Source organism: Silurus aristotelis (assembly GCF_946808225.1).
Source record: "Silurus aristotelis genome assembly, chromosome: 18".
Lineage (NCBI taxonomy): Eukaryota > Metazoa > Chordata > Actinopteri > Siluriformes > Siluridae > Silurus > Silurus aristotelis.
Window position 1 is genome coordinate 2,175,529 of NC_139591.1, and position 72,089 is coordinate 2,247,617.

Below are 72,089 nucleotides of genomic sequence, written 5' to 3' on the forward strand. Positions count from 1 at the left end.
TAAGCAAACATTTCATAGTGGCATTTTCATATATATTGAGTTTTTCATCTACACACTTCATATACACTTTAGAGCATTTTCCCAAAAAGATGCCATTATATAAGCCCTCTTTTCATTCTAACAGGAAAGTTCAGCTATATTGCCAATACCATAGAAGCCCATGGTGTGAAAAATCTTTCTCTGTTTTCTTAAAAATGCATGATATTGTATTGCATGCTTAATCCTCCCCAAAGAACCATTAACTACATATGAAGGGAAAAAAAGAGCATGACAGGTTTTAGAGATGGCTTGTTCTGGGATAAGGCAAGAGGAGAAAATAACAATCTTGTAGCTTTATCATAGTGTTTAGAGAGAAATCTGTCAGGGAGCTAAAACTAGCAAAGCAAAATCATTATTTTTGAACCGGGTATTTGCTGTTTATCTGAAGAGCTTCATAGATACTGAGCTCCATGCTTATTATAGGCAAAGGTTGCTCTGACAAACTAAGTTTTGTGCAATTGTTCCCCAGGTTTATGGACAACACATCGTTTGATGGGCTAAGTGGCTACATTCATGTTCAGGATGGATCCATTATCTCAGAAAGCCATCACTTTATTTGGAATCTGCAGCATGACCCATTAGGGAACCCTGCATGGACGCGACTCGGCAGCTGGAAGCAGGGTAAAGTGGTTCTAGACTATGGTGTTTGGCCTAGCAAGAAACATTCCCACCCAGAAGGCGATAGGAGGCGTTCATCCAGGTTGCACCTGCGGGTCGTGACTCTGGTTGAGCACCCGTTTGTATTTACACGAGAGGTGGATGACGATGGTCAGTGCCCGGCAGGGCAGCTGTGCCTCGACCCGCTCACCAACGACACAGCGCTTCTTGATGCCCTGTTCCATGACCTGCAGTTGAGGAACAGCACAGTGCCCACTGAGCTCAAGAAGTGCTGCTATGGATATTGCATAGACCTGCTGGAGAAGCTGGCTGAGGATGTGGGTTTTGACTTCGACCTCTATATAGTAGGAGATGGGAAGTATGGTGCCTACAAGAACGGCCGCTGGACAGGCCTGGTGGGTGACCTGCTGAGTGGTGCAGCGCAGCTGGCTGTCACTTCTTTTAGCATCAACTCAGCACGCAGTCAGGTTATAGACTTTACCAGCCCCTTCTTCTCTACCAGCCTGGGCATCCTGGTGAGGACCAGAGACACGGCAGCACCCATCGGCGCCTTCATGTGGCCCTTACACTGGAGTATGTGGCTGGGAATTTTTGCATCTCTTCATGTTACTGCTGTATTTCTTACCCTGTATGAGTGGAAGAGTCCATTTGGGATGACGCCTAAAGGCAGAAACAGGGACCGTGTCTTCTCCTTCTCTTCAGCACTCAATGTTTGCTATGCCATCTTGTTTGGCAGGACAGCTGCCATCAAGCCACCCAAGTGCTGGACAGGCCGCTTTTTAATGAACCTCTGGGCCATATTCTGTCTCTTCTGCCTCTCCACCTACACGGCCAATCTGGCTGCGGTGATGGTCGGGGAAAAGACATACGAGCAGCTTTCAGGTATCCATGACCCCAAGGTAAGACCATCCTAATATTATTATCCCAGAATGTTCTAAAAATGGATCAGGAATAGCCCCAATTTCTTCCTAATGTACGGTCCTGAGTGCCATTGCTACTACTAATGGAAATTATCCTCTCCTTTAAGCTCCATCATCCATCGCAAGGTTTTCGATTTGGGACTGTACGAGAAAGCAGTGCTGAGGATTACGTAAAAAAAAGCTTCCCGGAGATGCACGAATACATGAGGCGATATAATGTTCCTACAACCCCTGAAGGAATAGACCACCTTAAGTAAGTCATTAGCATTACAGAACAGGATACTAACTAGAAAATCAATACCTGAATCTAGAGTTGTCCTGTACTGGGTAACAGTGGTGGATGAAGTACACAAACTATGTAGTTGAGTTAAAGTAGAGATTCACTGGTAGAATATTACTCCAGTAAACGTAAGTGAAAGTACAAAAGTAGTTGCCTTTAAATTTACTAAAGTATCTAAAGTACTATTTTTTATTACGGCAATAATGTTCCTTTTATCATTTATGTCACAAGACTCTTTGCTTAATCAACTCAGATTCTAATGTGACTCTCAGCACACTGATCTATTAATAGAATGATATTAATCAAACACTGATTGATTTCCATTCAGAGCCCAAAACCTTCTTTTCTACTACTTCAAAAATACTTAAAAATAAGTTCACGTGTATTGTGATGAGTTCGAGTCTGGAGTTTCTTTATCATTTGTTACTCTCTAAATGTTCTGCTTGCTGTTGAACTGATGCTGAACTGTATGTTGGTGATCAGTAGATACACCAAGCGGTAAACAAAACAAGTTTAAAACGGAGCGAGCGCTCGACCCTGCTTTGTGTTTGACCAGTTACGTTTTTATCCTCATAAATAAAAAGGAAGGCTGATTTTGCAAAATGTAGTAAAAAGTTCGATATTTGACTTTGAAAAGTAGTAAAGTTAAAGTAAAAGACTCCCCAAATAGAAATACTTCAGTAAAGTACAGATATGTAAAAGGGCTACATAAGTACATTTAGCAATTACATTTACTTCCTTACTGTCCCCCACTGCTGGGTACTTCTATACTTCTAATAAAATAATGTAACTGTGGAGCTTATTGGTAAAAGACAGGGTAAGAGTGTTTCAGGACTGTGGAGTTCAGCCTACCAAGGCACTCAGATAAACACTATCATAAACACAGGAATGTGCAGACTAGCATCTAGCAATCATAAGCAAATTCATTTCCTGACTGATTGTGTTCTTAGACCTGTGCGCTTTTGATCTCTCAGATCCTCTTTAAGGCTGACCTCGATTCAAAAGTTCCCAAAAATCTGCTAGTGTGGATTCTGAAAATCCTTCAAACAGCCCCAGATATAATGGGCTTTAGGAGTTTTGTCAACAAAATCAAATAAAATGTTGTGCATGCCATTTTTCTTTAAGTCAAGTTGCTGTTTCCGAGATAGCATGCTGTTAGAATAGACGGCTGCTAGAAAGTAAGTTTGTCACATAACTGCCTACTATTACTTTCTGGATTTTAATATATGATAGATAATTTTTTCCATTGGGCAAATTATAATCAATGCCATTACAGTGCATTTGGTAAGGTCTAAATGCTTTTGTTTTAAATTATGAACTGTTTTTGGGGAAAAGTGACCATTTGTAATCAGCCTGGGATTTTAATTTATTTTTAAATATATATTTATTTCTTTTCAGAGATGATCCTCAGAAACTTGATGCTTTTATTATGGATAAAGCCCTCTTAGACTATGAAGTGTCCATTGATGCTGATTGTAAAACTCTTACAGTGGGGAAACCATTTGCAATTGAAGGCAAGTTCATCTCTGATTCTTTCTTCATCTAAATGATGTATTGAGGCTTTCTGTACAGGGAAATGTCAAGAGGGGGGAAAAACACAGGCACCCCCAAGGATCTGGCAATACAGGGTTGAAATTTTATATTCAGCATTCTAGACATAATGTGGATTTTTTTATCATCTTATTATTTTGAAATGTTTGTAGAATAACAATTTTAGTCAGTTTCAGCCTGCAAAAATATATCACTGACATATATTTATAGTTTGCATAGATCAAGCCTGTAAAAAGTACAACCCCAATTCCAAAAAAAGGTGACACTGTGTAATAAATGTAATAAAAACAATGCAATGATTTGCAAATCTCATAAACACATATTTTATTCACAATAAAACATATAAAAAAATATAAAATGTTTAAACTGGGTGAAAAGTACCGTTTTGAGGAAAAATAATATGTTGTTTTAAAATATAATGGCTGAAACAAGTCTCACAGAATTGGACAGGCAGAGTTTCAACAATCTGTGAAAGACCATGTCTACAAATTGTGGAACATTTTCGTGATAATGTATCAAATTGAAAAACATTTGAATATCTCATCATTTACAGTACATAATATCATCAAAAGTTTCAAACAATCTGGACAAGGCTGAAAATCAATATTGGACATCGTGACCATTTAAAACGGTCATGATTTTGTCACTGCAATCGTTTCAAGAGCTCGGAAACAAATCCAGAAATAATTGTCAGTAAACACAGTCAGCCACAAATGCAGGTTAAATCTCGATCATGCTAAGAAGTAGGCATGTGCGAATATGAAACAAAAAACACAACAAAGGACATCCAGAACTGTTGAGCCGTTAGATTAATGTATCACCCACATATGGGACAACATTCCTGTCCCAAAACGTCAGCAACTGGTCTCCTCAGTTCACAGATGTATATGTGATCCTACACAGCAGTAAACATGTCTCAACTTTTTTAAAAACATGTTGCAGCCTTTAAATTCGAAATGAATTTCTGAAATTTGAAATTCTATTTTTTTAATTCGAATGAATTTGAATTTAAAGTAATTTTAAAATGGATTTTAAATTCAACATTTCTGTTCCTTAAATTGGTACAGAATCTCAATTTAATCATTTGATATCATTTTTGTTTTTATTGTGAATAGCATATGGATTTATGGGATTTGAAAATCATTACCGTCTGTTTTTATTTAAATTTCACATAGCATTCTAACTTTTTTTGGGAAATGAGGTTGTAGTTCATTTTGGCTAATAAAACACAAAATTGAATAGTAATTTATTTAAAAAGAATTAAATAAACCGCATTCTGTTTTGGCTTGTTGCTGAATGGTGCTATAAGTGCATGAGATGGACTTTTCCTGACCACCACACGTGTTGTTAAGTTAGAACTTCTACATACTGTAGCTGCATTTGTATTTTTTCGTATATTCCTTCAATAACCGGTGCAAATAATTGAATTTGCAGGCTATGGCATTGGTCTCAAACAGAACTCACCTCTGACTTCAAATATCTCAGAGCTGGTTAGCCAGTACAAGTCTGATGGATTTATGGACATGCTGCATGATAAGTGGTACAAAGTGGTGCCCTGTGGAAAGCGAAGTTTTGCTGTGACAGAGGTAATGAAATATACATGATCTAACAAATCCCAGTAGCCATAATGGTCTCGAGTCATACGGTGCTGCATTTTTTTGGATTATTAATAGTCTTTTGGAGTGAATCTAATCTTTACTTTGTTGTGATATCCAGACTTTACAGATGGGGATTAAACATTTCTCAGGGTTATTCGTAATGCTGTGCGTAGGAGTCGCTTTGTCTCTCCTCACCACAATTGCTGAGCACGTTGTCCATCGCTGGGTGATACCCAAGATGCAAAACAAGCCACAGTACTGGCTTCACACAAGTCAAGTGAGTCTATTAGTTTGTCTTTCAGACCGATGACCTCAAGTATAATCTCATTTTATTGCAGCAATGTATTTCGATCATTAATGAAAACCCGAATCGGTTAGAGGTAATTATATTAGCATTCTCACAGCTGCTCTCTGTGTTGTCTTTAATAACACTTAATACAATTCCTCTGTCAGAGGCTGCATCGAGCACTTAACCCGACCTTCAACGAAGACAAATTATCAACTGTTGCAAAACCGGAAAAAAGGTAAAGAACCATTACTGCACAGCACGTACAGAAACAATTACACAAGCCTACGAACTAATAATGAAGCCAACAGTGTAATAAGAGTTCAATAGAAACATCAGTGGCTCCAAACTTTCCCTATAATTGTGTCATATTGCGAGTGGTCATGTGACATGTTCTCATTTAACACTGTTATGTATTGACTTTTTAAAAGCATCGAGAACCGACCTGTTCTTCTGAATTCTTCTGGAGTAAAAAAGATGTGTAACAATGTTACAAATGCAACAGAAATATTCTGATAAATATGCGTAAAAACATATTAAATTAATTACTTTACTACTTCTGAGTGGGTGGCATCTTCCTCGAAAGTTTACTTAGGAACTCAAAACATTGCCAGGAAAAGAATTCAGTTTCAGATCCAATTGTCTTTGGAAAAAAAAAAGGTAGAACATTTTCACATTTAGATGACGCATGCAATCTTTTTTTTCTAAAATGACTATCAGGGATGTGCACCTCTGTAACTGAGGCTGATGTGATTCGCAACTTAATACATAGCTAATAATACAATACATTGAAGATACATATGAAGTAGCTACCGAGGCGATGCGATTCCCCCCAATTATGATGCAGTAGCGATCCGATTTCTTAAGAAAAACTATTAAATAAAACCAGATGTTCTTTTCCTGTTGTGTCTGCAGGAAGTTACAGCTCTACCTCTGCCATGTTAATCTGTATTCTATGTGACTCTCAGGACACGCCTCGGCCTCCGTAGTGTTGCGATACGTCATATTCACGTAGCAGCAGCGGTGCTGAGAGAACGCGCCAGAGATACAGTTTAGCGAGGAGAAATCGATCTACATAGAAAATATTGGTCACAAATTATTGGTCACTTTCCAAATAATAAAAGTATAGCGCATCTACTAATAATTCTATATAAATAAATAATATTTTACCAATGCAAATATGTAAAAAAAAAAAAATAATTATGCATTGCGATATAAATGATGCACACTTGATGATCTGATGCACACTTTTTGTAATCAATGAACCTTTATGCCGATGCACCAGTGTTATAATACCTCATAAATGTAACACTTGAATTATGTTGTGTTTTGATCAAATTCATACTTTTACCTTTTTGCTTTTCGAGGTGCAACATTGGGAACAACCAGCAAAATCTCTGGAACGTCTGTGAAAACTCGGTCTGCACTAGTCACTCCAATCAAGAAGAGCAGCAAAACAACCTGGAGTGTTTGCAGTGTAAAGAGCTCCCTTCACATTCTCCTCCTCCACCTTCTTCTTCTCCTGCTCATCCTCCTCCTCCCGTTCCTACTGCTCCTCCTCAGCTGAAGAGACAGCTTCCTCTGCAGTCGAATGGCAAAACAGACTCGCTGGGCCTTGCACACAGCCCCATAGTGCAGGAGCTGACTGACCTGGAGACCCACATTCAGATCATCAAGCAGCAGCTGCAGCTGGCCATGAAGAAGAAAAGGGAGCTGGAACAGTACCAGAGAACCAACATGGCTCCAGAGTCTTAGAGTAACATCTGGAGCCATTTTTTCGAGACATCTGTGACTGTGCGAAGTTAACGGATTGTTTTGCTTCCTAAGTCGAAGCTCTTCATGTTCTTTGGCACATGGTTTTAAAAGAGTATAATATATTTTCTCTTTGTTATTTTTTCTCTTTTTGATTGTTCTTCTCTGGACCAGTTGGTGAGCAGTGAGAAATTTGGATACAAACCCTCGCGCTTTCTTTAACGGGAACGCTCTCTTTCTGTGTGTGTGTGTGTGTTCGGTGTGTGTGTGTTCGGTGTGTGTGTGTGTGTGTGTGTGTGTGTGTGTGTGTGTGTGTGTGTGTGTGTGTGTGTGTGTGACTGCAATGGGTAGCGAATTGGGAACAGCACTCTGCAGGGGCCAAAGTGCTCTGTGCATCAGAGCGTTAGATGTTTATTTGAAGGTGCCAGATTATGGTGTATGATAGCTCCCCCTGCATATCACTATAAAGCACTAAACCGTTTTCTATAAGGAAGCATGAACGCTGTCTCAGCTCTTGAACTGCAAAAGGATTCTGAACCTCTTTAATTAAAATATGCTTTGAAATACATGTCGATCTCAGAGGCTCAATCCCATCATTCATCTGCACCACATTTGGTTTGCCTGAGTCTATTTGGTCTTTAGAGGACATTCTGTCTGCAGGGTTTTTTTTTACCAAATTGAAACGTGAAAAAAAATTTATTTCAGTATTTAGAATTTCATATGCAGAAGTGAGTATATGCAACAACAGGATGCACTGTTGATGGAACTAAAGTGCAGAATTAAAATTGGCTCCAGTATGCTCCAGAGATACCTGCCACACTCGACAGCAGAGAAAGATTGGTCTTCCATGATGGGTTGCATTTTCACTGTCCCCACTTGGACAGTACCATGTGTGCTTGAGTTCTGCATTCTCCATATAGTTTTTCTCAGGATTCTCATGTTTTCACCAGTATCTCCAAAACCTGCTGGTAGGTGGATTGGCTATGCTACTGTAGATCACCCCACACACCACACTTTCACCTCTGCTTTCAAGGTGCAACAATTGAAACAACCAATAAAATCTCTGGAACGTCTGTGAGAACTTGGTCTACACGGGTCTGTCCAACCTAGAGGAGCAGAGAAACCAACCTGGAGTGTTTACAGTGTAAAGAGCTCCTTCTCCCTAACAACAGTAATCTTATAAATATTGCTTGTCCTTGTAGCAAACATGAAATGTTTCAAACCTGTCTAGCATTTTCACTATTGATCTTCTGAACAGGTATGTGATGGAGAACCAAGGAAACAGTGTTGTTTAAAAAACGAAGTAGATAGCATTAATGCCTAGCATCTTCAGGGTTCCCACGTGTACTGTGTGTGCATGATTTCTACATTCTCCATGTAGGTTTTCTCAGGATTCTCAGGTTTCATCACAGATTTGATTGGATATGCTGAAAATGATTCAGTGGCCAAAAGTTTAGTGCAGCAATAAATACACCCACCTTTCCGAACCACACATAACACCCAAACTGCTGTCATTACATTACATTCCAAGATCTCGACCCAGGTCCAGAAAAACCCACAGTTCGTCCTGTACATTATAATGTGTTCCTGCTCATCCACGTGTACATTTAGTCAGGAAGGGATAGTAATTAGCTGATTAGATGAAATTAGTTGTTTTTGATGCATGACAAGGTTTAGGATCTAGGATCACGCTTGGGAGCCTGTGCATTAGGTAATAACGTGTGATCCAACACAAATGGGTTATATTAATGGAATTAAACACAGCATGCGAAATCACAGCTCTTGATGCAGAAATTGGCTTTTGCGTCAAATAATGGGAAACTTGGAACAACACAGGAAGTTGTGTGTTATTAGTTAATTTGTATTGCTTTTGTAAGTCAAATTTCAAAGCAAGTAAAGAAAAGGGGCAGGAATTAATGGTGTTAATTAGTATCCTATTCAGAATACAATCCAAATGTTGTTGTAAAGGGCCTGTTGCAATGCATTTAGAGCACTCGAAAAGTACATACTGTAGTATGGAGTGTAGTAGTGCAGTATAAAGTGTAGTACTGTAGAATGAAGTGTAGTACTGTAGTATAAAGTTTAGTAGTGTAGAATGAAGTGTAGTACTGTAGTATGGAGTGTAGTACTGTAGTATGAAGTGTAGTATGGAGTGTAGTACTGTAGTATGAAGTGTAGTACTGTAGAATGAAGTGTAGTACTGTAGTATGAAGTGTAGTACTGTAGAATGAAGTGTAGTATGAAGTGTAGTACTGTAGTATGAAGTGTAGTATGAAGTGTAGTACTGTAGAATGAAGTGTAGTACTGTAGTATAAAGTGTAGTAGTGTAGAATGAAGTGTAGTACTGAAGTATGAAGTGTAGTATGGAGTGTAGTACTGTAGTATGAAGTGTAGTACTGTAGAATGAAGTGTAGTACTGTAGTATGAAGTGTAGTATGAAGTGTAGTACTGTAGAATGAAGTGTAGTACTGTAGTATGAAGTGTAGTATGGAGTGTAGTACTGTAGAATGAAGTGTAGTACTGTAGTATAAAGTGTAGTAGTGTAGAATGAAGTGTAGTACTGTAGTATGAAGTGTAGTATGGAGTGTAGTACTGTAGTATGAAGTGTAGTACTGTAGAATGAAGTGTAGTACTGTAGTATGAAGTGTAGTATGGAGTGTAGTACTGTAGAATGAAGTGTAGTACTGTAGTATAAAGTGTAGTAGTGTAGAATGAAGTGTAGTACTGTAGTATGAAGTGTAGTATGGAGTGTAGTACTGTAGTATGAAGTGTAGTACTGTAGAATGAAGTGTAGTACTGTAGTATGAAGTGTAGTATGGAGTGTAGTACTGTAGTATGAAGTGTAGTACTGTAGAATGAAGTGTAGTACTGCAGTATGAAGTGTAGTATGGAGTGTAGTACTGTAGTATAAAGTGTAGTAGTGTAGAATGAAGTGTATTACTGTAGTATGAAGTGTAGTACTGTAGAATGAAGTGTAGTACAGTACTGTAGTATGAAGTGTAGTATGGAGTGTAGTACTGTAGTATGAAGTGTAGTACTGTAGTATAAAGTGTAGTAGTGTAGAATGAAGTGTAGTACTGTAGTATGAAGTGTAGTATGGAGTGTAGTACTGTAGTATGGAGTGTAGTACTGTATTATGGAGTGTAGTAGTGCAGTATAAAGTGTAGTATGGAGTGTAGTAGTGTAGTATAAAGTGTAGTAGTGTAGTATGGAGTGTAGTAGTGTAGTATAAAGTGTAGTATAAAGTGTAGTAGTGCAGTATAAAGTGTAGTACTGTATTATGTAGTGCAGTATAAAGTGTAGTATTGTAGTATGAAGTATAGTACTGTAGTATGAAGTATAGTACTGTAGTATGGAGTGTAGTACTGTAGTATGGAGTGTAGTACTGTAGTATGAAGTGTAGTACTGTAGTATGGAGGGAAGTAGTAGAAGAACATTTATTTGGCTTTCACTCCCTACTTCTAAAATGTATACAGAGTCGTCCATTGGTGTAATTTAAGTGTCGGAAAATGCTGCTATTTACTCTTGTACAGCTAGCAGTTAGCAATTAGCCACCCAGCAGTAGCAGGCGTTTTTAAAAGCAAACCAAAAACGAGTTAATAGGCACCCTTGCAAACCAGCCCTATGTGTGGTGAGGCAACAACTGCTAGCTTGTTTACACAACTGATGATTAGCCCACACTGATTACAGGCATCAATACGTAACAAGTTACATTCTTGAGGCAACCGTTTGATGATACCACTGAATTTGCATCATTAATTGATAAATGACGGTGATGTAGAGGAGCATTTTATGTAGATGTGTCACAGCTCGATCACCTTGCTAGCCTGTTTACACACGAGATTAAAACAATCATGAATGGATTTCTGCGAGTAAAAATGCTGCCTGTGAAATGTCCATCTGTAGACTTTCTCATCACTTCTTTCGAAAGGAAATGTTTTCATCTCAGCAAAGTTGATGAAGTTGAAGTGTCAAGAGCCATCAGATCCATTTCTAAACTTGAGACGTTTCTGGCCCTATAATATACTATATCGGCAAAAGTATTGGGACACCTAACCTTTCCAGCCATATGTGTTTCTTTCCCAAACAAAGTTTAGAGGCATGCAATTGCATAGAAGGACTTTGGATGCTGTAGCATGACATTTTCTCGTCATGACCTAGGAGATCCAAACCTGTGCACAAAGGCACCTTCATGTAGATACAGTATGCTTTCCATGAGTTGGAGTGGAGGTTCTCCTTTTATAGAGTGCTGACCTCAACCCTATTGGAATGAATGTGAACACTGACTGTACCCCAAACCTTCTCACCTCTCCTACCTCAGTACTTGATTTTACTAACACCCTTGTGGAATAAGCAGAAACCTCCTTAAAATCTTGTGGAACATCTTCCCAGAAGAGTGGAGCTTATTATAATGGCAAATGGGATCTACGTGATGTCCAAAAATGAAGCACATACTCTATCCATACTGTACTGTTACGGTCAGGTGTCCACAAACTTTTTGCCCATATAGTATATTAATACAATGATATCGGCTGTAACTACAGTATATACTGTGTTGGTGAAAAATCAACCGGTCCCAGCTTCCAACTACAAACTATTTATTTGACAGACGAATCAAAAAAATATATTCGGCATTTCGAAAGAATCCATAAAAAAAAAAACAACGCACGAGAATGAAACATGTTCGTCAAATGTCTGCGTACTTCCATGCAGTGCTAAAGACATTTTCAATATGTTATTGGAAAAAAATTTATCTTTATATTACATAAAAAATGAAATAAAAAAAAAAAAGAATACCAAAAAACATTCCTGGAGAAATAGCAAGCAATGTTGATCAAAAATGCTTTATACAGATAAAAAATAATACCAAAAATATGATCTTTGTCAAAAAAAATTGACAGGGGGAAGGGAATAAACAGGAATTAAAGAATCCTTTGTACAAATACCACATAACACAGATAGCTGAGTAACATCATATATAGACTTAATTTTGTTGTGATGTAGAACATGACGAGGAAGTCGTAACTCCTTATGTGGAATCGGAAAGAACAGAAGGATAAGCTACAGCACTGTGTTTTACAAAATGTACAAAACACTTGCCTCTAACTTGGTCCAACATAATACTATTTTCTTTGTGTTCCTTCTTTTTGTTCCTTTTTTTAAATTTATTTTTTACAGTATGCCACATACAAAAACATCTTGTGCCTAGAAGTGTTGAGGTGAAGTGAAGGTGACTCTGTGCCGGCCCCTTAGTCAAGTCACTTCAGTCATGGACGCTGAATGGTTCTGAAAGTACACACACACACACACACACACACACACACACACACACACACACACACACACACACATAATTTAGATTGATGCATTATTTAATGCATTATATATGTAGGATTATTCGGTGTAGAACATTTCGGTCAATTTCTCTCTTAGATGCTCCCTCGGTCTCTGATAACGCATCAATCAGAATAAACCACAATATGCAGAAAGAAGCGAAAACAAAATCGTGGCTTCTGGGAACTCATTTCTTCTTGAATCAGCCTTTTCATCCATCTAGCTTGTCCTGATAAGAGACACTGACAGCATGCTGAAGGTCTCCCACAGTTCCTACACGTAAACATCCAAATCCATTTCACCGCGCATTTCCGTTAAACGAGCGATCCCAAACTGCGCTGCGACGATGAGCTCGTGTACTTCAAAAGTGCAAAGAAATTCTCCCATTTGTTTTTGCTTACTATCAGTACAGACGTCTGCTTGGATTTCGGATACTGTAGGTGGTGTCCCCGTTCATTCACACCAGAAAGATCATATTTCTGGTTGTAGATCCTAAAAAATGGTCAGTTGTACTGTAGTTCAGCAGTTTAGCAGATACACACTGGGGAAAGCTGTAATTTTACAGTGATATCTTGAGATTTGAACCCCAGCGTGCAGGATTCTGATTGGTCAGAAGGTCCTGACTGATTTTTTATAAGGTTTATATTAAAGTTCTGATTGGATGAATCTACTTATAATGTGTGTTATTGTAATACTGATACTTTTACAATAGACATGTTTGGAGTTAAGGTTAATTTCATCACAAAAATCCTTCAGAATCCAAATGATTGCTTAAGTAAAAACCCAAGTGAAACTCAAGGATCTCGAAAAAAAGAACTGCTGCGTGACTGTATACGGCAATATATCATCCGACTCAGACAGAGATTAATCGCTGTGCTGTCAGGAACCAGTGCTGACCCCTAACACATCCTAAAAATAAGAAGCTAAACAAGATTATAACAAATTGTTAGTGTTGTGATGCAGGTCGAACACACCTACGTGGAATAAGGTACATATTCAATAATTCAGAGCCGAATATCGATTTCGTTTCACTCTGCTGTGGATTTACAGACGGATCTCGTAAAAACCCGGAGAATTTGTTGCACATGAATCCTTCATAATGTCACATATGAAAAGTAACCGCGTAACGAGCGTGTCCTGTGTCCTGCACGCGTCTGTGCTTCACGAGCCACCATTCCAAGCCATCCGGAGTCGCTTTCATGATGAATGTGTAGGAATCGAAACGAGAAGACGAATGTTTATACTGTAGCGAAGATCGATCACATCTATTTGTATGACGATGGAGTGGAAAAGCTCTACCTGTGCACTGAGGGTCTCTAGTGGGCTCTCCACACGGGGGAACGTCATGAGCGGGAGGCCGCGGTACTCCTCCGTCTTCCTTTTGGTCGGGGTCGAGTGAGCGCCTTTAAAGTTATTCACCACACACAGTCCCTGCAAAGAGAAACGGTGATCAAGATTTATTAATCCATTATGCATTTTTTATATACAGTATACAGACAAAAGTATTGGGACACCTGATTTTCCAGCTGTATGGTCTTCTTTCCCAAACTGTTTGAGACACACAAACCTGTTCCAGCATGATGAAACACCAGTGCACAAAGCCAGATCCATGAAGATCTGCTTTACATGGGTTGGAGTGGAAGATCTCCGGCTATAGAGCTCTGACCTCAACCCTACTGAACACCTTTGGGATGAATGTGAATGCTGCACCCCAGGACTCCTCACCTTCTCACCTACATCAGTACCTGACATTACTAACACCCTTGTAGCTAAACCTCCACAAAATCTAGTGGAACATCTTCCCAGAAGAGTGAAGCTCATTCTAACAGCAAATAGGGACTACATGTGGAATGGGGATGTCCAAAAAGAAGCATGTACACTACCAATCTTATGCTCAGGTGTCCACAAACTTGTATTGTATTGTATTTACGTATAATTTTCCAATTACAATCTTTTTATTTGACAGATGAGTCCGATAAGAATGAGGCATGCAGCCAAAAGTCTGTGCGTACATTTTTAAACTGTCACACACTCAGATATATATTGAGAATAGCGCCATCTGCAGGCATGAATTAAGGATCAGACTTACCAAAAACAGAGCAATGGAGGCTCCCAGGATGAATCCAGCTACGACATCCGAGCAGTGATTTCGATACTCCGACACCCGCTTCAGCCCTGTAAGGAACGCAGCACACAGCGTCCCCAGACACAACACCGGCTTTGCCAGACGACTGCTCTTTGTCCTGATGGTGCTTGTGATGTACATCTGAAACACACGTTCACATATTCACAAGCTCACACACGTTTACATTTATGGCATGATCCAGAGCAACTTACATTTATTTCATTTATACAACATTGGGGGTTTAGGGCTTTGCTCAAGGGCCTGTTAGTGGTGGTGGGATTTGAACTCACAACCTTTCAACCTTACTAAAGCACTAATCTACCACTTCCCTGATGCATACAGACCATGGAGAATTCTCTATTCTCTCTGCTACTGTAAAAAACATTCATTTGACATTTTTCGTGCATTTTAGCCGTTATGGCAGTTAAGGGTCTTGCTCAGAGAAGTGCATCTTGGTGTGGGTGGGATTTGAACTTACGATCTTCAGATCCAAAATCCAATGCCTTAACCACTAAGATTTTTCAACGAATCAGATTTGAATTCAGTAGCATTGTGTGAATTGTAACAACTATGAGGTTTGAGTCCCATGATAAAAGAAGCAGAGACGAGAGACACTTACAGTGACGTAGACCGCCGAGTAGACGCTGAGCGAGGCGTCTTTAGATGGAAAGGATCTCCTGGCTTGCTCCACCACCACCCGGTTCCCTGTGCAGATGTTGCCATTGGAGATGAACTGGTGGTTGAGGCGGCACTCAGTGCCTGTGTAATTTGGCTGGCAGACAGTCAGGAAGTACGGTGCCAGGCTTCCTGTCACCACTTGCCCAGCGTTCACAAAGATGTCGGTCGCAAACAGGCCGAACGCAAACACACCTGCGGTAGGGGGGAAATGCCAGCAACGTTCATTTAGTCTCGCTGCTCTCAATCAGGATTCGAGTTACACGGCCAAAACAGATTAGAGTTTCTTGGAAGCAAACATGGAGAGGGTTTTTTTTTTTGTCCCCCTTTTTTATTATCATTAGATGCTGGTGTTGGGAAATGTATACTGTACAAGAACCCAATATTTTTGGATTGATTTGGATCATTTAGAGCAGCGGTCCACAACCTTTTTTACGCCAAGGACTGGTTTAATGTCGGACAATATTTTCACGGACCGGCCTTTAAGGTGTGGCGGATAAATACAACAAAATAAAAAGATACGACCATAAAAACTGGTATCTTCTAAATATGATAATAAACATAAATCCACTGTGTTGTTTTTTGTTCATTTTGATCGCTTGGGGGTTTGAATTTAGCAGTAATGTATTATGTGTTAGCCGCCGGAGCCCCTTTACGAAGGTAATGGACGGAGGAAAGACATGTGACTGAGGCATCATGACATGCATCAAGAGTGAATCATAGACAAATGTGGTGGAGAGAATCCGGTCATTTTCCAAAATAAAACTGTTAAAAATCTCTCTGTGTGGCCCGGTACCAATTGACCCACGGAGCGGTGCCGGTCCACGGCCCAGAGGGTTGGAAACCACTGATTTAGATGACAAATAAAATTTCCTCACAGCATCAAAAGATGTTTCTACCCTTTTTTTTTTCTGTCGTCTGCAAAAACATGATGCGATTATCTATCTGCTTGGATCTATGAAAGACGCGATACAGACGCTGGAGCTTCTCGCTGGCTGCCAATGAGCTTGAAGATAGACGGCTAATGACTGTGACCTCCAGAGAAAGAGACCAACAAGCGAAGAGAGGGAGGGGCGGGTGGAACGAAACGCTCAAGAAGTCCTCGTGTCTTCGCACAGCGAGCGAGCGAAAATGAATTGAATACAATGGTCCACATCATTGCAATACCAGGCCTCATTGGGCATCATTATCAGAGTCTCTTCTGAATTATGCATCAGGGTCAAGCAATGCTGCAGGACTACGCTCTCTCAGACAGACACGAGACGGAGGGTTTTTTGAAGAGTTGAAGCCACATCAAAAAACGAGCCCTCAGTGTTCCTCAAGATGGAAAAAAAAAACCTGGAATTTTTTACAGATTATACTGAAGGTCAGTATGTTTTTAATAGTAATGATATTTTAGGAATCGGTTGTTCGCTTTTACGTCACCCGTCCTGTAAACCCTGTCAGAAGAACGTAGGATCACAGAGCAGAGGAATGTCAAAGGTCAAGCCTTTCTGTCTTCTTTTTGTAGTATGTAATGAAATAAAAAAATGGAGCTCATCAAACTCAAGAGACTCAAGAGACTCACCGATAAACCTGATGATCCTGCGAATGAGTGGATTCAGGTAGCAACATTCTCCAGTAACAATCATCTTCTCCTGGGCAATGAGAGCCTCTCTTGTGGACTTCATCATGTACATGGAGATTTCACCAATGAAGATCTGCACACAAATGAGAACAACAACCACCGAGAATTAAATATGCATTTGCGGAATATTGAAGCAGCTTTTCGTTATCATCTCTATGCATCATTTCAAATGCCGAAAATGTGAACATGTTTACGAATGCATTTGTTTATGTGGGGAAAAAAGGTAGTATAGAAATAAGGTTTTAAAAATGATCAATCAGACATGTGCTTTTTTTTTTTTTTTAACTATGAAAAATAAACTAGAATCCTGTGTCATTCGTCTTTTCATGGTTTTGAATACTTTTCTAAAATAATATGGGTTTCACTGCACATGGATACGCCAAAAGCCAGAAAGAGTACAATACTGCTGCGAGGTCTCAGGTCGTGTAATCTGCTGCAACAACAAGAACAACAAAACTAACAACAGCTGCAACAACAAAAACACCACCTTCAACAGCTGCAACAAAAAAAAACAAGACTAACAACAGCTCAGCAACAAGAACAACAAGACTGACAACAGCTGCAACAATAAGAACACCACCTACAACAGCTGCACTAACAAGAACACCACCTACATGAAAAACAATGCCAGCAACACCACCATCAACAAAAACCAGCATCATCTGCTACTACATTTACACCACCTACAACATCTGCAACAAGAACAAGACCAGCAACTACTGCAACATCAAGAACACCACCTACAACAGCTGCACCAACAGGAACACCACCTACAACAAAAACAATACCAGCAACACCACCAGCAACAAAAAGAACAGCAACAAGAACAGCAGCAACAACAAAAACAACACCAGCACAAACACCACCAACAGAAACAACACCACCACCTGCAGCAACAGGTTTCGACTGAAAAGGCTCAAAGGTGAAATTTGGACAGAAATGTTTCTCTGATTCGAATAAATTTTCACTGCACACAATAAAACCATGCACTTGATATAAACACAATAAACACATTTAACTCAATAATACAAATAGATCTTTAAAATGTGGGGGTAAAAATCCATCTTTTCAGTATCGATGTTTGAAGACTTTGTCATTTCTGTGGATTCCACCAACCAACCAAATATCCCATCTGACTGTATTCTCTTCATCAGAACATCTCACCAATATGTGAAGCCACTGTCTGGCACTTTCCAGAAGTTTCTCTGGGAGATTGTGCAGCTATCAGGAAGAAGGTCACCACCTGTGTACATAAACGCCAAGAGGAACAGAACAGCAAAATAGTTCAAGCGAGTGGAGAAATCACCTGCAGGCCAGTTTGGATTTGAAGCATGTTTTATTCCGGAGGGCAGCACATGATGCTCCTAATGCAAACTCATTTCATCAGCTCAGACTTATACAATAAAACGCCTCAGATGATGGGAATTTTAAACAGGATTGTGTATTGTGTTTCAAAATGGTGTTTTTTTATGTTAAAAAGATGATCATGAACATAAAATGATCATGGTGATCATGGATAAGATGCAGGGTTTATTTATATAAGGAATAAAACACAAGGGGGAAAAAATGATGTGCCAATGATAAAATAATGGCATCATACTTTCTTTTTTATCTTCGTATCATTACATTTCATTTTGTAACAGTGCTTATAATTATCACCTTATAGAAAGCTTCACTAAATCATGCTGACCTTGTGAATAAGTCGTTACAGTTGAAAGTTTACACCGAACAGCGGGAGCTGCAGTTACAAAAAAAATAAAAAAAATGGACACCTGACCAATTAAATTACAGAATTCAGTAGAATTGTGAAGCGTTGGAAATTGAAAATCAACCCATTGGCTTGAATATTGTGATTCTATTCACCACAAGGTTTCGTTCAGTGACTCAACAACACAATAACAGAATGAGTGATTTTACAAATCGAATAAACCCTTATTTTATTCACAATAGAAGATAGAAAACAAATGTTCAAATGTTCCATTTGAAAGAAAATCTGAGGTAATTTTGAAGATCGGTGGCCGTAACACGTCTCAAAAAGGTTTGGGGTTTCTCAGGTTGGTCCCACTCCTCTTTAGTCCGGAAGACATCCATGGTTTCCATAAAGAATTTCAAATTTTAATTCTTCTGACTACTGAAGCGTTTTCCACTTTTCCACTTTGGCAGATCCGGATCATGCTCACGTGTGGCTTATTCTTTTCATTACAGAGATTTACCCTGCGTTTGCGAACGGCAAACCGTGTTCACAGTGATATCTAGAGGTGTTTCTGAGCCCATGCAGCGATTTCATTACGGAATCATGACTGTTTTAATTACAGGCATCCAATATTGATTATTGGCCTTAAATAGCTGATGAGATATTTAAAGTATTTGAAATCTGATTTTGGGGAAAATTTCTCGGAAATCGTTCAATTTATAGATGCAGTTTGTGAACCTCTGCCCATCTTCTAACTTCTGAGAGACTCTGCCTTTCTGAGATTCTCTTTAAACACCCAGTCATGTTAGTGACCTGTGAGGAGGCCAATCAGCCTAATTATTTTCAAAATATTCCTCCAGCTCCAACATTTACTTTCCAGCCTTTTATTCCAGTCCCAATGATTTGGAGTACATCATCCCTATGTGATATGTTTTCTATGTTGTATTGTGAATAAAATACAGGTTTATACCCACATCACTGCATTCTGATCTTATTTACAGTTTACATTTTCCCAACTTTTATGAAATTTGGTGTTCAGATATTGAACATCTGAACCGTCCAGTATCAGTTCATCTTAAACTGGATCCTTCAATACGTACTGAACCGTATGTTCATACAGAATCATTTCCACTCTCTTCAGGCTGAGAACGTGAAGTCTTCACTAAAAGCCATGTTCTTTCAATAGCTACAGCCAATGACATGCTCCTTCACAGCTGCCAAATCAGTAACGTGTTTTACATGGTCAGGATTCAACTGAACAAAAAATATGGGTCAGTATTTGGAAGGCAACGAGAAACATTCGCTCTCTTAAGACTTGATCACAAACATTCGCTCACCAATAAAACATGGGTCAAGTATAGGGAAAAATCCTATACATTTATTTTTCTCAGACACTGGCAACAGCATGGAGAAGAACAATCGTAATTTTACTTTTACTTAAGTATGTTTTTGTTTGGTGTTGCACTTAACTACAATTGAAATCATATCCCTTATGGAGGAAAGAAATATAAATCAAAATATTGCAAGGAGATAAAAAAAAAAACGCACCCCAGAAACTACTGCATTGATCGATCTCACAAGAAAGAAAGATGGACAGACGGGACAGACGCCGGTGATGCAGAATCGAAAGTCATTCAATGCGGGAGTCTGAATTCTGACTGATTTATGATGATTATAATATAATTTTTTCAACTCAACTTTTTTAATTGCACTTTAATTTGTAACGGTGTTCCTTCAATTAAAAAATACTAGTTTAAGATTAGAATCTACTAGATCACTAGAATCTACTGCCCCCTGCTGTTAAAAAAAGTAACTGCAAATTTTACTTTGAGTAAACTTTAATAATAAATATATAGTAAAAAAAATATTACTTTACTTGTACTTTAAGTACAATTTTATCGAAGTAACTACTTTTACTTGAGTAGAATATTTGATTACTCCTTCCACCTCTTAAAACCATATATAGAAATATAATAAATATAAGAAAATGTAGGTGTCCCAAAACTTTTGTCCATACGGTGTATATGTGTGTATGATCAAAAAACTGTGGAAAATGTACTTGTCATTTCATTGGGTCGTTTTTTTTTTTTTCACCTATACTGATCACTTAGCGCCCTCTTGTGATGAAATCCTGTAGTGCATATGTGAAACCTTTTCAGAAATCCTTTCCCTTCCATGTCTCGACTTCACATTTGCTTTAACACATCAAATTAAAAAATGTATATATAATCCAAATATTTTACTTACAACGGTGGTGGGAGCTGCTGCAACCACACAGTAAAGGATGAGCGGAGGGATAAAACTGTTCTCCTCGACGCCAGGGTAAGGCTTCATGAGCTCGGCGTCATTGCAGAAGAAGCCCTGGATGTGGATGCCAAATAAATCGGTGCACTCAAAGTAGTAGGCCAGCAGCACTGTTCCTGCCATGATGACCAGCTGGAGAGAAAAAACACAGCACAAGACACGTCCGTTACTTTCATATCATACATCTGTATTTCATTCAGACACATCTGCAATCCTTTTTCGTTTGCATTCTTCTTCCCTTCCTCTTTTTCCGCTCTTGAAACATTACGTAAAAAAAGCTTTATCTGCAGGATGCTGAAGGAGTTCTAAAATGTATAAAAAGCACATAAAGAATAAAGTCTGGGTTTTAAAATGCAAAGAACAACCGAGCAAATAAGAGCAAAACCTCCTGTCCCTCCAGTCTGAACGCCCGATTCTGACTGGAACAACAAACAATTTAAAAAATAGAACGAAATGAAAAATGTAAAAAAGGGAACTTTCCTCTTCATCTTTATACCACAGGAGATATAAATGCAACCACTTACGAGGGAAGTTCTCAGGTTGCCCGATAGAGGAAAATCTGCTGCAGTATTCTGTTCACTGTCTGTTTCTCAACAGACAAGTAGTACATCATCACCGGCAGCTGAGCGCCGCATCACCAGCAGCAGTCTGGGCATAAATCAAGAAGCTCTGTTCGCTGCCTGACTCCATTTGTTCATCTGTCCACTGCTTCAGCAACTTTTTCTTTCGGTAGAATACGAACAAGTACCTTATCATCACCTGTGTTTATATAATCACCGGCTCAGAAATCCCTGAGTGTGCTCTAATGCTACATGTCTGAAGATCTGAATGATCTTAAACAACCCTGGTTGAAAAACAAGCGCTAAAACACAGACACCAGGTCATTAATTTTTTTTCCTACAGTACCTCACATTTACCTAAAATAGACTTTGAACAATAAGGAAGCTCTTGGGGGAAATTTTTTTTTTTTTATTTCAGACATTTGACCCTGATGCCATCAACCTGATTCACCCTGTTTTGATCAATTCAGACTGCCGGTCCATCTAAGTGGTGCTGGACCACGACCAGGAGATGGTAAAGGACCTCATCCTTAAACAATAGACTATTCTCTGTTTTGAGGTCACTGAAGAGTTTCCGCTCCCTAAAGACCAACACAAAGAGAACGAGGAGGAGTTTCCTCCCTCAGGACCATTCGGGGCTGAAACCAGAACGTCTTCATCTGCCTACATTACTGTTAATATACCTGTATTATCCCTTATATATAAATATTTATTAAATATTAGCAATTCTAAAGCAAAACTACCTCAGTCTAAAGCTGTACAGCACTGTAAGTATCTGTAATTGTGCCTGTCAAAAGTATTGGGACAGCTGATTTTTCAGGTGCTTCTTCTGTTACCAAAAGTTAAAGGTATGCAATAGTATATAAAATGTGTCCTTTACTTCAACTAGGAGACCCAAACCTGTTCTTGAGGTATTGCACTAACGAGGAACCAAGACAACGTTCCTGAAGTATGGAAAACCGTCTATTGGCATAGGGATGAAAAAACAGAGCGTCATAGATTTATGGCCTAATAACAGTCCAAGCCAAGATCATACAACGTGACTAAAATGAGTCTCAGATCTCCTTAAAACGTCTAGACCAATCAGATTTATAGCTACCACAAAACCATTTCCCTGAATTAACATTACACTGTATGTTTTTGGATATAATCCTGATACTCACACTACAGGAAATGCAGCTGTCAAGGCATCTGAATGTCTGAAAGAAATTGCCTTTAACTGTCAGGGTTGTACAGGACGTGTCAGATTTCACCCAATATTTCCAACATGCTGAATCCCGGCAGCAGAAAACTGAAACGCGTGTTTAGCGTTTGCATCATCGTCAACGTGTCTGCCGGAGCACGTCTGATGAAATCGTGTAGGTGAGGGCCGTGACATGATCTCACCACCTTGTCGACGATACACACTGGTGGACAAGGAGGAAGATAATGTGCTGCGTGGAGCGTTTTGCTCTACTTCAATCTTGCACTAAAACATTCCAGCTGTTTCGGTGGGGCTTCGAATGTTACGGCTGATCGGTGTATAATAATCTCATGATTGTGACGGGTCTGGTCATAACCTACACACTGTGCTCGAGTGTTAGGAGCCCATTCCTTCTCTAATTACTCACGACACAGCAAATCAGATTTCAATCCAACCAACCTGGAGACACATTTGAAGTGTGTGAGTGTAGATGGAGGTGTGAATGCATATCGGATGCCAGATGTGAGCAAAGTCATAAACTCTTACAAACGATGTTTTTATAATGATGTTTTAGCTACAATGCTGGGAAATTCGCCAATTAGATGGGTAATGGGTAATGTTATTTAATACACTGTATTTCCAAAAGTATTGGGACACCTGCCCTTTCCTGCAATATGTGGTTCTTTTCCAAACTGTTCCCACAAAACTGAAGGATCAGATCTCTACTTTAACTCAACTACTTCATCCATCACTGCTCATATTAAACACAAATTGCTTAACAATACACTGTATTTATAAATTACCCTAAAAAATATGTTAGTAATTATTGTTTATTGCAGCTTCAGCGATTCACAGGAGAGCTTTCTCATGACCGTGGTGCACATGGAGATACGACCAGCAGATGGTGTGGAATGAAAACAGGGATGGTGTGTTTTATACAGGCAGCTTTATGGTGGAGAATTATATGCATCCAGAGCCTCACTTGCTAACGCAATTTAGTGTGTGTGTGTGTGTGTGTGTGTGTGTGTGTGTGTGTGTGTGTGTGTGTGTGTGTGTGTGTGTGTGTGTGTGTGTGTGTGTGTGTGTGTGTGTGTGTGTGTGTGTGTGTGTGTGCCTGCAAGAGAGGTAGTAAAAAAGAGAAAGACGGAGCAGTATATTTTCTTCCAGCAGGGGTCAGTAGTTGCCCAAAGACAGAAATGTAACAGTAGAAAAAGAAATAAATGCTAAGAGCACAAAAGGTTGAGTTAACACATGGCATGACTATGAAAGTTTATATCCACAAAACTGTACAGGGAAAAATATCCAGCCATGGATATTCCCGGTTAAAACCTAGTTCAGAATTAACTGCAATGTCATCACTAATAATGACACACAGATGCACAACCAATCCATCATTGCAACAATTAATCATTTCCTCCGTTTCTCTGTCTGTGTTTGGCGTACACACCGGTGAGCACATGTCTTTAACGATGTCTGGAGGGTGAGGACCACAGCTCAGGGCTATGTGGGGCTGGGTGCAGGTTCAGAGATAAATAATTTCATGAACTTCTTCAGCTACAGGATCTCCTCTGTTGGATCGGACCACTGTTCCTTCATTTGAGCACTTTTGATAGATTCTGACCACTGCAGACCAGGAACATCCCACAAGAGCTGCAGTTTTGGAGACGCTCTGACCCAGACGTCTAGACGTCACAGTTTGTCAAACTCGTTTAAATCCTTACACTCATTGTTCCTGCTTCTAACATCAACTTTGAGGACAAAATGTTCACTTGCTGCCTAATAAATAAATCCACCCACTAACAGGTGCCATGATGAAGAGATCAGTGTTATCCACCGCTTATAATGTCATAATCTTATGTCTGATTGGTGTAAAGTATTGTTAAGCTGATCTAGTTATAAGCTGTGTAGACAGTGATGACAGGCACTGCTCATTTCCTCTTTTATTCAATCACTTCACACGTCTGTCTGTTTCCAGCTACAATTTGGATCTAATCTAGGAGAACTTTTTCACATACTGTTTTAGTTCAACATCACAAAATTAATGCTCAAAATCAGGCTTCAGGGTTTCCAAGTACCAAAAGTGTTCACAACATCACTGGAATATTCAGACTCCATGGCCAGGTATCCCAAAGAGCTCAACTGAGCTGTGTGGGTGAAGGTGACATCAAATTTCTGAAGAGGCAGGAGCATGACTTCTTGTTCACCTTCTTGTTTTTACGCTGCCCTGTGACGTAAAATGAGTAAAGCCGCTCTTTGAAATGATGCAGAATTTGGCTTTTACGTGTCACAAAAGAAAGCTTTAAGGATGAGGATGGATTTGGACCGTCACCAATATCACAGTATGCTACAATGGCTCAGGACCACAGTTTGCATAAACAGTCCTGCATTTAAAAGCTTACTAAGGAACAGTACAATACAACAATGATGGAACTGTAAGGAATGGATATTCGGTGATGAGGATGGGTTCCCATTTGAGTCTGGTTCCTCTCAAGGTTTCTTTCTCATGCCTTCTCAGGGTGCTTTTCCTCACGACAGTCGCCACTTGATCACTCGTTAGGAATAAACTTACAGTTATAAGGAACAAGTCTATAGGCACTAAACTTATACAACTTTATAACCTCTTTATCTCTGTGAAGCTGCTTTGAGGCAATGTCCAACGTTAAAAGAAAGAATTCAATTAAATCGAATCAAATAAAATTCGAATCGAATCAAATTGAACTGAAGCACATCTTGTGCCTTCTCCTTCCCTGGTTGGTATGGCAGCAAAAAACTGGTTAGTGGTGTGAATCGAATAAAGCTACATTAAAGAAAAAAAGGTCTTAAAGACGTTGTAAAAATGTTTTCGGAGGACTACGTTCTACCTAGAATAGTGTTCATTTATTCACCTTCAGTAACTGCTGCAGTGCGTGAGGCAGGAGCACAAACTGGACAGGGCATTCCCATGGGGCATCATGTACATACACACACACACACACACACACACACACACACACACACACACACACAGAGCACCTAGTGGGCACTCGGCACACAAAGCTTGTCTACTAGCCAGGAATAGGAAGAAACCTGAAAACACTGAGAAAGCTCCCATATGCACAGGAAGAACCTGCAAATCTCTCCACATACGACAATAAACAAGATCAGGACCGAATTGATATTAAACTCGAAATGTGAATTTATTCCTTGTGGATTACAGGGTTTAGGCATAATCTCTTTCTCTCTGTGTTCATGTTATTTAAATCCCCTGTTTGGGTTAAATAACAAACGGTGCACACGCTGACACGGGCTTATTGTCTTAAACTTGACATTGAGGATTGCAAAAGAAGCTGTGAATTATTTTACAGCAGCCTACAAGGTTCCAACAAAATCACCGAGATTCAATATAAAATACATCCTGTGTAACAACAGGCACAGATGTCAGTCCGAGACCTCGGAGTATCGTGAAAGACGGTCATTTGGGAACACTGAAGAGGACGTCTACACACTCCGCCATCAATCACCTGATGCTGCAGTTATTTAACTATAGTAAGTAGGTGTGTGTGTGTGTGTGTGTGTGTGTGTGTGTGTGTGTGTGTGTGTGTGTGTGTGTGTGTGTGTGTGTGTGTGTGTGTGTAAAATGACATAATGCACACAAAGCAACCAGCGGATAAACAATTAAAATACCATCGTATATTAGAGGTCGACCGATAGTGGATATTCCCGATTCGGATTCCGGAGTTGAATCGTATTTGCCGATACACGATTGATCAGCTGTTCAAACTTTTAAAATGGATACTGGACAAATAAAAAAACCCACAACACTCCATGTAAAACTGTATTGAATTTTATTACAAAAATAAACATTTTAGACAACATAACAGAATCATGTAAATGTGCTAATTGTAATAAATATTAATATATTAAAGATGTGAATAAATACTGAGGAAAAAACATGCATTCTAACTGAAACAAATATTAAATTCGAATAAATAAAAAGTTACACCCAAAATGTATAAAAAAAGACACTTTGAATAAACAGCACATGGCCGCTCTCATACTGTATAATGACAGTGGACTTTCTCAGCCGCTCCAGCCACAGAAGCAACCCGGAAAAACTATCGCCATGGGTTTTTGCAGATAGCCGATTGTTCTAGAAATCGTCTATCAGTGCCGATTAATCAGCAAAACCGATGAATCAATCGAGCTCTACAGTATACTACTAAATATACAGGAGTTTCTTTGGAAAACTCCACATACAAGACTAATAGACTCGTCCACACCAAAGTCACCAAAACAATGTTATTAATCCAGTCCAGCACAGTGAAGAGTGTCCAGAGCTCTACATTGAAGACAGAAAACAACCACTACATAGGAGGTTGTACCAACACAGAAGAAACAACACATCAAGACCAGAATCAGCTGTGTACCTGCATCTGAAGGACCATTTTATGGATGAAAAAGGTGCACATATTGGACAGAGAAGACAGATGGTTTGAGAAAAGAGTGAAGGAGGCCATCTACATCCAGGGGGAGATCTGTTTACTATCCTTTTATCCATCCTGAGAAGATCTAGACCTATACACACATTGACCAGAAAAGCCAAGTAATACAAATTTGTGGAATCCTGCCAACTTTCTTAAGACTGATGATGAGTAGTAAAATGTTTCGATCCAATCAGATAGAAGTCATTTTGAATCAACTTCTAGAGAACTGTACCTGGATGACCTGAGAATCTTCACTGACACACTGAATAAACCACCTTTATACATTAGTTAATGCCATAACGGACATCATTTGGCATACGTCCTCATCCAAAGCGACTCGCAATTATCTAAATTTTACAGATGAGGTTAAGAAAACCAGCATTGGCAGCTTGGTGGTAGTGCTGAGAACTGAACCCATGATCTTCTGATCGAAAGTCCAACATCTTATCCAATGAGCTACCACTTCCCTACAGGCTTCAGACACTATAGGATGAAGTGAAATGGTTTTCCACTGAAACTGTAGTACAGGTAAAGTGAACCCTTGTTCTCTATACAATGCTGCATTAAAAAGGAACTACTGGTTTTGTCCAAATAAGGTATTATACAGTCATAATGACAATGCTGTAAAGAAAAATTTAAAAATAAAGAACTTTTAATAATTGTTTTAACATGAATGAATAAACCTGTGACAGATTAAACTTTCCATGATTTAGCCAATTTAGCTGATATCATTTATTTTGCCAACATGTGAAATGCAAATCCTGTCCTGTGTGGTCTTTCTGTAGTTATTTTATTAGATTTTTCTTAGGTTTATTGATCTAAAATGTCTGTCAATTTTTTTTTTTTTGTGTGTGTCTTTGTGTGATGTTCTATAAATCGTGGCTTTAAAATGTTAAAAGGTATCATGGGATAAATGGAAGTTTAGCTGTGCCAAAATTCAACTCATGACCTTCCGTCCAGAAGTCCAACATCTCAATCACTGAGCTACCACTGGTCACAAAGAAGCCTTGAAACCCCAAACACGGATCCTCAAGAGGAAATTGCAAGAGCAAGCACTGAAATCAGCTCCCAATTTTTCCAATATATCTAGCTATCTCATGTACTACGGTTCCGTTCCTGCAAGCCGTCTGAAACAGGCAATAACAGATGGCTCAGGTAGGCTGGTGACAGAGGCTGTAAATGCTGCCTAGAACAGTCAGCAATTTGCTGCATTTTTCTTTTTTACATTTATTTATAGAAATGGCTGTTTAGTCAGTGCTCTTTTACAGGCCAGGGCTGAAAAAGCCAGAGATGGTGGGTAGAAGTGTCATCATCCTCAGGTGCAAAAAAAATCTAATAAATCCCTTGCTTACACACATATCAGCAGGGATCTGAGGAATCTGAGGAAAAACACTCCAGGACTTGATCAGCAGTCACAATGTCATCTTTAAGCTCCAGGATTGAACTCTGTCGATCGTCACTAATCCACTGAGCTGCTAGTACTTGTTAAAGAAATAAATAACATGCAATTAACAGTTTTCTGAGGATGGCGCATACACTGCTGAGCTCCTCTCAGTTTTAGGCCCTTCGACCGAATTAGAAAGAGAAGCGCACGGAAATGGACATCTTCCAATTCCAGCTGAGTGGATCAGCTCAGGAGGGGAATGGAGTGAACATATGGTACCATATTGCTCAGGCTTCAGTGAGGAGGTCACTTCATGGCAGGGAGGATTCAGAAGCATACAAATTTAAATATCATCCAATTTTAGTTGGTAAGCAATGTACCAACCTAAACTGCATTGCAGTGTTAAGTACATCTTTGTTTTCTTAATGACCTTCTTTGGGCCATGAATGTGCCAGTATAGAAGAACCGAAGAAACTTTCTTCAGTTTTTCATGACCAGCCGGGAAATGTAGCTCCAGACATGTGTTTCAGACCAGAGCGATATACATTAATAAATCTTCACAGAATAAAATTAACATATAGAGATCACACATATAGACCAGGATACCATATATATATATATATAGATATATATAGACAGGGTCGTGGGCGGCCGAGGCTCATTGATGAACGTGTGGAGCGAAGGCTGGTCCATGTGGTTCCGATCCAACAGACGAGCTCCTGTGGCTCAAACTGCTGAAGAAGATCATGCTATAACTATAACCATATCACCTATGAAGGACATACATTTGTCCAGTCAACAACACACTGCATGAAATCATGCAGAAACGCTTAAAGAGATGCAGTTACTCTTCACATCAATCATCAAAATTTGACTCAGGAATGATATCCATCCGCCTTTCTATCTGTGTGAGGAGAAAACATGAGCCCAGTATCTCTATCATGGCATGGGTATTGATGTCAGATGGGTTGGACAAAATAAAATTGCAGCCTGTTCTGCAGAAGGACATGCCTGGTTGTTCATGAGCACGGGAAAATGTCTGAGCTTACAATAATAATAAAAAATAAGCAGCTCTCTACAACTCTCTACAACTGTGTTGAGCAAAGAAAAACGCATCGTAAAAGCCACACACTCAAACACACACACACACACACACACACACATACAGTGACTCAACCAGAAAATAACGATCAGAACAAAAACAAGACCATTAATTTTCAGCTAGAGGAGGCGACTTCCAGACGTGAAATGTGATAAAACAACTAGGCGTGGACGTGATCCAGCAACATGGCAAAGATGAGAGAAGTTAAACTGCCACTTGCTAGAAACACAAATAGGTATGAAGACAGAAAAGCCAATTTCCGTGTTTCATTTCCTGATTTGCTGAATGTGAGCTGAGCCATCCAGTGCTTCAAGCAGGATCACCTTCACTTCAGAAACAACTGCATAATACAGACAATTTCCAAAGATTAAATTGATGTATGTGTGATGTAGCAAGAAAACTGCTTTGGATGCAATCCATGTCAGCAAATGAACAGAAATCCAATCACAGAAACCATCAAAACATCTCCTTGTATGTATCCAGTGCTGTGTTTTGGTCAGTTCAAACTACTCAGGCCATTCTCCTCAGACCTCCTCGTTTAGCAAGGCTAATAAAAAGATAAGTTATACCACCACCAGGACTAGAGGTGGACCCATTCGGTTTTGCCTATTAATCGGCACCGATAGTTGATTGCTGGAACTTTCAACTATCGGAAAAATCCATACGTGATACATTTTTCCAGGTTGCGTCCGTTGCTGGGACGGCTTAGAAGGTACGCTGTGGTTACGAGAGCGGCCTCTAGAGGCGAATCACTGACACCATGTGCTGTTTCAGTCAAGCTTTTATTGCCATTTCAACCATATATAACTGACGTAGTACACAGTGAAATGAGACAATGTTCCTCCAAAACACTGTTGCTACATAAAACAACATAGAGCTACATCACTCAGTGTAGAGCTACATAACAGAACACAGAGCTACATCACTCAGTGTAGAGCTACATAACAGAACACAGAGCTACATCACTCAGTGTAGAGCTACATAATACAACATAGAGCTACATCACACAATGTAGAGCTACAAAACAGAACACAGAGCTACAACACTCAGTGCAGAGCTACATAACAGAACACAGAGCCACATCACCCAGTGAAGAGCTACATAACAGAACACAGAGCTACATCACACAATGTAGAGCTACAAAACAGAACACAGAGCTACATCACTCAGTGTAGAGCTACATAAAACAACATAGAGCTACATCACACAATGTAGAGCTACATAACAGAACACAGAGCTACATCACTCAGTGTAGAGCTACATAAAACAACATAGAGCTACATCACACAATGTAGAGCTACATAACAGAACACAGAGCTACATCACTCAGTGTAGAGCTACATAGGCCTAAAGGCCTAAAGTAATTGTCCTCGCCACATAAAGTGCACCGAGTGCAACCTAGAGCACTATATTATATTTATTAATTATATTTAATTTATTATATAATTATACTGATTCATTAATATATTTATTCCAATTAGCGCATTTTCATGATTCAGTACTGGTTTTTTGGGGTTTTTTTTTTTTATATAAAACTGGCAGATTGCTGTGGCAGGGATTTGACCACCCAACCATGTCTTTCTTACAATGTAAACTAAACACAACAACTGCAAGAAGAAATTAGCAATCATTCTGTCTGTGTTCGCTATGCTATTATTCTGCCTTCATTTTCAGAGCTCCAGTATTTAAGCAGCACGGGGAATAGAACAGACGGATGAAGACGAGTGGATAAAGAAATGCACAACCATTTTGTCAAAGTCTGTGAAAGCAAAACGCAGCTGTAGTTTTCACAGCGTTAGAAGCACTTCAGCGAGATGCCTCAGTGTGTTAGTTCCTTCTGTAACTGTCTGCAATGGAAACCTCCTTACACGACATCACACGGGTGTCTGTTATGCTTTTACAGTTATTTGTACATCTTCAAAACCAGGCACCAAAAATGAAAATCTCAGGCAATAATAAAATTTTTTATAAGGTTACTTGGCAGATTTTTGCTCATATCAGAGTTGAAAGTAGCATGGGTGAGTTTTAAGACATTTGTATAGCAAATACACGACACGTCGGTTACGACCTGTGTGCTAATATCCTAAATAACATCAACATATGTATTTCTTATATAAATAATTTACTTACAATATATCATTTATGTACTTTTTAACATCTTTAACTGCCAGAGCCTTTATATTTATTTACTGTATATATATATTTATATATTTATCTGCTCTTGTAAGTTTGCACAATTGCTAATATTTGCACTTGTGGTAGAGGCTATACTGCATTTCGTTGCTGTGTACCTGTACTATGCAATGGCAATAAATATCTATCTATCTATCTATCTATCTATCTATCTATCTATCTATCTATCTATCTATCTATCTATCTATCTATCTATCTATCTATCTATCGTTCGTTCGTTCGTTCGTTCGTTCGTTCGTTCGGTAATAACTGAGTTGTACTTTTGCTCTTCCCATGATCCGCAAGAAATGCAGCTTTCTGGTGGAAGTCTAACAGTCATACCCATATGTGAACCGAACTGTTGCCACAAAGCACACAATCGTATAAAATGGCTTTGTTTCCATCACACTAAGATGCCCAAACATGTTCCAGCATGACAATGTGATTGTGCACAAAGCAAGCTCCATAAAGTCAAGGTTTGCCAAAGTTGGATTAGAAGAACTTAAGTGTCCTGCACAAAGCCCTGACCTCAACCCTACTGAACACATTTGCACCACAGGCCTCCTCATCCCACCAAAATCAACTGTCAATGACAATATTGTTGGGTATTATTACAGGGTGATACATTGGGCCGTATATTGTGTGTTTACAATTGACTATTTTTTTTACTTTGCATTCGTATTTATAAATGTATATCACTTGGATCCCATACATACACAAAACCTGCTGTTGTTGCTCAGTCCCAACGTTCTCATCAGAAAGTTAGACTGCACTCGGACACTTCAGAAAGACTAATGTCAAGCAGCTCAGTTTATCTCCAGGGTGAAGAAAGAGACAAAAATCAATAGAGCCTGACAGCTGGGGAGTTATCTAGGTGGTAAAACTGAGACCATACAATGATAAACTGAAATGTCAGAAAGGGGACAGGGTGTCTCTCTGTGTTTCTATGTAAAGACATCCAAAGAACTGCCAAATGCAATCCATGCAACTTACTCACAGCGGGAGCTAAACATGACCTTGCATGGGTCTAAGTGAGAAAAGCATGGCACTGTATCAGCATCGTACAGCTTTGAGTTTTCAGGCGTGAAAAAAAAAACCTGAGAAGTGATATACGCAGAGCGAGGGTGTCGAAGAAAAGGCAGCTTTGAAGTGTTGCTGGTCCTCAGCGATCAAGGGGATTCGACACCAATTTTAATTAAACGCCCATCCAGCATGGTGAACAGTCTCAGTCAACGGTTTTCAAAAAGCTGCAGCGAGTCCTGAATCACAACTGACTGAAAAAAATTTTGGCTGAAACCAAGACACAAGGCCTTACCTCCACAAAGATGAAGCACGGTATAATGGAGTAACTACGCTGCATGTTGTCCGAGGCCATTTTCCCAACACGGTCACGTCGACGGAGGTCTGAAAGGACAGAAGGGGAAATGCAGTCAAATTAATGCACAAACCACAGACTACAACTATAACAAGGTATTTTGACAATGATTGATGTTCAACAAAATGCCCAAAGGCAGAAAGGAGATGATGAATTGAGGGAAACAGACAGGACGACTGAAGGAATTTGTCAACAAGACACTGTTTAATTAAATAAGGACTTTCATGTAAATACTGAATGAAAGCAATTGGTGCCTACTAAGACTTGCCAAGCTTAGAGACCACAGGCAAATGTTTAAAAGCCCACTCACGCCTTAATATATATAAAAAAGTAAACAACAAAAAAGTTAAAACACTGTATAAAATGAATTTGCAAAATACATATCAAATGTTTAAACTGGGATTATATATAATTTCATGAAAAAAATAAGGTAATTTTGACTTTGATGGCTGCAACACGTCGTTTTAAAAGTTGGGACAGGGCCACGTTTACCACTGTGTTGCATCACGTCTTCTGTCCGTATACATCTGGAAACTGAGGAGACCAGTTGCTAAAGTTTTAGGAGAGGAATGTTGTCCCATATTTGTTTGATACAGGATTCTAGCTGCTCAACAGTTCTGGGTCTTCTTTGTTGTGTTTTTTGTTTCTTGATGTTCAGTACCTAGTCTCTTCGACTACAAAGTCATGGTACTTTAATAGATGCAGTATGCACTTATCATTATCTTACTCAAATATGCAAGTCTTTCCCTAAAAAAAGAAATTTTCTGGATGGAAAGTTCTTAAACCTAATATATTGATGGAGCCTTTTCAGATGTACAAGACGGCTATTTCACAGGCACTAATACACTCCCATACCATCGGAGATGAAGCCATTCATTTTAAAATCACCCTATTTTTAGCTTAGAGTTCCTCAGTTTAAACATTTTATATGTTTCCTTTTATATGTTCTGTTGTAAATCAAATATGAGATTTGCAAATCATTACATTTGTTTTTTTTTTATGTGCATTTCTTACAGTGTCCCAAATGTTTTGAAATTGGGGTTGTAGTTCAAAACAGACTTTGGTCAAGTTCTAACCTCGTAAGTACAGTAAAATTACCTCAAAAACACGTACATGACAATGAACGAATTGTTATGCTATGGCCTCGGCACACGTGTATTAGGGTTTCTGTTTGGAAAACTGTTGGTGGTAACATCCTGCTTGTTTGTGCTCTTTTTATAGACAAACTCTAACGCCCCTTCACTCCACCCTCATATTCTGTTTAGAAAGAAAAATCGCGGCTCTGCATAATTCTAGTCAGTCAGGAGCAAAAAAATCAGTGAAAGAAAAGCGCTTTGCATTTTACAATGTATAATAACATCGCTGGTGATAAGGAAAAAGCTGGATGCAGATTTAGAGATGCTGGATGGTTGCTTTTACACAGCCAATAATGTAGAAATCATTTTCTCTCTCAGAGCACCACATAAATCAACCACCTTGTAATGTATGTAAGATAAGCTCACCCCTTTCCAGCTAATAATGCTAACACAGGAAGTAAAGCTGTTCTAAGAAAAACAAGACACTAAATGCATTCAGTCGTTGTCGAGAATCAAACTGCACTCACATTAATACGATATATTAAGCATGAAAACATGCACAAAGCTATGTTGAATCTGTGCTCTATATAATGGGATGCTGTGACACTGCTGTATTCAGGACTTTCTTCATCTTGTATTTCTTTTTTTTAAAGACGTCACGCTGTGATGTATCAATATCAAAACCGTACCAGTCACACGTCTTCACATAATGCGAATTTTCAGGTTCACCTAAAGTTTAGATTTGCAGCATAGCAACATCCAAAACTTCGAGCACTTAGCTTCTGGTGTAAAATGGAGGTCGATGGACAAATGTTCTACATAGATGGTCTTGTAGCTTAGTTTTCAAGCAGCTAAATGGACTTCATATATAGTCATCACATACATTTGATCCAATTCGGATAACTGACAAAGAAGATTCTTATAAGATCTTAGTTTTTTTAAACCACCATGAAATTAACTGGTATACAATCCGCACAACTAGTTTGCACTCCGAACTCAGATTAGGTTTATGTTCTACTTCACTATATCATTTAAAAACCCAAAAATTTAATTAACGAGTGCTTGGAAACACACACTTAACAATGTTTTAGACATTTGTAGACAGACTGCATTTATAGCGACACCCCCATTTTTTTACAGCTTCTTAAAGCTGAGGTGTCAAAAAGTGGTGAAAAGACACATAGCCAAAACCTAATTTCCGACAGAAATCCGGCTACATTGACACCCAGGGCATTTTCCCAGATTGCTATACATTTTTAATAGAATGGAGAAAAAGCCTACAAAGAAAATGAAAGTAAACTGAGGATTATACCAGGGACCCTGAAGCTACCTACTGCTCTACCATGCTGCTCCATAACTTTCTAATTTCAAGCTAATTTCCCTGAAACGCAATGCGTAGCGTTGTTGAAATTAAAAAAAGCATGAAATCATTTGAAGCTCATTAAGACTGCCACCTCCGTTTATGCTTAATGTCTAAAAGGAAAAACTAACTAGCTGCATGGTGAGGATTTATGTAGCTCTGTAGCCTCAGTAGGAATACAAAACATGCTAAACTTAACTAGCTGTTAGAAAATATAAATGGATGTCTGTTGTACTTAATTGGCAGAAATCCCACAGTGTACAGTTTTACAATAAAGCTCATTTAAAACTTTCTTTCTCTGGAAATCTTCAGGACAACTACACGTTTAAATTAGCCTGTCCAGTCAAATGCTACCGCTTCTCTATTTCTATAATCAAATTAAATAAAGCAGCTTTACACATTTTCTGTGTAAAGCTGCTTTGAGACAATGTTCATTGTTAAAAGCGCTATACGAATAAAAATGAATTTAATTGAATTGAAATATGACTATAGCACACTGTTAGCATAAGCCCATATAAACTAACATGTAGCTTAAAGGTACAAGATTTATCACTTATATCGCAGCAAATAACCCAACAAAGCTAACTGGTCCAATGTTAAGCAATTCACCTACACGGTTTACTCCTTAATAGTAGACTCTAAAGCAGAATCAAGAAAAATCTGGGCTGCTAAAAAACGTTTGGTCGACCAGGGCTTTGCGTATACATTTATTTTAAACAGTTCTGATGAAAAACAGCATAAATAATTAGTAATCAGGTTGCGAGACTCCGTCATTTCTTACCATCAATAAGCAGATACGGGGAACAAAACTGACACTATTGCCTTACAATGATTATTGATTATTATTAATTATTACACAAAATATTATATTTTGTAAAAATACAGTGTTGTGAACTATAAGAATAAAATGATAAAAAATCAATTAAATATAATATTAACGATTTTAATAATAGTTGATTACCAATTGTTAAAATGTGGCATACAACGACTTTTTCAATATAATTAAAATTAATATTAATTATATTAATATTTGATCTTTTCTCTTATTAATTGTCTATTTATTACCACAAAAAGATACATTTCTGTGGCTACAATATAAAAACAATTTGATTTCAATTATGTTAATAATTAACATTTAATAATAAATTATTATTAATAAATTATTAATAATAAATATATTATAAAACAATGTATCAAAAGTGAAATAAAATGACTTACAGTTAAATTAGGCATAATATGGGAGAGGTGGTTTTTCGAAAAGTTCACAATAATCGATTAGGACATGGTCTATAAGCAGAAACATATACTAACTCGTCATGATTTCACAACAACCCAAACAAAAGCTGTTGCGGTGGATTTAAGTAAACGAGAACAACTTCATTAAAAATGATTTTGTTCAAGCACTCATTTGTCAGCTCTTTCGTTGTAATTGCATAGCATCAATTCCCAGATGTCCTGCAAATTCAATCAGTCCTTCTGCTCAGGAAAACGGTTTACCGCAAATACAAGCCGGCCAAATTCCTCTGTTTAATGGAAATGCTATGGAGATGTGACGAGGTGAAGGTCCTCAGGTCCTTTCAAAACGTATTGTTCTGGACTAGATCCAGATGTTTTTACAAGAAGTTACAAAGATATATAATTTTCCTCATTCATTCTAACCAAAGTTTACATCCCACCACAGGCCAATGTGAGTAATGCACTGCAAAACCTGGCAAACTTGGGGAACTCTGTAAAATTACTAAAAAAAATGACTAAAAACTAAATTTCTGCTAAGCCTGTAGTCAAAACAGTGAAGAGCTGTACCAGCGAGAGAGAAAAAGCAGGAACTACAAGACTGTTTTGACTGCACTGATTGGAGTGTCTTTGAAGCTGGAACTGACAGTCTGGATGAACTAACTGACACTGTGACATCTTGCATCAGTTTTTGTGAAGACGTGTGTGCCAACCAAAACCATCTGCACATTCAGTAACAACAAGCCATGGTTCACAGCCAAACTTAAACAACTTCAGAGGGAGAAATCCATTTCTCCCTCTGCAGGTGTAGCAGAGCTGACAAGGAAGATACCTACAAAGGGAAGGACAAAGCCCTGTATAAGCAGGCCAGGAACCTACAGACAAAGGAGATCAGAATAGCCAAAAGAAGCTACTCTGAAAGGCTAAATAGCAGGTTTTCAGCTAATGACCCTGCATCAGTATGGACAGGCCTGCAAGACATCACAAACTACAGGAGACCACCCCTCCTAACTGAAGCAAACAAAGACCTGGCTGATGACCTCAACACCTTCTACTGCAGGCTTGAGAACAATATCTTCACACATTCCACCCCCCCCAGTCCACTGACTGCCCCATCACACCTTTGGGAACCCCTCTTACAACTCCTCCCAGCACTCAAGTTGCGCTCACAATTTGTGAAGAGGAAGTACCTCAGCTCTTCCAGAGACAGAAAGCACCTGGCCCAGACAGGTCCATCACCGGATTGAATGACTTAAGGCCTGTCGCTCTGACATCTGTCATCATGAAGACCTTTGAGCAGCTGGTATTGGCCCACCTAAAGAATGTAAAAGAGCAGCTGCTGGATCCCCTACAGTTTTCCTACTGAGAAAACTACACTACATTCTCCAACACCTTGATTGCTCAGGGCCATTTGTCTGGATTCTGTTTGTCGACTTCAGTTCGGCGTTTAATACAATAATTTGTAAAAAATAAAACTTTTGACTCCAAATTCCCAAAGCTCACTATACCCCCTGCCATCTGTCAGTTGATCACCACCTTCCTGATAGGCAGGGAACAACAGATGAGACTGAATGGGTTTACCTCCAGTATTCAGACAGTCAGCACTGGTGATCCTGAGGGATGTGTCCTTTCCCTACTTCTATTAAACTCCTGAAATTTGCAGATGATACTACACTCATTGGAAAAATACAAGATTTATACGAGTCTGAATATCAGCAAGAGGTGAAGCTACATGTGCTATGATTCAGTCAGCACAACCTAAAGATAAACACACTCTCAAAACTGTGGAGATAATTGTGGACTTTAGGAAACACTCCTCAACACTTCTCCATCTCACAATATCCGACAGCCCTGTGTCATCTGTGGAGACCTTCAAGTTTCTGGGAACTACCATTTCCCAAGACCTAAAATTCTAAAAAGGCCTAGCAAAGGATGTACTTCTACACCTATTAAGAAAGTCTGGTCTGCCACAGGAGCTGTTGATGCAGTTTTACACTGCAGTCATTGAATCTGTCCTGTGCGCATCCATCGCCATTTGTTTTGGCACAGCAACGAGACAGAACAGGAACAGACTGCAGCAAACAGTTAAACCAGCAGAAAGAAAATCATTGGTGCTCCCCTGCCCACTCTCCAGGCCATACAAGAACCAGAAACCGGGCAGGAAAAATCACTACTGACCCTTCACACCTCTTTCAGCTCCTTCCTTCCTGGCAGGAGCTACAGAATTTTGTTCACCAAAACTGCCAGACACAGGAACAGTTTCTTTCCCCAAGCAATCACCCTCATTACCAACTGACCTTAATTATATGACCTGCTTCATATCTATAAGTACTGCACATATTATCTATAGAACAGTCAGTCATCACATCATCCCCATATGTTACACACTGTTACTGCTGTATTTTGTAAAAATGTTCTAAAGTAACCTCTTTTTTCTTACGCACAATACTGCTATTTGCACTACTATGCACTCTCACACTTTATGTACAGTACTGATCTGTAATATATTTTGTATATTTTCCTATTTAATACTCATATTGCTTATATTGTCTTGTATTGTCTCGCATAGTCTGGTTCTTGTGTTCATGCTGATGTTCCCTGGTGGTCTAGTGGTTAGGATGCGGTGCTCTCACCGCTGCGGCCCGGGTTTGATCCCCGGTCAGGGAACCACCCCCAGCCACTTTTAGTGCCGTTCCCAAGCCCGGATGAATGGGAAGCGGTTGCGTTAGGAAGAGCATCCAGCGTAAAAACAGCCGAAAGAAAGTTTTTTTACAACAGTTCATGCTGATAGAACAAAAACATACAGAAATGTGTCGTAGGTGTCATTTTAAATCTCAGGTGCTCATTTTTAATAAGTTATTAATTATCTCTTACACAGCACATCACTTCAGTAGGTACGACCCATTTCTAGAAAAACCTAGAAGGAAATATCTGACCAAAAAGTCATTGACAGACTCTAAGACACTTCAGATGAAAGCACATACCCAGTAAGTAACTGTGACTGTGTCTAACGCTGATCTGAGTCATCAGACATTATGCCTACTATCTTCATGATTTCTTGAAAGGTCCTTGGCACAGGTGCAGCAGGTAGATGTTTTAATATTAACTGTGTTGATGGATGTTCAAGTTTATTTCTGTAGCGCTTTTCACAATGAACATTGTCTCAAAGCAGCTTTACAGAACTTAAAATTGAATGATGTTTGTTTATCCCTGATGATGAAACCTGGCAAGGAAAAACTCCTTGAGAGGATCCAGATTCAAAAGAGGAACCCATCCTCACCTGGGTGACATCAAGAGTGTGATTATAAATCTTAAAACAATGAAAACACCGGAGAATGAGAACCACCGTGATCACCACCGTAGTGCGAAATTATGATTAATGTCCTAATACAGTCAGTCGACCTTCTGGAACCAGGAGCTACTAAAATAGCTCAACATTTGCAATCATCATATATCCAACACCAGCTTCTCCATGCCAAAGCCTTTAAACACTCAAAGAGGTCCAATGTCCAAAATGTACATGAAGTGAAAACCAAATGGCACTGGTACGTCTCTAGATGGTTCAGGATGTTTGCATGGTCAGCAGCTACTTCTTTGAAGGTTCATAATCTTCATGAGGTGGGAAAAAACTGGAGCTGGTGCAACCTTAGGATGCCAGATGTGTCAGCTCACATCTGAACTTACACGCCATTCTGTCCTTTACTAATTTACACACTCTTTTCTTTTAGCTTTACTAAAACATGACTTCCAGGTTTTAAATTTCATGTTGAGAAAACAGGATGATTCTTTTGATGTAAAAAATAATAATAATTGTGGTTGTTTTCTGGCTTTAGATCAATTTGTATTGAATCCTTCTGGGAAAAGAAACTGCAGCTGTCCAGGAAGGATTTCACACGGCTTGTTGTTCATGTAAAGGAAGAACGGCATCTTTTTCACATTATCGTAAACAGTATTTAAAAAAAAAACAGTATTACGTTCACTTCATCATGTTCAATCTAGTTTCATTCGACTGTGGGTATGAATTTACGGCCCTGCTTTCTCAAGAAATGTGTCACTGAAATGAATTTTGACCAACATAAGGAACTTTGAAGACAGCTGGATTCATGCTAAAAGTCTATCATGGGAATTTCATCTGCTGAATGAAAGACGACGTCCATGTTACAAATATCCATCTTATACATAATCTCTCCTTCACTTTACTACAATACTGTAGACATTTCAACATACAAGATTATAAATAAATAACCAAATATCGAATTAAAAACAAATATATACAGAGAAATCGTACAATTATAACAAAAAAAAAGTTTTTAAGGATTCTTTGAGATTCTATTCAAAAGAGGGTTTTCTTTTTCAGATGGAGTTCCAAGTAGAAACCTTATCAAAGCTATGAACCCTGTGAAATTGTGGATAAATTGTGAATTTTTATGGCATCAAGGAAATTCTTTTTTTTTTATTGATTTAAACAATATTAACATTCTTAAAATTGCTAAAAATGAATTCCTTGATCATTTTTCTTCGATTTATTATTAGCATAATTGTTTGTGAGGTAATTACTTTGACAATAAAATACACTTAAAGGTGTTTAAAAAAGGTTTTACTTGTATATTCTGTTCAGATTATGCCATTTTATAATCAAGGTGATTATCAAAGCTAAATTAAACACAATTAAAAATGATTTCATTAGCTATCATCCCAAACCCTGCATTAATGCTGCATTCGGCTCGCAAGATTGAAGTTTGTATTCAGATTTATGTATGTATTTTTGCGTTTGGCTAATCAGGCTACAAATAAACATAAAAACCTTTGCTAGCAACAATCTAGCCAGCTGAAATTAGTAATGAAGCATTTACATACAAAATAGAAAACTAAATTTAAAGTTTTTTGGTGGAATGATTAGTTATTACAGCTTCCTGCAGTAGTTTTGTTCTGATTGGCTGAGAGTAAGCCATATATGCTTACAAAAGGGACAGCTGAACTTCAGCACACATCTTGAAATCTCTTCGTCACTCTCTAGAGGATTCCTACGTCTCTGTCTCTGTCTCTGTCTGTGTGATCAAGCTGCCTCCTGAGGGACAAACCATGACTCACATGTCATCTAAAACCCAGCGAATCAGCAAGTCTCCCTGACTGCCATTAGCGTAATGTGATAGCAGTTAGCACACAATCATAGCCACTGAGGTTCGTAAGTCAGTTTCAGTTAAATCTGGGAAACCATGTGGGATTTGGGGAGATTTCATTTTAATGTATTGAGAGTTATATTGCGAATTGTACTACTAATAATAATGATGGAAAGCATCACTTTATGTTGGCCTATTTGAAGTAATTAAAAAAGGTCAGATAATTGTATAAGAAACATTATTATATAAAATCCAAATTGGGCTGAAATTAAAGGCACATCAATTGAGACAAATGTATCTAAAACCAGTGATTTCAGAGACACACATTTCACAATTTATGAGCCGAAACAAAAATTTGAACTCAAATTATACCCAATGGTGGGGCTGGAATTTTGAAAGCACTTGGCCCAAATTTGGTCAGAATGTACCTCTGACCTTCTAAAATCAGTGTGCCAAAATGTACAACCTTTTACCAGATGGTTCAACGGGTTGCCATGGACAACCTAGCCAAAAGAAGAAAAAAAAAAAGAAGAAAAGGCGTTTTGTCCCCTAATGGCCGAGATAGAATTTCTCAGGAGCAGTACCCATGTATCTGGGTAACTTACAATACCTCATGGAGGACCACTGGCCGATTTGACTTTGTCCAATTAGTCAAGCGGGACCCTGTTAATCAGTAAATGAATATTGATTCATTTAGAACATGCTGAGGTATTGGCTGTGGTAATGAAGTCATTATAAGGTTAATAACAATGTATATGTCAGTCTATGTTGGCAAGCATGACATCACGATTACCATATCATCATACATTTGATGAGTCAGGTAGCAAAATGGACAAGTCAAAGCCCCAACATGTTCGAATGTCTTATGGAAAACTATGGGGAATACATGGTTGGGTCGAAATCATGTAGCCACAGACTTCAGCCTCGATCCTCTCCTGATAATCATGTTCACATCATGTTCACATCGTCGACCGAATTGCCATTTGCTTGTTGCATGTGAAGACATTACTCAAGCCTGGATGCTGTCTTTATTTTTGCTCAATGAAGTGTTTAAATGTGAGGTAACTGGGTGTCGAGTTATATAACAGCATTTGTGCTGCACTGTTCTCTTACTTGCTTCGTATAGCACTGTTTTCCATCGCATTCCTGCTCCGGGAGTCTTTGTCTAGAAATCCATTCTAATAAATAAACTTCGCACATTTAAAATAAAGACCAATTCCACAATAATTATTCAATTTCTACCAAACAGTCACACCAGATTCACCGTTCTCAAGGGTTTTTTTTGCACCATGAATAACACTGTTATCTCATTTGTGAGTCCTATATTTTAATGAAGTTTTCACTTCCGCCGGTTGCAGGATTAAACTTGTGAAAACCATTTGTCCACCAGTGCAAATGATGACCTTTAGATAGCATATAAAGTGCAGAGTATGTTAGATTAGCTCAGGGTCTTGGTTCAAGAATCCATAAATATCGGATAATATTCATGAAGGAACTTTACTGGATGCAATTATAGCTATAAAAAGAAAAAAGAAAAATATTTTTTGTTCTAATACGCAAAAAAAATGCTAATTAGTTCCAGGACAGCTGAAAAATATTGTGAAATGCTTTGTGCATCCGTTTGACCTGTTTACAAAATGAAGGCATACTAATGAGGGACTCGGGCAGTCGAGCAGAAATCTTTTTTTGGCTGGCATGAATGCCAAGCTCTGCACACGAACAAAAACGCCTCGAAACCTCTGCACTTCAATATCTATTTACATTCAGCACGATCTAACAATAGGAGAAAATCCATTACTGACTCACACTGGGAAGTCGGCACCTGCCTGGGAAAAGCATTCTGCAAATGAGACGCAGCAACCCACGTGCACTTCAGGTGCTGGGTAATTAAAAACTTGACGGAGGTGTTTTACATTAACCGCCTCGATGAATTAGAGTGCGAGATAGAACAGAGGGTTCTCGTGGATATGTAAAACCTGCTATTGTGCCAGACTTGGTGCCATTAATCATCCGGTGTCTAGGAGATGCTGTACTGGACTTCACACTCCAGGAGCATTAGATCATACAGGGTTTATCACATTTCCAATACGACTGGAGGGGATTTTATTACGACTGGGCCACTACATAAACATGTTCTTTCAGAAGTCCCTGCGCTATTACTTACAACACAACAAAAGCTATGTCGGGATGCCATTTGTGTTCTACTGACACTCTATATTAGGGATGTGCATCTCCATAACTGAACCGACACACAGCCAACGACACGAAACATTAAAAATACATATGAAGCAGCTATTGGTGCGATATGATTCACCCCCTATTACGATGCGATATCCGATTTCCATTCAACACAATGTTATGCAGTTCAATATGGTACAAATAGTTAAATTGTTTTGGGTTCAGACAGACAGCAAATCATCAATTTACCTAAATGCCTTCTGACTTCTAAAGCATGGCCATTTCACAAACAGTTAACTAAAAAATTTCCTGTTCTGTCTCCAGGAAGATGCAGCTCTACCTCTGCCATGTTAATCTGTATTCTATGTGACTCTCAGGAGGGTCTCTGTAGTGTTGTGATGCATCATATTCACGTAGCAGCAGCGGTGCTGAGAGAGCGCACTCGAGAAATCAGTCTACATATAAAATATCGGTCACAATTGTTCTTTTTTTTTTTAATAATAAAAGTATAATTACCGTATTTTTCTATAAGCCTATAAACCGGACTATAAGCCGCTACTGTTTTTCCCACGTTTTGAACCCCGCAGCCATAACATTAGACCAATGAAATTTCCGAACGGAAACGAAAAAACACACCTCACCTGTGTTCTGAGCTGCACGGCATCGGGAGAAAAAACTTCCATCGGGTGATTTTTAAACGCACGACGATGCCAAAAGATAAACTGCCGAGAGAAATAGTTGTGAAAGGAAGGAGGAAGACAGTGAACAATGACTTTCTTGGTCGGCTACTGTTTAGATACAAGCCGTTGTAATGCGTTGAGTCTGGGTGAAGGTATAGCTCACTTCTGGCATGCTATTCCCAAAATACCGCTATGCTCCTAAAGGAAGCGCAACATATTTCACCCGTTATACCGTGTGTAACGTGTCTTTCGTTAAAGCCTGTGTAAAGTACATTAGCGTGGTGTAGTTTGATGCGCACTTTTTGAAATCCATGCATCAATAACTTTTATGCTGATGCACTGATGCGAATCGGTGAATCTTAACATCCCTAGTATATTATAATGTAAATATACCGAATGGAAAGAAAAGGTCAAATGCACAGTGACCAGACAAAAAATTGTCTGCCATAACATGCTCATGTTTATGCTAAATTCCTTAACACGTATAAATAACCATCAAACCCCACTTCAAAATCTATTGTAATTCAGATGTTTTATTGCATTAAGGTGTGAACCCATTCATCACCTCGTGCTTGAAACATCTATTTTTCAGGAGTTTTCTCAGCACAATAACTCCTATGAAATAGTCTGAATGGTCAGATGTTTGAACAAGAAGTAGCATCATCCCAATATCCTGAAAATCTCAAGACTTTTTTCTTTTTTTTTTTTTTATTATATTGTGATGCTGATTGACACTGAAGGTACAGCCATGTTATGCAAATAATTTGTCTGAATGTCAATTATTGATGAATGAAAATGTGCTGAAGTGAATCAATAGAATGTCCCAAATGTCCTCATGCTATTAACATGCTATTAACGCTAGTTAAGGACGTTACGTACTTTCTATTTCCATCCAAACAAAAAAATAATCTGTGGGTGCCTGGGGCAAGATAAACATTAAATGCTTGCTTTATTAGATTCAGTGTTGGAAAATGATTTTGATAAACACAAAATGCATTGAAAATTCAGTAAAAAAATAATGAGTTGATTCAAAAGGTCTGAACTTGCTCAAAACTTCACATCACAGGCCGTTACAATCACCTCGTTTAGAAAACACAGCCCTGGACAGCACAACATTAGCCAGAGTTCAATAAATGAATGCTAATGTAGTGTTTAAATGCTTGAGATAGCAGAACTTTTCCATTTGTACAGCACCGAAACAAATCTAATGTTGAGCAACAACACTCATTAAGCTGGCTACTGAGTCAGAAACCTTGATTTTATTACCCTGCGCCTTGTTTTAATCCTCATATATACTGCATGCAAACAACACACCCAGTGGAACAGAGGCTTTATATTAACTATATTCCTACACATCAACAACTGGACTGACGCCAAAATGGCAAATTATTAAGCTTTTAAGGGGGTTAACAACAAATCATTGTTTAGAAAATGAGAAAGAATTTAGCAAATGCACTCCTGAGAACCCCTGTGGTGCTTGTTTACTTTTGATGCAGCGAACCGGTGTGGGAAAAGCTACGGGGAAATTCGCATAAATGTTCTTCTCGTGCACAAAAGCAGAGATCAGATCATCTTTAGTTCTTATTAACAATGTACCAACACTGAAGCCTGCTTCCAAAATATGCGGGAAAATTCGTACAGAAATCCAGATAAAGGTGCCTTTTACCTGGTAGGCACTTTTACCTTAGGTTAGGAAGCTTGGGTCAGATGCCTGGAGCATAGAGGGTTAAGGGCCTTGCTCAGGGACTCAAGAGCTTGACGATACTGGGGCCTTAAAAACCTCGACCTTCTGATCAGTAATCCAGAGCGGTTAGCACTGAGCTACCACTTCCCCTCAACAATTACAACCTTTTATAATCCGTCTGCCATATAAATATGAGGTGGTATCAAAAAGACACATTTTGTTTACAAGAAAGTACTTTATTTATCTATGTTTACACACTACCACTTTAAAATCTAGTTCCCGTGCACACCCAGCATTCCGGCTAATTCTGGAATGTGTCTTGGAAGTTTTCTGCGATTCGTGCTGGATCTCCGCAATGGTGTCAAAACGGCGACCTTTGAGCTGGACCTTCATCTCCTGAATAGGGCAAAGTCGACTGGAGCTAAATCTAGCGAGTAGTGTGGGTGCAGAAGTGAGATCATGTGGATTGTTCTCCGACGATCATCATGCACAAGTTGCTGAATGTTTTTGCCATTTTTCGGGGGTTGAGCTCGTCGAAGGTCTTCCTGATCTCTCGTCACCTTCCAGTGATGTTCTACCGCTTTTTGAAGTACGCGTGCCGCTCAAGACAACTCGGACGACTCGTTCCAGCATCGCCGTATGTTTAACGTATGTCATGTCAAAACGTCTCTGTGGCAGATTTGGCCTTTTTTCTAACTTGCTGTCTGTGATGAAATGATGGCACTGGGGTATAAGCAAACAAGAGCTTTTTACAGGTAAAAGAGTGAAGATACTGAATCTCAGTAATCACAGCTGCAACGTTCAGTATAACTGCAGAATGTGAGAGCAACATTGCTTTTATACAACAGTTCTATATGCAAAAAATTATTGTTGAGTAAATGGCATTTCAAACACAATATGGACAGATGCTAAATTTATTTTTGCTCCACTATCAGAAGAGCTACACTCACTTTAGAGGACACAGGTGGCTAATTGGAAACTCACACTGATTTGTCTATTCCTGTTGAAAAAAAATAAGTCAAAGGTTATATTCCAAAAAAATATTTTGTTTTCTATACCTGTAGATGAGGTCATTAACTCTGCTTTAGAACTGTTTTGAACTTTTTCTAGAACTGGAATTTTAATAATGATCATTGATGATTGGAATTGTGCAATAGAATTATTAGACTGGGACTAGCAGTTTAACAAGAAGCATTTTTCTGCACCAAAAGTTGGATAAATGACGACTAATCAAGAATGAATTCCGTCAGCTAGGAACAAAACCTACATACAACTGAAACTAAAACCCTTCTAATACTTAAACTGATCAATATCAACCTAAAGCATGACATACGGTTGACCCCCAACCACAGGATCACGTTTCATCCCTGAGTGATCCTCTGCACATGGTTTAAAAGATGGTTTGGGTTCCTTCTCGAAACTTGACCATTAGCAGATTAGTACACAAAAACCCTATAATAAACAAACCCTGCAGAACTCTTCAAGTTTCCCTGAAAAGAAATCTAATGACCACCAAGAAAACGCTACATTGAATTGTACTCATTAGGTTCACACGCTGTGTGTTTACAAAATTTTAATGACCGGTTCAGAGACCGACAAAATACTCACATCCTCATGTTTTAAAAGACTGCACTTTTTTACTCAAGTTAAAGTAAAGAGGTTTGGGCTCTGACACAGACTTAAGTAAAAATTTGTCATTACTACTACCTGGTTTAGTGTCACGCTGGTAGCTGAACCTCAAATCATATTAATATATTAATATAAAAGCAATGAAATTATCCATGTTTACATCACTGACTTTCTCTGTCTCATCCTCGTTTTACTTATTGCTGCCTTCTGCCGTGCTCATTATTAGCTTCGTAGTCTAGTCTGCGTCTGTGGTGTGTGTTAGAGCCAGGAAATGATACACCAGTGGTGGATTGAAAAAGCCGGTGCACAATAAGATGAAAAAATATTGATCATGTCACCAAATAAATTAAAACTAAAGTAACGATTCTGGTTTGAAAATGCAAGAAGTGGAAAATACTGATATTTGTGTAAAAAAATGTAGAGTTGAAGTAAAAAGTTGTCGGAAAAATAAATAGTGAAATAAAGTGCGGACTCCAGAAAAATTTGCTTAACGAATTTGTAGTTTGTTACTTCCTGTCTCTGGACCGGTTTCTAGGTTGGTCACTACTTCACTAAACTGTTTACCAAAGCGTTCTAATCTGCATTTCTGTTTCGAGTTGCAAAGGAGCAGAAAATTGCTGGTTAATTTCTGGAAACTTTCCGGAAACTTCCATGGGAACCTTATTTTGGGAATTTTTTGAAATATTCCAAGTCTAAACCTTATCAGGAATATATAAGAATTGTTTGGGGAATTAATTGGAAATTTTGGGAAATTTTTAAAAACGTTTATATACAATCATAAATCTAAACATTTTGTTTGGTCATGAGGTGACGCATGCAAAATAATAAAGATTTTAAAAATTACATATTTCGACTTTGATTTAATTGTTAGTTTAATTTTTTTCCACAGTAGCTTACACAGAGCACAAGGAAGTTTTCAACATAGATTTATGTAATATTTATGTAATTTACATAAATACTCACCAAGATGGAAATTTTTTTGGCATTATTTTGTGTGCAGGAGTCAATAAATTCTGTGTTACTGCATGTTACTGTATATCTAAGATTATTCTGCAAGATATTTGAATAACTACATTTAAATTCCCTATAATATGCTAAACTGTAATTTTGGAAATTCCAAGTTTATTTCGTTAATTCCCATGGAAAGTTTCCAGTCTTTAAAATTCCTGAAATTTTGCAACCCTGATTTCTGTAATTTCTGTAACCCAGATTATGACGTTAGATTTCTTCTAGAACTCGTTTCTAGAGTTAAACTGAGTTAAATCTGGTGTTCTCCGAGCAAAAAAAACAGTGACACAGTGTAGGCCAGTGAATCTCCGGGGTTCTGCTCCAAAAAGCAGGATTTCTGATTTAGCCCGATTAATGTATGTAAATTGAGATTAGCCAAAATCTAGAGATTTGTCTTCCCGAAACAACGATTAATCCATCCTTGAAAATGTATGCTCTGATATTAACGTGCAAAACCCTCTACAGTATTCTGGCACTTACAATCCAACATTCGGTTTAATTAGCAAGATTTAATGCCGCGAGATTTCATGCTACGAGATCTCGTGATATTAAAACGTTATGTTGGGACTGTGCTAAAATTTCTCGTGAGGGTTAAATTGAGGCTTACGGCGCTCTAAAATCGTTTGCATGACAGCGTTTTGTTTATCCAGCGGAAAAAGGGGAAATCGTGACAGACAATGCTTTTGCATCTCACCTTCCACACTCAAGCACCAGAGTCACGACAAAACCAAATGACAGCGACGTTTTCATTGGTTCTCATTGCAGCTGATTCCATATGAAGCCATTTTCTCTACTGCGAAATCTGGAATTGGTAGAGAGAAAACGGCTCTATACACTATATCCTTTACTGTCTCCACTTTCCAATCCATAGCTTTCCGTCCCTGCTACCTCTGTTCCAAGTGAGCGTGTCTTTTAAGCTGCAGCAGACACAGTTCCTGCCTGAAGGAACACACAGGCATATTTATGTTCTTGAAAAAAGAACATGACAATATCTTAGGCTTAAACATACAGAGGAGAAGCCAGTCAGATGAACGTGTGGCAAAACATTTAACATATTTTGCTTTTACCGCATAATCAAAGTAGAAGTGAGGTGACGTTCGCTACAAGTTGATTTCAAAATGCACTTGAATTGTTTTTGTGACTTTCGGTCGAACAAATAAAAATGTCCTTGAAAAATAGTGTAAAAATAACGCCCCGTCTCTTTCTCGTGAACCCAATCTCGTGTCTTGTCTCATCTCGTGAGCCCAGAAACGATCACAGAAGCATTAGCTATCAGAAAAAAAGACTGTTATAAACTACTCCTTACACAAACCTACTGATCTCCTACCAGAAAATATTCTGTCACTGCTAAAGGATTTAAAGTTCAGTGTAAACATGTACAATCCTGACCTATACGGAGCTCTGCTTTCTCTAATCTGTTATTAATCAATAAATAAACACATTAACACTGTATTTGGCAACGTCAAGAAGGAATTTAAATGAAAGTCCTGATGTTAAAAGTGACCCAAACTCATGTGGTAAGTAGTTCTTGAGGGAACCCAAATAAACAACTCACTTTAACAGAAATGTACTACTAATTTCAAGGCTTGTGAATTCCGAGCTTATAATGAAATGATAATGAGTATAAGTGCTCATGAGGTTCCAGCGTTCCCGTCCCTTTCTTCTTTTCACGCAAGTCTGTTTCATCCTAATGCCCTTCTGTACCTCTATACAGAGTTCCTTTCCATTGAAGACCGCTCGCTGCTCCTGAAGAAGGTGTCACTTGGATCCTTGAAGGTTCTCAGCAGGGTTCCATTTATAAACCATGTTGTTGGGATTTGGACTGTAATTAACATAAGTCTGATAAAATGACTACAGTTGCCATTAACAGTTTTTTTGCATTCAGGTGTCCATCACTGAACATTTGATAACCTCAACAATGAAAGGACATTGTTTATACACACATGAGTCTGTTTCCTCTCAAGGTTTCTTCCTTATGCCACCTCATGGAGTTTTTCCCCATTCTTTTAATCCAATCCTTGTTGATTTGCCATTAAAATTAACCAGATCATGCACATTTTGTACACACAAGAACGCGAGCGTCATACTCATGACATTTCTTCAAACGTGTGTCAAGTAACCGTCCCAAGTCTCTGCAAGATTCTGTAGCTAAGAGGACGGCAAATATAAGTCAATCTCTATTTCTCAGATATTGGTGGAAACATTCACAAGACATGACCTTCAACCAAAAAAAACTCATCACAAATTTTTCTCACACAGTTCTCATGATTGTATATTTCTCTCTCTCTCTCTCTCTCTCTCTCTCTCTCTCTATATATATATATATATATATATATATATATATATATATATATATATATATATATATATATATATATATATGTATTTTATTACTTATAAAATAGCATTACATCCACACAGTTGAAGTCTCTGATTCAATCCTGAGCTTAAGTTTTTATCAGTTTGTTGTTTCGCATGTTCTCCTTTCATCCGTCTAGGTTTTCTGGATTCTCCGGTTTCGTTCCACCTCTCAAAAACGTGCTGGATGTAATCCCAGAGTGTTGGACCTCACGTCACGTGCCACTTGGGTGTCATCCCAACTCACAGCTAACGTTCCCGGGACGGGTTCTGTATCCACATGTGAGTCAAGCAGCGACTGAACATGAACGAATGATGATGAATAAAAAGAGGTTATTCAGTGGTTCTTTAGGTGGTTTCTCTGATCGATGGTTCTAGCATTGTAAATATTCTACATGTGATGTAGGTTTTTCTTGATTATTAAACGGTTCCCTCACTGGAGAACACCAAGGAACTGTTCTGAAGGACATATTTAACCGTGTGTAGAAGGTGGGAAGAAATATTTGGAATAAAAAATTGAAAAAAGTAAAATATTGAACATTTCAGGTGAGAAATGGAGGTGAAATCTTCCATAGAGACAGGTGTGTGTGTGTGTGTGTGTGTGTGTGTGTGTGTGTGTGTGTGTGTGTGTGTGTGTGTGTGTGTGTGTGTGTGTGTGTGTGTGTGTGTGTGTGTGGATCTTCCTTAGTCTCAAAGGGGAAGCTCCCTGGGAAAACATGCTCGTCTCTAACATGCAAATTTCCACTTAGGAACTGAAAAACCCAAATTTGCTGCAGGCTCGTGCATAAAGCTCCTTCTCTTAAGCCCTCTACACGAACCACGCGAGCTCGTGCACACGCCGATCGGACGATCACGGAAACGAGAACACACGCGAAGCGCGCGACGCACAATGGCAGGTTGCAAAGAGGCACGACACGACGCGCGAGCCATTCCGTCCCTCCGCAAGCTCGCGGCTTATCTCATCTCGTCTCATCTTATCTCATCTCTTTGAACTTACCGCGCTATTGCTGTGTCCTTACACTCCGGCCAGGATGCACAATCCATCAAAGGGGAAAAAAGAACTACTCCATGGTGCTTTTCGGTGCTACAGTGTTTCCTCCGAGTCTCAGCTCGGTGATTAGACTCAGTGCTGAACGCTAGAGGAGCTGATATTCACACACGCGCGCGCACACACACACAAGCACGAGGAGAGAGAGAGGGTGTGTGTGTGTGTGTGTGTGTGTGAGGAGGAGAGCGCCCACACACACACACACACACACACACTTTTCAGTGAAGTAGAACATCCCTGCGATGCCCTTCGAGATGAAAAATCACCATGCATCAGTTACAGCGTCATTTTTATCCCATTATTTGTACTTTTGATTGGCGCATTTGGCACCTGCACGCGCGTGGGTTGGTTCTTCTCCAGTCCAGAGAGCAGTTCGTGACTGCAAACCAAACGCTGGGTTTTAGATCATTAGATTAGTAGCCCAATGCATATTTTTTTAAATTGGTGCATGCATCATGTGATCATTTCGGCACGAGATAAATGTGTTTTCTGGTTTCCTCCAATATTTCAATATAATATTCTTCCAGTATAGAATGAAAGGGAAAGTTTATAGGACTGTGGTGAGACCTGCGATGTTGTATGGATTAGAGACAGTGGCATTGAGTAAAAGACAGGAGGTGGAGCTGGAGGTAGCAGAGCTGAAGATGTTAAGGTTTTCGTTGGGAGTGACGAGGATGGACAAGATTAGAAATGAGTTTATTAGAGGGACAGCGCATGTAGGACGTTTTGGTGACAAGGTGAGGGAGGCGAGATTGAGATGGTTTGGACATGTGCAGAGAAGGGACAGGAATTATATTGGTAGAAAAATGCTGAAGATGGAGCCACCAGGTAGGAGGAAAAGAGGAAGGCCAAGGAGGAGGTTTATGGATGTGGTGAGGGATGACATGCAGGTAGTTGGTGTAAAAGAGGCAGATATAGAGGACAGGGTGGTATGGAGACGGATGATCCGCTGTGGCGCCCCCTAATGGGAGCAGCCGAAAGAAGAAGAAGAAGAAGAAGAAGATTCTTCCAGTATGTCTGAAAAGTGCATCTGTATTATGTTCCATTGAGATCATTTAAAGTTTTATTTTGGACTTTGGCAAAGTGCTTCAATGTAAGATGTGCTGAAACTTCAGAGGTAAATGAGATCAGACTGATCCGTAGGCTGCTGATTTAGTCTGGTTTAATTATTGAGGCATTCTGGAGGTCTTTAAGGGGTGCAAATCAGAATCAAAGTTACAACAAAACCAGTATTGAGTTGACGCCTTAAACCAAAACAAATGATATTTATCTCATGTTATATAACAGAGCAGTTGAGCTCCTGAGGTTCCAGTGACCACTGTTCCCTCTCCCTTCCGTGAATCTTCCCACTTCGTCCAGGCCGTCGTCTGGATAGTGTTCCCTTCGTTTGGAGGCCACTCTGTGCAGCTCGGAACGGTTTCTCATCAACGCCTTGGGTGGTTCCATGAAGTTTCGGAGTAAGAACGGGCGCTTTGAGGATGGATTTGGACTGTAGTTATTGTCAACAGTCTGCTACACTGACTCAGGACTACTTTTTGCTTCTGATCATCATCACTGCACCACGCAACATCGTATATCTGCTATAAATGGACATTCGGTGCAACCCAGATGAGGATGGGTTCCCTCTTGAGTCTGGTTCCTCTCAAGGTTTCTTCCTTATGCCATCTCAGGGAGTTTTTCCTTCACCACAGTATCTATGTAAAGCTGCTTTGAGACAGTGTTAACATGGTGTTACAAATAAAAATGAATTGAATTGAATTTTAGTGAAACTCACAATCTTCTATGTTCTTGCTTCTGCACAAGGTTTAAGTGTAGACTTTTTGTGTTTTTTTGTTGTTGTTTTTTTTTAGCATATTCCTAAAATTTGCTGGATTTGCAACAACCCTATCTTTGTTGTTGTGTTGTTAGTTTTCTTCTCATTTCTGGTACCAGTAAAAGATCTCAACCCTATTCAATTTTTCCGATGCCTAAATGTGCTTATTGTTTGAAAAGGTCTTTTTTATAAATAGCTAACTAAATATTTATTTATAATCGTTGTTAATTGTAGTTGTAAAAATCACGAGTAAGACTTCTACGCATCTTCCGGCATTTTCTAAATAATGCAATTAACGCTTTTGTTTTTCCGGGATCGAATTCGAATCATTAAAGTGAGTCGGTTTTGCAATGGCCGCAGCTGGCGCGAGGACAAAGAGCGCAGGAATGCACATTAGCGCATGTTGCTGTGTTCGAGCTGACCACGCCTTCAGGCCTGTTTACAAAAGGGGGGCTTCCCCTCCTTTGTGCTGCATCATTAGCCAAGTGCTTTTGACTTCTGGTGTCCTGAAGCGACGCTGAATAGCACAGCAATGCTTATTAAAACAGTATCGACTCATACATCACACTGCAGATTCATTTATTGGTGCATTATTGCAATCTTATTGAACTATCACATAAAGAAGGAAACCAAGCCTTCTACTCAATCATTATATATTGTGTGCTATGAGTATGCAATGTTCAGAGGAGTCTTTCTGGAAAAAAAAAAAAAAAAAGCTTTCTCTTTTAGATATAATCAGGAAAAAGATTTTGCACTCAATCTAATGCATTGGAGTTTTTTGCTTGCATGCAGAGACTCAGTCATAATCAAAGGCTAATAATTAATGCATTAAGATGTATGCTGTTATTAAATATTCAAAATTCAATATAATAAAATGTCTTTAAAGGAGACATTTTTTTAACTCCAGATTCAGTGCTTTGTTACTGGTTAGCAAGTCGTTGTTGTTTTTGCCACAGGAGACTCATCACGTCCGAGGACTTCACGGTAAAATAAGGAAATGACTTTATAGCTGCTATAAGTGTTTATAGGAAGCAACTTGCGAGTGGTTACTAATTTACTAAAAAGGTGTTTGACGAAGCAATAAACATGCCATTGAATTGCTATTATACGACTTTGTAAGCGGAATAAACATGACAGTGAATTCTGTTGTCCAAAAACTGTTCACTCTGGGTGGTAATAATATCACACCAGCCTATAATTGATTCTTTTTCTACAATAGTGAACCTGGTTAGCTTTTTTCTTTACACATCACGCAGCCCTACTCAGGTCACGATCCGAATCACTGATTCACCTTTTAACATATTTTTACATGTATTTGTGTTTCATTATTTCTACTAGTCTTTTCTCTTCATTTCATTGCTTTTATCTAAGTTGCACTGCTTTCAAGTTGGTGAAAGAGGCAGTTTTAGAGATAGAAAATGTGGGAAAAAACATGACCTGGATTAAGTAACCCTGCCATCATTAATTTATAGCATGCTATTCTTTTTTATTCTTATTTATCATAGTTCCGACCCCATTCATAACACAAAACGGACTGCAGTCTGATTCCCCAACACGTCAAATTTCAACGCCGCAGGTTCCGGTTCAGAGATCCACAGAAGTCTGTGGGAATCCCTGCACGTTGAAAAATGACGCTTAAAGGATACCCAGTGTGTCAAATTGTGACTCCAGGGGATCCTAACCAAACGTCTATATGTCACGTTTGGGAGTGAGAGTTGGGAGTGAGAACGTGTTGTTCAAGTATGTTTCTGTTAGAGTTCCTATCTAATCATATTCCAGCCATCAGCAGCTGTAGCATAAAGTACATTGCATCACCAATCATATTTTGAGATGGTCAGAGAGCACACTAGTCAGAACTCGCAAACTGCATCTGCAGCAAACTGCACAAGATCAAATATATCCGTGTGCATTTAATAGCTGTTTTTCCGTTCCACAACAGCTGACAAAGGATAAGAAGTTGATTCGATTGCAGATACGCAAGGACATTTACAAAACGGAAGGTTCATGAAAAGCTGGACATCGTGAGGAAAAGTCTGCGAAACAGTTGTTAAGCATTTTTCATGAACCGTTTATACTTTTTCTTTCCTGTTAAATTTGCACAAAAACACACAATTTGTCTTCATTTTCATTCCCCACTAAAACCTTAATGCACAGAAAACTAGGAGTTATTTAATGAGGTTAAATTGAAGCTTCTGCTGGAGATGATGTATGCATGCGGTGCAGCTGTGGCTCCAGTGAAAGGAGACGTTTACTGGGTTTCTTGCTTTAGTAAAAATATTTATTCTCACTGTATGAGATTCCTGTCTTTGATGCAACACTCTGTTCTAATGCGTTTTCCTACAATGTTGATGGTATGTGTAGTCGTGGCATCATAATGATGGTGTTAAGCGGTGGACTGATTTGGGTAGGACGGAAGGCCAGACTCCATCACCTTCAGAAAATCTTGGTGAGCAGGTGAGGAGAGGTGAGGAGACCTGGGGTGCAGTCAATGTTCACAATCATCTGAAAGGTGTTCAGTAGGGATGAGATCAGCACTCTAAACAGGACACTCAAGATCTTCCTTTCCAAAGCATGTAAACCAGACCTTCATGGAGCTCACTTGGCATTTCCATGCTGGAACAGGTTTGGGTTTCCGAGTTCAAGTAAACGCAATATATTATTACATGGCATCCAAAGACGTCCTGTAGAATTGTGTGCCTCCGGCTTTTTTGTAACAGTGTGGAGAAGAACCACATATGGAAGAAAAAGTCAGGGGTCCAAATACTTTTGTCCAAAGTCTACAATATTTTTGGCCATATTGTTCTATAAAGCGCAGTATTTGTAAAAGTGGAATATTTACAGCAACTACAAAAAAAAAAAAAAAAAAAAAGGTTTCTGGATATTTCAAGTTCGCAGAATACAAAAACTCTGCCATTCATTTTCCCTGTTCAAGGTTACAAACATTACAGAGAAAATGTACAAAATTATATAATGGCAGTCCTTCAAAAAGCATTGATGTGTTAATGATCTGTGTCCTTTTAGCACAGCATGAATGTAAATCACGCTGTTTAAAGCTAATTCAATTCTGTGAACCGATAGCATTTATCAATTTCACAATGTCAGGGTCAGCAAGGTCATATGGTATGAACGAGTCTTTGCATTTCCAAAATATATTTTTAAGTGCTGTCCATATTTCCTGCTAAATCTTATTAATTTCTCAATTGAGCCACGTTTGCATAATTAAAAATGCAATATTAAACAAATTTTAGATGCTTATATAATAATAAAAGAATAGCAATATCGCAATTTTTCTGCTTCTAACATGGTAAATTATTGTGCATGCCAAACATGCCATTATGCAGTAAGTAAAAAAAAAATTGGTGTACAATATATACACTCTATGAGCAAAAGTATTGGGACGCCTGACTTCTCCATCCATACGTAGTTCAAATATGTTGGAGGCACACAATAGTTAAAGGGCGTCTGGAGTTTAGACGCTGAACTAAGATTCCCAAAACTGTTCCAGCATAACAAAACCCCTGTGCACAAAGATAGCTCCATAAATATCTGCTATACATGGGTTTGAGTGGCCTGCTATCGAGCTCCAAACCAAACACTTTTAGGATTAAATTTTTACCCTGGCTGCACCCCAGGCCTCCTCATCTCGCCTGACCTTACTAACACCACTGAGTAGAAATCTCCATAAGCACCCCTTCCAGAACATCTTCCCAAAAAAATGAAGGTTATTATAACACCAAGTAAATCTCATATTATGTAACTTGAGTATGATTTTGACCTTAATCACACTTTTTTTTTACAATTGATCACATTGTATTATAGTTACTTGAGTCCCTCAACAGTTCAACGATCCCCAGGGTGCAATGCTGAGAGCCAAACTAAATGAAACCATGACTGAAATCTAATAACCTTCAGGTCTGGCATCAACAAAGGCTTCTCGAACATTTCTCTCCTTCAGTACAGATTGATTTATTGATATATTTGGTACATAATGTAGCTCTGTATTCCTGAAAGCTAAGTGCTAAAAATAGCTTAATATTAGCAAACACTGAAATTAGCTAATTAATGTATTTTATGTAACACTGATATTTAATCACGTGTTAAATGTCTACATTGTGTAAAGAGGGCTGATCTTTCTGCTAAAAAAATTGCTTACACTGTACGAGGTGGTATGGAAAAGATTCGAGACTAACGTTGTAACTGGTGCTAATCTGACCGCGTACGTTACCACGTCTTCATCGCAGACAGCAGGTTAGAACAAACGTGAAATTCTGCCCTTCTGACGAGCTCTACCCCTGAAAAATCATTCGGCTACATGTGCATAATGATCGCCGGAGAACAATCCGGATTATTTCACTCCCGCACCCACCCTACTTTCCAGATTTGGCTCCTGCAGATTTCGGCCTCTTCCCGAAGATGAAGATCCAGCTCATCGTATCGACACCAATGCGGAGCTTCTCCTCGAATCGCAGAAGGCGCTTGACACGCTTTAAAAAGAAGACTTCCAGAACACATTTTAAACGTCGCAAAAACGCTGGGAGCCTTGGATTCTTTTTAAAGTAATAATGTGTAAATTTAGATTAATAAAGTACTTTTTTTTGTAAACAGAGCTCAAATAAAAACTTTTTTGATGCCACCTCGTAGTTTGTAATAGGGAACTGGAACTCAATTTTGAAAGGGAAAAATCACACCCCATATCAACAGTATGCACCTGCATCAATCTGGACATGTCGAAACAGCGTTAAGTAAAAACTAAATTTTACCCGCAGGAGTGTATTATTTACGCAGGAGTGTATTATTTACGCAGGAGTGTATTATTTACGCAGGAGTGTATTATGTATCTATATTATATATCTCCATAAAGCTGCTTTGAGAGAATGTCCTTTGTAAAAAGTGCCACACAAAATAAAATGAATTACTGCGTCAGGAGTATATTATGGACGCATTTATTAATAAAAAAAAATTATGAAATTAATTAAAATTAATTATAAAAACAAATCTACGTTTTGTTATTGGTATAATTTGTAATAAATGGTGTATTCATATAAAAAAATCGAATATTCGATTTATTAAAGGATGTAAAATTAAAGCATTTTCACTCATGCGCTCAGACTCAATCCTGCCAGAGTCTATTGTCTTTACTTTCTTTAAATTGTTTTAGACAGAAGCAGCAAAAAAACAGCAAACTAGCGCGAGAGAAAATTACTTTCCCACACAAAGTGAAGCTCCAGGGCAACCCATTTAATTTTTTGTGCTCCATCTGAAAAGAATATTGTTTTGTTATATAGTGTAGTCTCTTATATGTCGCTTTTAAATGGCTCTTGCGCTTCCACGTTAAACTCAGTAATAATCAGCCTATACTTATAGAAGTTACTGTTGATTTAGCTATCGAGTGTGAATGGTGTAGATCTCTGTGGTCCCGGCGCTAAGCGGTTACTATGGTGATACACACTGGCATGGGCTGAGGGATCTTGGGCCTCGGCACTAAATCATTGTGGAGACAGGTTTTGGCTGAGCCAATATTTTGCAAACGAGACTCTGGAGACGCAGGTCATCCATGACAATGAGGGTTCTTCTCCCAGCCCCCTCGTTCCAGATCTAAGGTTCACGTGTTGTCCATATGCTTGTGAACCAAAAAAAAAAAGTCTGTATTGAATTGCAGTACTGATGTGCTCCAGCTAATGGAATAAACCACAAAACATTTATTTTCTCTTCTTATTGAACCATTTTCATACTAATATATGATACAGTGCATAACAATTGCTCAGGAAGTGGAACATTATAGCTATAAATTATTAAATATATGGAAAAATTATAAAAAAAAATTATTAATTAATGTATATTGTATATATTTAACAAATAATTAAACTAATGCTAAATCGCAAATTAGAAGTTGATGAGGGTTTTTGTTTATGTTGGTAGCATTAACACTGGATTTGATTTTTTTTTTTTTTTTAAATGATGCAATTATTAGATTACAAATTAAAAGCATTATGCTTTTTTATGCAATAACAAAGATCATCCCAGAAGAGAGTTCTCCATGTGGGAACGTAAACATCCCATGGAAATAAACGAACTTTCCCACGATCCACTGACAAAAAAAACCCCGGGTTTGCTTTATCTGCAAAGGTCAGATTCTGGTCAGAAGAAGAAACCAAATTTATTTAATTAAAGTAGTATTAGAGGAAGAGGAGAGAAAATCAATGAAAATGAATAGGACAAGATGGTAGAACACACATTTCAGTTTCAGGGCATCGTTTTAGCCATTTTCTAACGTTCAAATCAACTAATTTAATTGAAAAATGTGTAAAAGATTTCACATCCTTTTTTTTTTACGGTTTGTTGAAGTTCAACTTGAATGACACGTTTTAAGATTTTTATAACGATGAAATACACGCATGCCAATGTGGTATTAAGACGTTGTGTGCATTTGAATCATTTGCTTACAATTTGTCTGGTAATCAATAATTTGCTTTCACAATTAGTCAATAACAGATGACTAATGGTGCTGGAGCAGGTTTGGGTTTCCGAATTCAAGTGAATGCGCATCTAAAGACGTCCTAAACGATCTAGTGCCTCCAGTTTGGAAAAAAAAACACAGAAAAGGTCAGGTGTCCCAATACTTTTGGAAATATAGTGTATATTCGATTTATTTTGTTTTCCTTGTTTCTTGTTTTCTAGGCCTAGTTTTCAGTCACTAGTACTCGATTCTGCACTAATATAATAGAAACAGTAATTTATCCATTAATATTTTTACAGCATTCAGTTGCAGCAGCACATTTCAGCTTGACTTCAGGGTTGTTTGTTTTTCTCTGCTTCATATTTCCATATCTATCTCCCATTTTTGGCTACCATTTTGGCACAAGCATACCTCTCTAAGAGGTGAAAATATCGGCTTGTGGCGAATGCTGGCGGATGCTATAAATAACCTGGACCGAGAGGAGGTAGTCATGGTAACACCACAACCGGCTAGGGGGCTCTTCACAAAGCTCTGCTGAATATCGGGAATGGAAATTGTGAAGCTTAAACGTGTATACACACACACACACACACACACACACACACACACACACACACACACACACACACACACACACACACACACACATACTCTTCTTCATTACTGCATGGCCTGCTGTTGTATCTTGTGGTGTATCACATAGCTGACGATGTTGCTGATAATAAAGGAGTATTATTTTATATAAAGAGGAATAGCAGCATTCATGGAAATGTCACAGGATTCTGCTATGATGGGTAAAATTTGGTTCAAGACAATGTTATTAATAATTAATGGAGCCTCAATTTAAATAGTGCCAACCATCATGGTCAGCAAGGCCGCCTTTGCTGGCCTCAACTTTATCAGAATCACAGACTTACGTTTTAATCTATTTTTGTCCAAGAATATGTATTCAATTATTCCCAATAGTCTAATTGGGAGAATAATTATCACTCGGAGGACCTCTAGAAGGTGTCCAAACACATTGGCATTTTCTCGTCTTAGAAATGGATAGGTGAGAGAGCGCACTAGTCAGAGCTCGCAAACCGCATCTGTAGCAAAATGCGCAAGTTCAAATATATTTGTGTGGATTCTTTCACTCCGTAATGGCTGACAGAGGAGAAGAAATCAATTTGGATGCAGATACACCTTATAGATTGATCTTTCCAGAAAAGCTGGACATCAAGATGAAAGCTTGATAAAACCCCAGTTTAAAACAGTTGTTTTGCTTTTTCATGAACTATTACTACATCGGCTATTTCTTTCCTGTTCAATTTGCACAAAAGCACATCCTTTGCCTTCATTTCAAACCCCCAGGAAAACTGTGATGCATTGTAAAAAATGCACAAAAAGGCAGGGAAAGCCCAGGGTGATTCGATGAGGTTAATATCGATGCTTCTGCTGGAGATGATGTACTGTGCAATATGTGGGTGGTGCAGCTGTGGCTCCAGTGAAAGGAGACGTGTTTTATTGTGTTCATTGGGGCTCGTATAATATTGATGGGTTTTTTGGCATCTTAATGATGGTATTAAGAGGTGGATTGATTCATGTAGGACACCAGTAAAAGCCCAGGGGTAAAATGCTTTGCCTTCAGAGACTCCACCAGCAGCTCACTTTGCATCTGATAATCTTTTTTTTGACCACACACTTTAAAATGATCATGATTTGTCAATACTGCTTCTGGGAAAGCAAAACTTTTAAACAATGTAATGCAATGAATATATTCACTGGAATAATCCCAAATCCAGCACTGTTACTGAGTTTTTATTTTCAAGCAATTTGTTTTTGGTCATCGGTTTTTGTGAAAGTGGAAAAAACTTATGTGCATCAACCACAGACTACTTTTATTGAGTAAATTCTAAATATAAATGACTTTATATTTTTTTACAGTTACAGTAGCTTTTTTTCTAATTTATACATCAAATGCCCAGAATTATTACTTGGCAAGATTTTTTATACTTGCAATAAGAAGTCTCAGTATATTGTTTTTTACGAAACAGATTTTTACCTCCGTCCATTGTTTCGATCTTCATCAGCGAATGTGCCTCGGTTTTCTGAACACGGCTTAAAAGGAAAATCTTCAACCGGGCTGTAATGGGCTTCAATTCTTACAGGCTTCTATTCAGCCTCAAGGGATTAATAGTGTATCACACTATTTGTGTGTTAAAGCTGCCTTATCCCTCTTCTCTTGAGATTACTCAGCAGGTCATTGGTTTCGGGTTTTATTCCCTAATGCTACATCCCTGAATGAGTCGAACAAATATTTAACACTGTTCCTTGTTTGATTTGATAATTACGTATATAACAAACAATGTAATCACCCATATGAGGATGGGTTCCCCTTTGAATCTGGTTCCTCTCAAGGTTTCTTCCTCATATCATCTAAGGGAGTTTTTCCTTGCCACTGTCGCCACGGCTGCTCATCAGGGACAAACGCACACCATTCACCTTCACTGTTGTTTTCTGTAAAGCTGCTTTGAGACAATGTCTGTTGTGAAAAGCGCTATACAAATAAACTTGACTTGACTTGACTTGACTTGTAATCTGTTGATGGAGAAATCGCGTTACGGATCCGTGGCTTTGTTATATCGGATGTGTTGATCTGAAATGTCTCAGAGATATAGAGACTGTATGATGGCGTCAAGCTACGGGTTGCAATGCAAAACTGTGTTCATAACTTTTACGATTAAAACCGATGATTTATATTATGTTTAAGTAATATATGCAATGGTGGGTAGTTTTGCTGACTGACAGCTCCAAGGTCAACTTACATTTATGGCATTTGGCAGACGCAGACTTACATTTTTATCTTATTCATACAACTGAGCAGCTATGAGATTAAGAGGCCTTGCTCAGGGGCCCAGGGGTGACAGCTTGGTGTGCCTGGAAGTCAAACTCATGACCTTCGGATACAAAGTCTAATGCCACTAAGCTACCACTTCCCCTTTAATTTAACTTAGCTCTGGTTATTGTCCATGTAGGTTTCCTCTTGGATCACAGGTTTCTAGCCCAAAAACATGAGATACCAGAAACAAGAAGGTGGATTGGTTAAATTTGCTACAGGAAGTGGTAGCTCAGTGGTTAAAAAAAATAAAAAATCGGGTTCAAGCAGGAGTATCGCCGAGCTACCACTGTCTGGTACTTGAGCAGAGACTTTAACCCTCTGTGCTCCAGGGGGCGCTGTATCATGGCTAACCCTGCACTCTGTACATGTGAAAATATCTGTACATGTGAACAAATAGTGTGATACACTATTAATCCCTGGAGGCTGAATAGAAGCCTGTAAGAATTGAAGCCCATTACAGCCCTGTTGAAGATTTTCCTTTTAAGTTGTGATCACAAACTGCCTTTTATAACTATTAATACACACACACACACACACATATACATTTTATTTCTCATCCTTTCTTTAAAAAACCTATTTATACATTTCCTATAGCTACACTAGTTAGGTTTTGTATTCCGTCTCTGTCCCCCTGAACTATACCGTGTAATTATTTCAACCACAGATTTATTTATTATTCTGGTAATATAAGAGGGGATGAAATCAGGTGCCGTCTCCAGCGGCTCATAAGTACAAAACTTTTACTGTTAGATGCATTGTTGTTTTCTTAAAAAAAATCTTTCCTCCCTTATTCTTCTCTCATAGATGACTCACACTGATTAAAGTGTGTGTGACGATGCATGTGCTGTCGCGTGGATAATGCAAACAACAAACCTCGTCTGAATCATCAGGATGAAAATATTACATTTCAGCACCCGCAGTTTGCGAGGTGTCTATATATATATATATATATATATATCGCTTGTTTGGTTTAACATACATTGCGATGCAAGAAGGCAAACCAAAAAGGCTAGTCCATGTTCTAGAATTTAGGAAATTTGGAAAATGTAAATTTGCTGACAAATATTTGTTTCCAAATATTACAATTAAACTCCACCAGGAACCACCCAAGGAACGTAAAGGTTGAAATTCTGCGTGAGACTGGGCAAATCTGCCACAGAGCTGTTTGACATACGGCGAAGCTGCAACGAGTTGTTTGAGGTGTTTTGAACCGCAAGCTCGCGTCAAGGGCAGAAGAACATCAATGGAAATGACGAGAGATCAGGAAGACCTTCGACGAGCTCAACCGCTGAAAATGTCGAAACCGTTCGCCAACTGGTGCATGATGATCGTCAGAGAACAATCCACATGATCTCACTTCCACTCCCACCCTACTCGCCACACTTCACCCTCTTCCCGATGATAAAAGCTCAAAGGTCGCCGTTTTGACACTATTACAGAGATCCAGCGCAATTCACAGAAGGTGCATGACGTGTTCCAAAAGACTTCCGCAACACATCCAGACTTCCAAAGTGACAGAAGCACTGAATTGCGGTGCAAGGGAACTATTTTGAAGGTGATAATGTATACACGGAGATTGAATAAAGAACAGAGCTCGTCTCGAAACACTGCGTATCTCTAGATATACTTATACACGCCGCATTTCATCCTTTGCGCAAATAATGAAATCTGCATCCGCAGGAGCTTTATATTGTCTTAGTGGCTCTTGACCTTTCCCTAATGTTGTTGCTGGCGAAACATCCCAGGAATCCCGTGTTTGCGTCCTTATGTATCTGCCTCCATCTGCGTAAGTGAAAAGACGCTCATTGGGGACAGCAAGAAATGCGTGAACAAAAAAAGAAAGGACAAAAGAGAGTGCGAAAGAAATGTACTTCCGGGACTAGCGCACTTTTCTCAGAGCCTAATGACAGCACAGGCAGAACGTTCCCACACCCCAGCCTGCCAGTTTATCCGATTACAATCACAATTCCAAATGGGGAAGAGACGTATTATTAATCTTCATTATAGTAGGAATGGAGTTTTGAAAAAAAAACAAGCTTTCTCAGAAGACTGAGCAAAACAACGCAGTGTGACGCATCGGCGCAAATGAACTCTAGCGAAGACGAGCATGAAAGTGCTTCAGCTCCAAAGGTTTAGAAAAGACCAAACTGCCATTGAGCGAAAAGAGTTTGCCGTGATGGATGTTTTTGAGTGCAATCAGTGGCTCCTGTTGGCAGCGAGAGTGACAGCATGCTCACTGCAGTTACAGCTATTTAATCAAGTCAAATGATGCTGATTCTCCTAAATGGCAGCCATTACAGGATTTTTTTTATGTATTTGGGAAATCAATCATAGCAAGTACTCAGGAAGGAAGTGTGAATTAACAAAGTTAAGAATGTTTTAAACAGCATTAAAAGAGGATGTTGCATTGGGAAGGTTTTTAATAATGCTAATGAAACAGACTATAATTAACCCCAATGGTTTAGTAACCTAGATCTGGATTGAAACAAAAAAGGCAGGTGGTTAGAGAAAATAAATCAATTAAATAATCGTTCAGAGGTTTCCTTTTGTTGTACCATGAGCAAGATACTATAAAAATGGGGCGGATGAAGTTCCCAAACCATGTAGTTGTGTTAAAATAGAGATACACTTGGTAAAATATTCCTCCAGTATAAAAATGTCAAAACATTCACTTTGAATAAAAGTACAAAGGTTTTTACCTTCAATTGTACTTAAGTATCCATAGTACGATGATTTATCATGGCTATAATGTTCTTTCAATTTAGACTCCAATGTTACTCTTAACACAACAATCTATTAATAGAATGATATTAATGGGTTAAACACTGATTAATATTTATTCATATTATCATTAACCCCCAAACCTTCTTTTCGAATACTTCAAATTTGTGTTGTGGCGAGTTCGAGTCTGGAGTTTCTTCCATCATTTATTCCTCGATAAATGTTCTGCAAGCGCCAATCAAAACACGTTACAAACAGAGCGTGCGCTCGACCCTGATTGGTGACTTGCTGCGTGTTTGACAAGCTACGTTTTTATCCTCATAAATAAAAAGGAACGTCTGATGTCACAAAATGGATTTGAGTACAAACTAAAATATTTGACTTTGAAATGCAGTGAAGTTACAGTAAAAATCTCCCCAAATGGAAACACTTCAATAAAGTACAAATACTTGAAAAAGCTACTGAAGTACAGCAACCAATTACATTTACTTTATTACTTTATCACCTCCTCACACCTATAGTTTGTACATACTAACAGCTTTTGGTAAAATGTGAGAGGACAGAGCACTTTACAGACCGTCCCATGTCTAACCAAGAGATTTAAGTCACGTTCTTGAGGTTCAACTTCATCTACAAATGTTAAACAAAAGGAAACGTGCAATTCTGGATTCTAAAAGTTCTTGGACACCTTACCATAAGATTGGTTTGTGCATCCCATTCCACAATGAGTCCCCATTTGCTGTTATAGGAACCTCCACTCTTCTGGAAAGATGTTCCAGTCAGGTACTAAAGTAGTTGAGGTGAGGAGGCCTGGGGAGCATGTCAGCATTTACATTCCTACTAAAAGTGTTCAATAGGAACTCTATAGCATGAGATGTTCCACTTTACATATTAAGATATGTAAAGCATATCATCATGGATCTGGCTTCGCGCACAGGGTTTAAGTGAATGTAACATTTTCATTCTACTGCATCCAAAGACGTCCTGTACAATTATGTGCCTCCAACTTGGTGTTCGCTGTTTTGAGAAGAACACATGGCTGGAAAAATTGGGTGTAGAATACTTTTGTTTATAAAGCGTATAAAGAGAAAGTTTAAGCATAATTATTCAAACACAATTAAAATATTCTATTAAACCTATGACTTTTATTACTATAATATCTGTGTGAAGAAATTCTTGGCGTGGGTTCTTCTGTCGTGTCTTTTTTATAACACGGAATGGAAATCATAGCACATATTGACTGTCTTGGGGAACGTTCTACTGAATCCTGAGCATATCTTGGATATAAGGTGGGATTGGAATTGGAAGAAAAATATGTAATGCTTCAGACCATCTCTTATTTTCTGCTCTAACGCATAGCACATTTCATTACGTTCCTTTTTTATGCTACAGTTAATTAACTCTTCAATTCATTTGTTCAATCAGCCAGATCCGAATCCAAAGCCAGTCCTGGAAGCACTAAACATGAAAGAAGATGGCTGGAACACCAGTACAGAGCTCCAAACACAAATTTTATACACATAAGGCCAAATTAGAGTATGACTTCAAGAAACTGTAGATAAGAAAAAGCCACAACCACAATCAGCTTGGTCTAAAATTTAGTGGTGAATTTATTAGTTTTTCTACACAATGTGCCTTCCTCTTCCACCTACCAGTACAGAGGAAGAAACTGGAAAACCTGGAGGAAATCCAAGCTCTAAATAGCATGCTGACACAAATTAATTATTTTCAAAGATCAGCCATGAAACATTAAACCTGGAAAGTTTAGGAGCATCATCATTCTGAAAAGGGCAGAAACTCTGCAGCAATCTTCTTATAAACATTACAGACGTAAGGTTAAAGCAAACAGGAGCTTTTTATTCATTTATTTGTATTTTTCCTCCCCTTCTATCTTTCATCTCTTCATGACTATACACCTCTGGGTGATAAATAAATAGGGCAACCCAAAAATAGCTAAATACTTTATGAAGATGGATAAAGAACTCGTAAAGGCATTAAACATTATTTCGAAAATATTTTCGCCACTTCTAGACTATATGAAGTCTTGAAGATAAATATGTTGAAAGGTAATTTGGATAAGATGTTGGACTTCTGATCAGAATTACATGGGTTCAATCCCAGCACCACCAGTAACGTGGGATAATGGTGTCTGCCAAATGCCTTAAATGTAAATGTAATTGTAATGAAATGTAGAGGGTGACTCAGCCCTTCTGAGTTCAATATCCAGAGTAAATACATGGACACATTGCATGTGTTTAGTCATTTGAATGTGAAACTTAAGCTACTAGCACTCAATCACAGTTTACCAATGTTTCAGCTTGTATCTGGAGGCTGGTGATCTCATGAGCATCCACTAAACAAAGTCACAGCTTTGAAGTTCTCATATCTTTCAATTCTGCTCTAACAAAACATACCCCAACTCTTCTTCAGGCATCTGACTATGAAATCGTAACGTCAGACAATCCAGATCACTGGTTAAGTTTTAAAGGCGTATGGTAAATAAATCAGCCTCGAGATAGATTTCAGATGAAATTAAACTGTTTATCATCAAGTCAAACATTCAGTGCTTACAGGCAGAGGGATGTGTGAGTTTCCATCTGCTCTCAGACTTTAGCATCTCAACCCGAGGACAGAAATGTTCAGATTTGGATGTTTTATTAAGCATGTCTTGTTTGGAATCAGTGAGGCATTCAAACTTTCTATTTATTTATCTGGGACTAAGAAATTATATTAGTTTCCTCAATTCTTGGTGTCAGTCATTGAAATAGTACAACCACTATATGATTATTAAGAGCATAATACAAAATTCCTTTGAAAGCACTGAGTAAACCTGAGATCTATTCTCTCCTGGGCAAAAACATGAGCCTAAAATGGCAAAATATAAAACCATTAAATGCTTATTGTTTCGCCATGTTGTGGTCGGCCCGTTTCTTCGCCCAGTAGTGTACTTGTGACTTCATTTCTGCTGCTCTAAACGGCTCTAGATCACCGTGTAAAGATTTACCTTTCTCATAAAGCATTAAGCTGAACCACACTCTTGCTTTAATAAATAATTTTGATGTAGATTTGTACCAAAGTACATCTGCTGCAATTATAAAGACTGTTCTGTGCTCATCCAACAACTGTCAGGTAATTCAGAAGATGGTAGATGTGAGTGAGTAATATACTTTATCTGTGAAAACAGAAAACAGCAACACTATAAAATAACTAGAAACATAAACATGAGCATGAGCCTGAGCATGAACAAAACCATGAGCATTATCATGAGCATGACCCTGAGCATGAGATGAGCCTGTTCTTGATCCTGAGCCTCAGCATAAGCCTAAGCCTGAGCATGAGAATGAGCATGAGCATGAGAATGACCATTAGCATGAGAATGAGAATGGCCCTGATAGCCTGAGCCTGAGAGCCCGAGCATGAGCCTATGAGACTAAAAACCTAAGCTTGAGAATGAGCATGAGCTTGAGAGCCTGAGCATGAGAATAAGCCTTAAAGCCTGAGCCTGAGTGTGAGAATGACTCTGAGAGCCTGAGCATGAGCCTATGAGCCTAAAAGCCTGAAAGCCTGAGCATGAGAATGAGCATGAGAGCCTTAGCATAAGAATGAGCCTGAAAGCCTGAGCAGGAGAAGGAGCATTAGCCTATGAGCCTAAAAGCCTGAGCCTGAGCCTGAGCCTGAGAGCTTGAGCCTGAGCCTATGAGTATAAAAGCCTCAGCAGGAGAATGAGCCTGAGAGCCTGAGCAGGAGAATGAGCCTGAAAGCCTGAATCTACTCATGAGCCTGTACATATGAATAAGCATAATCCTGGGAATGGGCATAAGCCTGAGCCTAAGCCTGAGCATTAGCATGAATATGAGCCTGTGTATGAGCCCAAGCCTGAGCCCAAGCCTGAGCCTAAGCCTAAGCCTAAGCCTGAGCCTGAGCTTGAGCCTGTGCATAAGAATAAACATAATCCTAAAAATGGGCATAAGCCTGAGCATGATTATGAATATGAGCCTGATTTTGAGCAATAACAATAGAATGAAACAACAATAAACATGAAACAACAAATACAACTTTGCAGAAAAACAAAACAAAAACAAAACAGGTGTGTGTGCTCAGTGATGTGTGAAGGCCATGTGACACGTAGGGACTGATGGGTAATGAAGTCACAGGACAAAATCCTATCACTTTTATTCACAATACATTCATACTGAACATTTTTTCAATGCTGTACTTTGCAAATGTATAGCATAATGTTTTGTAAATTAATGATTTCTATGATTTATAATCTTATTATCTGGTGTCACCCAGAACACTTTATTTTTATTTATTTATTTTTATTTTTTTTATCTTTCAAGATTTCTATCACGTTTCCAGGAGTTTTTTCTTTAACAATTTTACCTCTGGCTTGTTCATTAGGGCTCTAAATATAAATCAGCACATGGATTTCTGTCGAGCTGCTTTGTGACAGTGCCTAATTTCCAACCATTCATTTCCAATCACTGAAAATCTTTATTTCCCCTCCAGAACTGCTTTTTAGCACACTTTCAGATCCATGTGATTTCTTATCTACGAACGGCCTCGTTGAGAAGCAACTGACGTGGACCTTATATCATCTAAAGCTCAGCTTACGGTATTAGTATATAATGAGGTATTATATTTTTCTAATCAGTCTTTAAAATGACATTAAGGAGTACAATAATCTTTAACAGTTTAATAAAAAAAGAATTTCAACAGCCAGTGACTTTTAATTAAAACAGCACTGAGATATTCTTTATTTCTCTGGAGATAAGAAAGAAAAAAACGACCTTGAGCAAGACCTTTAATGAGAAGCTTCTTTGGGTGTAGCTAATTCCATATTCGCACGTAACTGAAGATGATCACGAATTCATGAATTAAAATGCAGATCAGAGAAATCTAATAGATTGGAGCTGCACCCAGAGGAGCACAGATATATGCACACATATATTTTAAAGGCAAGGACCATCTACTCCTCAGCTTCACTCATGTGAGACGCTCGCACTAATAAATCGTAGTTTATTGCTATTGTTTTCAAAATTCCTGAGATTGCATTTCGCTCGTTACGTCGTTAATTCCATCGCAATTTGTCTGAACATCTCTCTAACATGTGGGGGTTTTTTGGTGCTCAAGCAAATGAGATGATTTCTTACTTTTCATCAGAACCAGAATCATCTTCATTGCAGAGTATTGTAGGTTGCATGTACAAGGAATTTTTTAATGGTGTGCTGGTGCCGAACAAATAATAATATTTGCTGTGATAATAATAATAATAATATAAGTGATGGAGCGCATTGATCATTGATCAAGTCCAAAGTGCAGGGATGCAATATAGTGGTCAATGTGGATTGTGTTAATGTAACACATAGTATATGGAAAGAACAGTTCTGCTTTTACATTACTGTAATCGTAGTGTTTATGGAAGCAGGTCAGAGACGATGGTGGGTTCTTGGTATTATTGATGATGTGTGTTGCGATTGGGAAGAAACTGGTTCTGTGGCAATCCTAGTTTGCTAGATTGCATCCAAACACCTTCTCAGCAGAGTGGATGACACACTGCACCATGCTTTGGAGTGGTGATGGAGTAGGATAGAGTATGAAATATGGACTCTTTGATAAAGGTATAAAAAGTGCACCACCATTTTTTGTTGTAGGTTGAGCGCTGAAATTTAGCTCCCACTTGAGGCTTGGGACCGGCACTAAGGCTTGTGCAACCCTAATGGCTGTGTTTTTTTCCCTGACCGGGGATGAACATTTATTAAAATCTGCAGTTGGGTTCGGGGTCTAGAAAGCAGTGGTCTA

The 72,089-nt window shown here is 38.7% G+C and overlaps 2 protein-coding genes across 2 annotated transcripts in view; one reads left to right on the forward strand and one right to left on the reverse strand.

Annotated features, from left to right (window-relative positions):
• Nucleotides 1-7,612, forward strand: part of grin3a (glutamate receptor, ionotropic, N-methyl-D-aspartate 3A) — a 15,388-nt gene extending 7,776 nt beyond the window's left edge. Inside the window, exons 3-9 of the mRNA XM_083567946.1 lie at nt 509-1,556; nt 1,685-1,830; nt 3,256-3,371; nt 4,843-4,994; nt 5,125-5,283; nt 5,460-5,530; nt 6,660-7,612. Coding sequence (XP_083424072.1) covers nt 509-1,556; nt 1,685-1,830; nt 3,256-3,371; nt 4,843-4,994; nt 5,125-5,283; nt 5,460-5,530; nt 6,660-7,047 — 2,080 coding nt within the window. The 3' untranslated portion in view covers nt 7,048-7,612. The remainder of the gene's footprint in view (nt 1-508; nt 1,557-1,684; nt 1,831-3,255; nt 3,372-4,842; nt 4,995-5,124; nt 5,284-5,459; nt 5,531-6,659) is intronic.
• A 4,013-nt stretch (nt 7,613-11,625) lies between these two features.
• plppr1 (phospholipid phosphatase related 1) lies at nt 11,626-52,615 on the reverse strand. The gene is made up of 8 exons (XM_083568009.1): nt 52,365-52,615; nt 32,982-33,070; nt 20,746-20,934; nt 16,746-16,878; nt 15,123-15,373; nt 14,468-14,644; nt 13,678-13,809; nt 11,626-12,330 (listed from the first exon to the last, which is right to left on the reverse strand). The coding sequence occupies exons 2-8, from the start codon at nt 33,039-33,041 to the stop codon at nt 12,298-12,300; spliced, it is 975 nt and encodes a 324-aa protein (XP_083424135.1). The 5' UTR covers nt 33,042-33,070; nt 52,365-52,615; the 3' UTR covers nt 11,626-12,297.
• Nucleotides 52,616-72,089: the final 19,474 nt, after the last annotated feature.

Coding starts and splice junctions, on each gene's coding strand:
- plppr1 (XM_083568009.1), bottom strand. CDS start 33,041: ATGGCCTCGGACAACATGCAGCGTAGTTACTCCATTATACCGTGCTTC. Junction 20,935..32,981: donor CGTGCTTCATCTTTGTGGAG/GTAAGGCCTTGT, acceptor TTTTCTCTCCAG/CTGGTCATCATGGCAGGAAC. Junction 12,331..13,677: donor TAGAGACCCTCAGTGCACAG/GTAGAGCTTTTC, acceptor GTGTACTTTCAG/AACCATTCAGCGTCCATGAC.